This window comes from Mesoplodon mirus (assembly GCF_964341445.2).
Source record: "Mesoplodon mirus genome assembly, chromosome: 3".
Taxonomy (NCBI): domain Eukaryota; kingdom Metazoa; phylum Chordata; class Mammalia; order Artiodactyla; family Ziphiidae; genus Mesoplodon; species Mesoplodon mirus.
This window is the reverse complement of record NC_138978.1, coordinates 142,404,584-142,475,928: the sequence shown is the minus strand read 5'-3', so window position 1 is coordinate 142,475,928 and position 71,345 is coordinate 142,404,584. Positions and strand designations below refer to the sequence as shown.

The 71,345-nt window shown below is 43.1% G+C and overlaps 1 protein-coding gene across 2 annotated transcripts; it reads left to right on the top strand.

Annotated features, from left to right (window-relative positions):
- The first annotated feature begins 28,501 nt into the window (after positions 1–28,501).
- Positions 28,502–46,591, top strand: LOC309801407 (centrosomal protein of 78 kDa-like). Of its 2 annotated transcripts, XM_082616244.1 has the most exons (5): positions 28,502–28,565; positions 31,012–31,142; positions 43,411–43,582; positions 43,905–43,952; positions 44,497–46,591. In XM_082616244.1, exons 3-5 carry the CDS (start codon positions 43,430–43,432, stop codon positions 44,758–44,760), a joined length of 465 nt encoding a protein of 154 aa, XP_082472370.1. In that variant the 5' UTR covers positions 28,502–28,565; positions 31,012–31,142; positions 43,411–43,429; the 3' UTR covers positions 44,761–46,591. The 2 variants fall into 2 exon arrangements, with proteins under 2 accessions (XP_082472370.1, XP_082472369.1); XM_082616243.1 differs by lacking the exons at positions 28,502–28,565; positions 31,012–31,142 and having other exon boundaries at positions 43,215–43,582.
- The last annotated feature ends 24,754 nt before the right edge of the window (positions 46,592–71,345 follow it).

Genomic DNA, 71,345 nt, shown 5'->3' with positions numbered 1-71,345 from the left:
CTGGCCTCACTGCTTTCCCTGAGGAGCACATCGGGAGTCGCTCAGGCCTTTCGCTGGGGTCTTGGTGGCCAGCTAACCCAAGACCCCACAGAAACCAAGTGAGGACGAGGCATCGTGTGGACGGTCTGTAACTCTAGACCGCACCTCCGGCCCACCGGTGAAGGTTCCTATGGCAGTGAGGAGGGGCCTCGAAGAGGAAGCACAGTGAGAGGAGGAGCTGCGAAGAGCACAGGCTGAAGCCCGAGCTGAGATGGTCAGGCCCAGAGCTGCCAGCCCTGCCCCGGGACAGCGACTGCCACTCTCAGCCCAGGCCACCATTTCCACGCTTCACAGTGGAGGACGGCAACACGGGCAGAGCCCGTACAGGCCAGGGCACTGATGCCCGGAAGGTCCCAGGATAGGGCCCCCCATGGCGCAGCGGTCCTAACAGGTCAAACAACTCAGGAAACACCCTTTGTGTCCTAAGCATCATTTTTGCAACAGCAGCCCTACTGAGCTATAATTCACACAGAATGGGCCCCCGCTTCAAGTATACAGTTCAGTGGCTTTTAATGCATTTAGAGCTGGGCAACCATCACCTCTATCTAGTTCCAGAACATCCCATCACCCCATTAGCAGATGCACCCCAATCCCCTCCCCAGCCCCTGACAACACTAATCCACTCTCTGTTTCTATGGATTTGCCCGTTCTGGACGTTTGTAAATAGAATTACGATATGTGACCTTTTGCCCAGAATCTTATTTTTTAAGGCAAAGGAAAAAAACAATCTTCTATCGTTCTTAATAATATCCTCCAACTTACCAAGGATGGTGCAATAAATATCCATTGTACTCATATTACTTAGACAAGGCCGGGGGCGGGAGATGGAACACGTGCGGTCCAGCACAGGACAGCCCTGCAGATCAGTGGTTCCTGACACGGGGGAACCGACCTGCAGCATCAGTGCCACTGCTGACCCAGAAACCCTGGGGAAGAACCACTGATGGGAACAATCGGCCCCAAGGCCTTCTGGCAAACAGCAGAAAACAGTGAGGACAGCTGGGTTTGGAAAACAGTCTGGCAGCTCCTCAAAGGTTAAACAGTTAGCAAATGGCCCAGCAATTCCTCTCCTGGGTGTCTGCCCAAGGGAAAGGAGAATATTCGTCCACACAAAACCCTAAATATTGGGCTTCCCTGGTGGCTCAGTGTTTAAGAATCTGCCTGCCAATGCAGGGTTTGAGCCCTGGTCCAGGAAGATCCCTCATGCTGTGGAGCAATGAAGCCCGTGTGCCACAACTACAGAGACCACGTGCTGCAACTACTGAAGCCCACGTTCCTAGAGCCTGTGCTCCACAACAAGATAAGCCACCGCAAAGAGAAGCCCATGAACTGCAACAAAGACTAGATTCCACTAACCACTAGAGAAAGCCCACACATAGCAATGAAGAGCCTACGCATCCAAAAAAAACCACACCAAAGACCCAAACGTTAATGTTCACAGAGGCGTGATTCACAACTGCCAAAAGGTGGAAACGACCCAAATGTCCATCAACAGATGAACGAATGAGCAAATGTGTCCCTCCACACACTGAAATATTATCCATCCATGAAAAAGAGTGAAGCACTGACACTCGCTACAACGTGGACAGACCCTGAGATCACGATGCTCAGTGAGAGAAGCCAGATGGAGAAGGACACACAGGGTGGGATTCCATTGATGGGAAATGTCCAGAACAGGCAAGTGCACAGAGACAGAGAGTGGGTTCCTGGTTGTCAGGGGCTGTGGAGGGGGATGGGAGGGATGCTAATGGGGTGGGGTTTCCTTTCAGGATGATGGAATGTTGTAAAATTGGTAGTAGTGACGACTGCACTCAATGAATACAAAGCAGGTAATGGCACGCTTTAGGTGGATGAGGTGAAGAGTGTGGGAATTACACCTCAAAACAGCTATCAACAACAACAACAACAAGACCAAGAGGGGTCTCCCTGGCAGCCCAGTGGTCAGGACTCTGCGCTTTCACTGCCGAAGGCCCAGGTTCAATCCCTGGTTGGGGAACTAAGATCCCACGAGCCGCACGGTGTGGCAAAAACAAACAAAAAACCACAACAAAATCTATAGGAGGAAATGCGAGGTATTGTTAAAAGCACCTCCACCTCAGTAGGAAAATACTGAGCAACTAAGACACTCAAGTGGCCAACGGACTCTGTTGCTGGTCCACAACATTCAGTGAGTTCAGACAGACAGTCCTGGCAGCCCTGAATTCCCTGGGCTCCTGTACCCACTGAAAGCAGAGGAGACGCCACGCTGTCACACAGGGTTTGCTCAGAGAAAAACGCACACAGCACAGTGTACAAGGTGCTGAGGTAGTCACAGGATGAGGAGGAGGGTCTAGAACTTTCCACCAACGCTCTCCCACATCACACTCCTCCTGAGGAGAGCTGGCCCCCGTGCACTGAGGAGCCTCAGCAGCCCTGTGGGGCCCATGTGCAGGGGAGCCACAGGAGGGGCCTCCTGGAAGCCAGGCAACCTGCCCGGTCCAGCCTTCGGATGGGGCAGCCCTGGCTGAAGCCCCTACTGAAGCCTCCTGAGGGACCCTCGGCTGGAATCACCTGGCCCGCCTGCTCTGAATCCCTGCCCTCAGAAACCATGGGAGGTCATCAGTGTGCGTCTTCTCAAGCTGCTAAATTCATGTCTGCGTTTAAGCCGATACACTACCCTGCAAGCCCGGCCCGTAAGAACTAGTCTTAGAGCCACGGGAGGACGTGACAGTACCCAGGAGAGTCTCATTCCGGTTACCACTGTGGAGTTACAAAACAGTGTGCGTGCTCTGAAAGGACCCCGTGAGCACGCGCGTGTGCCTGAGCGTGTGCCATGTGGCAGCCCCGTGCCAGCTTGGACTGCGCTCCCTCCCTCGGCCCCCCCAGGAGGCTGGACGCGCCCCAGAGATGCTCCTCCCTGCAGGGGCAGTAGGGGCCCTCATGGCACGTGGGCCGCAGCCCTGGCTGAACCACTGTGACTCAGGCCGAATCACACAGACCTGGGAAGCCAGGGGCCTGGAATGTGGTCTCATCTGTGATGAGATGAACTCAAGCTTTCCCAAGCTTTAAAACCAGAATGAAAGGAAGGAAACAGTTTACTACATGCCTCCTATGATCTCAGGATGCTGCTTTAGGGACTGGCCAGCTTCCAGCGACCGTCCTGAGTCATATGATTTAAGATGCCCTGATCACCATCGATGATTCAGAAGCTCTCACAGCTTCTTGGCTGTGGCCTCTTCTTCTGCTTCACAGGCCTTCAGAACAGAGCGATGCCAGAAGCCAACCCAGAAAGGTCCGACTGAGAACAGCCCTGAGGAAGCCCACGCTTAGGAGCACCCACACCTCCTCCCCCGGGGTAACCCTGGAACTCCGGGGTTTGAGGCCAGCCCTGGTCTCACTGCATGGGATGCCCGGCCTCCCCATCCCAGCTACAGCCCCGGCCCGCTGCTGGCTGCTTGCTGAGTCAGTGACTAACCCAGGCTCTTCTCACTGACGGCGTCAGAGCCTCCGCAGGAAGCCGTGCAGAGGCTTAGCAGAATGCTGCTCACCACAGAGCCGGCGGCCTCATTCCAGGGTCCTGGGAAAACAGCCGCAATAAGCACAACCATTCCCACCTGAAAAAGCACCCTGTGTGGAAGCCGGAGGCTGTCATCAGGCCTGAGCTGCCACCAAGCCCGTCCCGTCCACTCCCCTCCGCTGCCCAGCTCAGGTGAGGGCGGGGGCCTCCCACAGGGCTGGGGAGTCTGGCTGTCCCACTCAGCAGGCCCCTGCCTCCTCCTTGACCGTGAAGACAGGTGTGGGAACAGGAACTCCACCAGGACGCCCGCAGGTCTGGCTCTGCCCCCGCTCGTCCCCACAGGCCCTGCGTCCGGCATGAAGAGCCTGGACAGGAGGCCTGCTGGGTGCTTGCTGCCAGGGCACAGCCCACCCCTGAGCACGCAGGCTGGTTCACGGTGACAGGGGCACGACATCTGGAGACATCATCCCTGGAGGACCCAGCGAGAGGCAGGGGGCAAAGACTAGGGAGGAGACAAGACGTGGACTCCATCCTCCTCCTCCCACTTGCAGCAGGAAGATGCAGGGACCCAGGGGGCCTCCGAGGCAGGGGCATCACACCGGGATGAGCAGCAGAATCCCTGGTCAGAGTGGAGTTCTGGGGCCCACCCGCAAAGTTTCAGAGTCAGCAGGTCTGGACCCCAGGAACCCGCATTCCTAACCAGTTCCAGCTGGTGGGGAAGCTGCTGGCCCAGGGGCCCCGCTCAGAGAACCACCAGCTTGAAGCAAGCAGGGACTCTTGCTCTATCACCGTCTGCTGAGGGCACGAGTGCCCAGGAGGTGACGAGGGGGAGTACTCTGGGAATCTGCCCGCGGTCCCCACTCCCCAGCAGGCTGCAGGGGGCACTGCCTGCGGGCTGGGGGTTGCTGCCTTCTTCCCCGAGGCTCTGCACACCTCCAGAGCCCTGGGGTGGGGGCCAAGGCAAGTGGGACAGAGCGGCCAGGGTGGGATGCACGCACTGCTTCCCAAAGTGGAGAAGCACAGCAGGAAGAGTCAAAGGCAGGGGAGATGGAACACGGTGGGAGCTCTGCCAGCTGTCTCTCTGCCTCTCCCTGTGGCAGGGCTTTGAGATCAGAGATCTGGCTGGAGGAGTGGAAAATCCACAGAAGGCTCTCCGTCTGGGAGGAAAGCCAGGCAGGTGAGCAGAGGGCCCCGAGGCCCAGCGAAGGCACTCAGCCTCACCTCTCAGCCTGCGGCCCTGCTGGGGAGCACCCACTCTCCAGGGAGAGGGAGCAGGGGTGAAGGGGGAGGGGAAGGGCCAGCGCCTGCGGTGGTCCTGAGTATTCAAGAAGCGAACAGGTTTTCACTTGAAAATGAGTGCATTTCACACAGGGGTGGGGGTGGCAGAGAGACTGGCTGTGGAGCATCACACACGGGTCTCATCCACAGTCAGCCCCGGACGTCTGCAGGCCCCCAGCAAGGGGGTGCTGCCTGGCCCCAGGACCGTACCTGAGGATGAACCAGGCCAAGGATGGGAACCACCTGGTAACGCGATGCAAAGGAGAGAGTCAGGAAGGAGGCTCTCCTCCCACCGCCAACCCGGCCCTCTCCCCACAGGGCCAGGCTGGTCTCGGGACTGAGCCACGTTGCAAATCCCTGCCCGCAAGACCGGCACTGCAAGAAGAGTCAACATGGGAAAACAGGAAGGGGCTGCCGGGACCCCATGAGGTCAAAGTCCAGCTGGAGGAGGAAGAGAGAAGAGGGAGTGGGCCCGTGGCTCCCAGGCCACAGACACGGTGCAGGACACAGTGGGCCCGTGGCCCTGACTTGGGGTGGTGGGACCCGCTGTGCACACAGGGGCCCCAAAGACCAGGGTCCAAGGAAGGAGCCACCACGAGGGAGAGGGGTCTAGAGCCTCATTGTGCCCACAGTGGCCCCTGGCCACCTGGACGAGGGGCAGTGGTGCATGCTGGCCCACTCCACTGGCGTGTGCTGTGAGCACAAGGTGCACGTGATTTCTAAGACAGAGTGCGTGCGCACACACAAAGTAAAACTGCCCTTCAGTAATTATTTACATGGCATGTTGAAAACGTCGTGTCTGGGCTATACTCGGTTACGTACGATGCTATGAAAACATATCTTGCCTCCTCCTTCTGACTCGTCACGTGGCTCCCAGGAGGGCACGCACATGGCTCGTGTGCCCCCTCACCTACCGCCGCACCAGCGGGAGCATTTCCAGACCTGACCCTGAGCCTGAGCTCCACGCCTGGGTCCGCAGCTCATGGAAGCCAGTCTGCGCAGAGCCAGGACCGGCCGCAACGTCCTGCTGTCCGGGCAGCCGTCCTTCTGCAGGACGGGCATGGGTGAGTCCACAGGAGGACAGGGCGCCATAGAGGCTCCAGGGACGACAAGACCATTTCAGTTGCTTCAATCCAAACTAGCCCACCTGTAAGAGCCCAGGCCGCCCAGCCACCCAAGGAGCTGCTGCAAGTGCTGAGTGCCTGACGCTGGGGGTGTGCGTGGAGGGGCCGTCGTGGAGTGACCCCGGTGGGACAGGGGAACGCGACGACCAAAAGTTCACCACCAGAACTCTTCTCGCCCTCACCAAAGAAAATGCTTTACTGCCACAGGAGCAGTGCAGCCTGAGGCCGAGGCCGTGATGGGAAGGGAGGGAAAGCCCAGGGATGGAGGAGGTCCTTCCGAGGAGGCACAGCTGGAGAAGGACACGCCTGCGCTCCCCGAGCGACAAGAAGCAGCACGGCCTCCACCCCGCGGTCTCAAAGGCCAAGTCGAGCGACGCCCCCAGCCTTTCAGCTATCTCCCACTCCAGCAAGGGGTCCTATTAGCACCGTATCAGTGCAACCTGCGTCGCGTCACCCCACCCCAGGACCAAGCCAAACGAATGCCTCTCCAGGAACCTCGAGACCCCATGACCTGGGACACACACATGGGAGCATCACTCAGCCACGCAAAGGGGTGAAGCCCTGATGCTCACAACAACGTGGACAGACCCTGAGAACACGATGCTCAGTGAGAGAAGCCAGACACAGAAGGACACACAGCGTGTGATTCCATTGATGGGAAACGTCCAGAACAGGCAGATCCACAGCCACAGAGAGTGGGTTCCTAGTGTCAGGGAATGGGGCAGGGGACTGCGGGCCCTTTGCGCTGATGGAATGTTCTCGAATTAGACAGAGGTGATGGCTGCACAGCTCTGTGAATATAGTAAAAGCCATTCAATTGTACACATCATATGAGTGAGTTCTGTGGTGTGTGAATGCGATCTCAACAAAGCTGTTATTTAAAAAGACACAAAACCCATGAGACCCGGCACAGCTCCTCCTCCCCTTTTCCCATCCCTTCACCTAGTGTCTGTCCCAGATCAGCTGTGGGCCCAGCATGTCCTGCGGCCCCAGAACCTGCTCCCTGGTGGGAGCCTCACTCAGCCCGCAGGGTGAGCACAGAGCAGACGACAGGGAGTCACTGACACACCAGGGGAAACGTGAGCCGCCACCACCACGTGATGTGCAAATCCTTCCCGAGAGCTCCCTGCCCCGAGCCCCACGACTCCCGCTGTCCCTGTGGGCACCACCCCATGGCGGTCCCCCACACCCCAGCACACAGCCTGCAAAAACCCCTTCCCCACCCAGGAAAAGCCGCATCAGGTTTTTAAAGGACCAGCGTTCTCAGAGGTAACCTCTCTCACACACCAGCTGCCCGCGCACCTGGTGTGAGTCTGACACGCTTTCTGGACATCGGCCGCACACCCCATGCCTAACTGAGGGGATTCAAACGGAAGCCCCTCAGAGATGAGGAGGCATTCTCATCCAAGGTCAATACTCAGTGAAGCACACAGCCTCCAACCTCCCAACTGCAGCTCACGGAAACCTGTGACTCGGCAGCCCTGCCAGGCGCCCTGGACAGGAAGAGGGCCTGGTCCGACACAGGGGTGTCGAGGAACAGAGCCCCGGGCTAGGCACCATGACAGCGGCCGTGGGTGGGGAGAGAGAGTCTGGGAAGGAACGAGAAAGGCGGGCAGTGAGGGAGGCACTGCAGAGCCACACGTGAGCTGCGGAGGATGGTGGACAGACACCCGGCATGGCCACTGTGAGCACCCTTGGGACTGCTCAACGCCATGGGCACGGCAGGAGACCCGGCTGGTGGGAATGGCAGGGACAGCTCGAAGGGACAGAGAAGATGCCAAAGAGGCCTCCAGGCAGCACCCTGAGTGGGAGGAAGGAAACAGGACTGTCATCCCACAGCCAGGGAGAGAAGACGCACGCACTGGGGAAGAGCGCCAGGACCACGAGAGGAGGACACGGCAGAAAGAAAGAGGGAGGAGAGGGGTTTCCTGGGAGACGTGCGCCAGGCCTGGGACCCAGGGATGCGCAGACACAGCCAGTCGCACCCTACAGGTCCCCAAGTCCAAAAGGGACACCAAACACTCTGTATCTTGATTGTACCGATGCCAATGAAATCAGTACATCGGTGCGTAGCTTCGTAAGATGCCACCATCGGGAGAAAGTGAGTAAAGAGAACGTGGGACGTGTCCAACTTATTTCTGGCGGCTGTGCAAGAATCTACGATAATCTCAAAATAAAAAGTTTAATTTAATTAAGGAAAAAAGAACACAGCTCCTAGAGGTACACTGGGGGAAGGTCCCCCTGCAGCTCCCGGCCGCCTCCTGCCTAGTGAGGATCCAAAGGGCCGGCTGCCTCTGTTTCCTCCCACCAGGAACAGAGTATACAGGCTGCATGTGGATGTTAGGGACTGAAGTATGAAAGCTAACAGCCACGTACTACGGAATACAAGGCTTCTTCTGGTGATCACTTCCTCTCTAGAGAGGCTACTTCACACACGGAAAGTCGTCAAAGGGTTAACCTGCCTTCCACCTGAGTTCAGATTAGGCAGGACTCACACCAGCAGAGGTCAGATCAGAAAATATTCTCTGAGTCACGGGGAGGGACGGCTCACTCGGCAGCCCAATTCAGCTACTACTCACTGTGGAGTGAAGGGCGTGACTGCTCAGCGGGCATTCATCAGAGCCTCGTGGGCTCTCAGGAGGAAGCCAGAAGCAGGCGGGGACAGTCACGCTGAGGCCGCTCCACACCCACAGCCTCAGTCAGTCACGGAGGGGAAGGACCACTGCACGCCCTCGCTGGCTCCTGCCCTGCCATCAGGCAGCCGAAGATACCACCTGCTTCCTCCTGAGCTGAGACCTGGTTTTCCCACCAAAAGAAGGGACATCCTGCTTTAGAAATGCCACCGTGAGCTATAAGTGGATATCTGGGAACTCTCAGTCACAGAAGGAACAAAACTCGCCCTGCACCCCGCCCTCCTATTTGTCAATTGTGCAGAAGCCCATCTTGGAGGCTGGACATTTCTGCGTACAGGCAGTTGTGGCTGTTTGCACTTCCTCCTGCGGGTGCCCCCTCCTCAGAGAAGCCACCCACACCTCCCCCAGGGCAAATCTGGCAGCCCCACCCTCTGGGACCTCAGCTGATCCCATATACGGGGCATCACACCTCAGCTGAACTTCTGTGTTTACAGATCACCTACCGTCCTTAGTTCATAAGTTTTGAGAATAAGAACACTGTCACCCTCAGAATGGGAGAAAACATTTGCAAACGAATCAATGGACAAAGGATTAATCTCCAAAATATATAAACAGCTCATGCAGCTCAATATTAAAGAAACAAACAACCCAATCCAAAAATGGACAGAAGACCAAATACACATTTATCCAAAGAAGACATACAGATGGCCAAGAGGCATGTGAAAAACTGCTCAACATCACTAATTATTGGAGAAATGCAACTCAAAACTACAATGAGGTATCACCTCACACCAGTTAGAATGGGCATCATCAGAAAATCTACAGACAACAAATGTTGGAGAGGGTGTGGAGAAAAGGGAACCCTCTTGCACTGTTGGTGGGAACGTAAATTGATACAGCCACTATGGAGAACAGTATGGAGGTTCCTTAAAAAACTAAAAATAGAATTACCATATGATCCAGCAATCCTACTACTGGGCATATACCCAGAGAAAACCATAATTCAAAAAGACACAGGCACCCCAATGTTCACTGCGGCATTATTTACAATAGCCAGGTCATGGAAGCAACCTAAATGCCCAGTGACAGACGAACAGATAAAGAAGTTGTGGTATATATATACAGTGTAATATTACTCAGCCATAAAAAGGAATGAAACTGAGTCATTTGTTGAGACGTGGATGGATCTAGAGATTGTCATACAGAGTGAAGTAAGTCGGAAAGAGAAAAACAAATATCGTATATTAACGCATGTATGTGGAACTTAGAAAAATGGTACAGATGAACTGGTTTGCAGGGCAGAAGTTGAGACACGGATGTAGAGAACAAACATATGGACACCAAGGGAAGAAAGCCGCAGGGGGGTTGGGATGGTGGTGTGCTGAACTGGGCGAGTCAGATTGACATGTATACACTGATGTGTATAAACTTGATGACTAATAAGAACGTGCTGTATAAAAAAATAAATAAAATAAAATTCAAAAATCAAAAAAAAAATACTGTCTACTGTCCTCTGCACCCCCTGGAACACTCACTGTAAATATCCAGGAGGTGCTTGCAGAACGAATGAATCAATGAACAAACAAGCTCACTCATTTCAAACGTGCAGTCACATGCGTAATCTGACCTTCTAAGAAGTTAAGCTTCTGGAAGGAGCCCATTTTCTTAATGTATTCAGCATCGAGTCATCACAAAACATGAACTCTTATAAAGTCCTGCCCCCTCACTTCCCATGAGAAAGCAAAATTCCTCAGCAGGGAAATGGGAGGGTAGCAGACATTACCCGCAAAGCTTTAGGAAGGCTGCGGCTCGCTGAGCACTTCACTAGGGCCCCTGACCGCCTGCCTGGTAGTAGGACAGACACACCAGGAACGGCTGCTGACCGGCAGAAAGAGCGCCCGGCCACGCAGGCAGCACACCCCGCACCCTGCCAAGCGAGGTCTGGCCAGCAAGGGAAAGACGCTCTCCACTGCAGAACCGCCCACCACTAGAAAGCCAGGTCCTGCCAGGGCCTGGACACACGAGGCCTTCCTTACAAGGGTTACAGATCTGTGCCCTTGCTCTGCCTCGAATAAAAGACAGTGACGGGGACAACGTGACCATGTCCAGATGAACTTTCAACTTCGTTTCAGGTGCCTGGATGATGGGTCACAGTGGATTTCTCAACTCTTCCAATATTCAAAAATATCAATTTCTAAGATGCAGGAGGGTTGTTAAACATACACTTAGCACAGACCCCAGTCCCACTCCTGAGTATTTTCTCAAGTGAGGTAAAAACCCAAGTTCACATGGAAACCTGCCCTGGGATGTTTACAGCAGCTTTATTCCTGATCCCCTCAAAAGTGGAAACATCCCACAAGTCCTGCCACCCGCAGGCGAATGGACAAACGGAAAATGGAATACAACACAGCCAGAAAAAGGAGTGGCTTCTCATACTCACAACAACAGGGATGACGGACTTCCCTGGGGGTCCAGTGGCTAAGACTCCGCGCTCCCAATGCAGGGGGCCCGGGGTCCATCCCTGCTCAGGGAACTAGATCCCCCACGCCGCAACTAAAACATACTACAAGCGGCAATGAAGATCCCATGTGCCGCAACTAAGACCCAGCACAGCCAAGTAAATAACTAACTAAATAAATATTTAAAACAACAACAACAAAAAAAACAAACCCGGGAGGAATCTCGCATAGGTTTTGCTGAGCCAAAGCAGCCAGAATCAAAAAGCTACATGCTGTTGTTCCGCTTATCTGACTTTCTGGAAAAGCCAAAACCTTAGGGACAGAGAGGAGATTAGTGGCCAAGAGGCTAGAGGCACCCTGGCGCCAAAGGGCAGCAAATGGGATGACAGGATTGCTCTGCCGCCTGATGGCGATCAAAACTCCTACCACTGTGCACTACAAGTGAACTAGGCTTCACAGCTACTAAGGACACACAAATTATTACATTTTGAAAACTGCGCCGGCCAGCCAGCCCGTGCATGACAAGTGCAGTAAGAGGGGCGGGGAGGCGAGGCAAGTGGATCAGCTGGAGTTCTGAAGGTTCTCCCCACTTTCAGTTTCCCTCCCCTGGCATGTCTCCCCGCCCGGCCCACTGCTGCTCAGGCCGCCCACCCCGGCCACCCGGAGTTACCCAACCGGAAAAGCCAGAGCCCAGGCTCAGCCACGCCTCCAGGCACAGGAAGGGCAAAAACAGAAAGCGCCAGTGCGCAGTGGAGGGCTGGAAACCCTCGGACCTCAGATAACTGCGGAGAACCGGGCCTCGGAGTCAACATCGGCTCCCAGGCGGTCCCAGCGTCCCGACCCCGACCCCGGCCGCGACACAGTTTCCACAAAACTGACACACACGGAGCCCGCGCGAGGGGCGGGTCGCGTGGGCTTCCTCGCCGGGTCGCCTGGAGGCCGGTCCCCCGCAAGCCCAGCGCACGAAAGGGCGCCCCAAAGGCGCCGGCCCAAGGCGCCCGCTGCGCTTTCCCTCTGGAAGGTGGGCTGCGGGGCCCAAGCGTAAACCCTGAGACAAGGTACACGCACACCACGCCGCCACAGGGGACGAGAGGCCGGGCGCCCACCTGGCCAGACACCCTGCATTTCTGGAATCACCGAACTTCTGTGTAAATTTCCCTTTGGCGTGTCATTTTCCAAAGGCCAATCAAGATCAGGGGACAGAACACCTCCTCTCCAAGTGTCCTGCCAGCCCACCCACTCAAGATCAGAGGGACAAATGCCTAACAAAAACAAAACAAAAGAGAAACACAAAAAACTGGAGAGAGGGAGGAAAGGGTGCCCTCAAAAATAAAAAAAAAACCTAAGCACGTTGACAGCGCTAAGAATAAACTACCAGGAAAAAGAATCCCTACATGTCACATCCTAAAGTACAGAAGGGCAAGCCCGCCGGCAGTTCCAGGCCCGTGGGGACCGGGGTCCCCAGCCCTGCAGAGCCAACCACAGACCAGCTCGGGCGTCCCTAGGAATCGCGGGGTCCTCGCGGCCGAGTCTGAGGCCCCGGCTGGCGCTGGCTCCCCTCTGCTCACCCTGCGCGCGGGGGCTGGAAACGGCCGTGGAGAACCATGGCGGGGTGGGAAGGGGGGCTCCAAAGAAGGTCTGGTGACTCGAGTCGCTCCGTTTCTCGGTGGGCTCAGCGCGAGCCGTGGGGGAAGAGGGGCGGGGGTCCGGGAGGAGGGGACGGGTGGCACTTACGTAGACCGGCAGCGGCCACAGGCAGACGGCGGGCTCGGCCCCCACGAGCGACTCCAGCCTCAGCTCCAGGTTCTCCCCCATGTCTTCGCGCGCGGCCCCCGCACCGTGCTAGTCTGGCGGTTGGGGGAGGGGCGCGGCGCCGCCGGCGGTGACGGTGCAGGCGGGCAGGCGGGCGGCTGAGGGGAGGGGGCCTGGCCTGGGCCTCAGCAGCCGCCGCCGGGCTCCCATCCGGCCCTCGGCTCCCTCTGTGGTCACAGGCCCGGGGCCTCCAGCGCTGCTGCGAACTCGGGCCGGCGTGAGGCGAGCACAGTGAGCCGGGGGCCGGGGCGAACCACTCACGGCGCGCGCGGCCCACCCCGTGGACTCGCCCGCTCTCACACACGCATGTCTTCAGCTGCCCTCGGCTGCCCCCGTCCACCCCCACTGGCCCGAAGTTGGGACCCGAGGAGAGGCCTCGGGGCCTGGGGTGGCAGGTTCGACTCCCGCCCTTGACGTACCGTGACACACCCTCTCCCCCCCAAAAATAAGACGGTAATTCCTCATTAAATATGACAGCCGGAATCCCGGCTTCTGTTCACAAAAATGCCGTGTATTTAGCCTATGCTAGGCACCAGACCACGGACGCTCAGTACTGGCAAAAAAGGAAATGCCCTGTCCTCATGGCACTGCCATTTTAATTGGAATAGTAGTGACAGTGGTCAAGGGAGAAAATTAAGTGTCATCATCACCATGGGGATGGTTAATCTCATGTGCGCACTGTGTGGGGCCCCGGCAACCACAAACATTATTCCAGATGTGGCCAGGAAGGTATTTTTCGGAAGAGATTAACACTGAAATTGGTCCATTTTGCGTAAAGGAGATTATCAATGCCGCGGCGTGGGTCCATCAGTTGAAGGACTGGAGAGAAAAATGAGGTTCCCTAGAAAGAGGGAACTGTTCCTCCAATGGCCTTGGGACATCAGCTCTTCCCTGTGTCTCCAGCCCAGAGTCCTGCCCTGACTTGCCTGCCTCACGGTCACGAGTCAACTCCTTAAAACAAAACTATATATGTAAACATACTGAATATATACAAGCCTTTTAATTTGTATGTGTGTATACATATATATATGTATATACATATGTTTATATGTGCGTGCATTTGTAGTATATGTGTAAGTACTATATACAGTATACATACAAGCCTATATATGTGTGTGTATATATTGTATACATGTAGGTGTATATATAGAGTATACATATTATAAATGTGAATATGCTGTATATATACACACACCCATATATTGATATATGAGTGTGTGTACATATACAGTATATGTACACTGTACATATGTATGTATACAGTGTATATTTATATATAGTGTGTATATATGTTGTATACCTGTATGTGTATACGTTGTATAGGTATTATATGTATATATGTATATACTATATATAGACACACTTGCGTATGTATTTATATGTGTATGTACATGAGCATATTTACATATAGGTGTGTATGTGTGTGTATACATTGTGTATATGTATGTGTATATATCTTATATATATGATATATGTATGTATATATACGATGAATTTATATATACAGTACATATATATTTTTATGCTTCATGCTTTTATATGTAGGTGTATATGTGTGTCTATATGTATGTACGTGTATGTATTGCATATATTATATATGTATGTATACTGTATATATACACACCTAAATATCTTTGTATGTGTGTATATATGTATGATATATATGTACCTAGGTGTGTCTATTGCATATGTTATATGTATGTGTACATACTGTATATATACAAACTATGCATTTTATATGTGTGTATGTATAGCGTATATGTATATTGTGTGTGTGTATATGTGTGTATACATACTGTATACAAACGATGCATTTTATATATGTGTGTACATATGTATGTGTGTATTGTATATACTATATGTGTATATGTCTGTATGCGTACTGCATATGTACACAGCTGTATATTTTTGTATGCGTGTACATATGTACGTGTTGTGTGTATGCACACACAAACACCCTGTGGATTCTGTTTGTCTGGAGAACCCTCACTGATATGGACACTTATGACAATTGAGCACCTGCCCTTTGCCAGCCAGGGAGCCAAATACTTGTCTTTTTGGTGTCTCCCTTAAGTGTCACAAGTCCCGGGAGGGAAGGTGATGCCGCTCCTACCAGTTGAGGTGCCTCAGGGTCAGAGAGGTGCACAGCGCAGGGGGCTGGAGCCTGGTGGAGCCCAGGTGGAGTTCTAGCAGCAGTACAGCCTAGCAGTCCCACTTCCCCGGGTGCTTCTCACAAAGACGCCGAGGGAGAGACTGCGTCTGAAGGAGGGGATGAGGAAGCTTCCATGGGTCCACAAGCCCAGACCAAGGCTGACTCGTCAAGGGTGTTAGAGGTCAGGACTGTGGTTACCCTGGGGGTGGGGTTACACAGAGCCATTCCCATTCTGAAAAAGTATCCATTCTGCTCTTCTTTGTATGTTTAACCCCTCCCCCAAATCTTTTAAAAACAGATTCTCTTGGCTGCTGGGAGCACACACGGGGAAGTTGTGTGTGAGGGGGGGTGATCCAAGGGACAGGGAGGATAAGCCCCCCACTCGTAGGGCCAGGAGTGGCTCAGCTTTGTGAGCTAAGGATGGCCCGTGAGGTCCCAGAGAGAAGGGTCCCAACTCCGTCCCTGCTCCGTGCACCCCATTCCCAGCCTGAGAAGCCCAGAGCCACCCACACACACACACACCAGGGAGGAGAGCCAGTCACCCTGGCTCACAGGCTGCGGCTCCAAGGCTCCAGGCACTAGGAGCTATTTTCAGCTTTCATGCCCTAAGACACGGCCAGAGCTATTTTCTCTGGAAACTCTCTGTCTGTCTCTCACCCGCCCTCCCTCCCTCCCTCCTCCGCCTCTTCCCCTCCTGCTCCAGCTGTCCTGCCCATCACCCTGCATTTCTACACAGGATGGCTCACAGACATCTGCTCTCCGTGTCCACCCACCACCATTCGATGGATGTCAAAGCAAGCCCTGGTGAATTCCCTGGAGGTCCAGCGATTAAGACTCCAAGCTTCCACTGCAGGGTTCGTGGGTTTGATCCTTGGTCAGGGAAATAAAATCCCACATACCGCACGGCACGACCAAAATGGATAAAGAAGATGTGGCACATACATACAATGGAATATTACTCAGCCATAAAAGGAAACGAAATTGAGCTATTTGTAATGAGGTGGCTAGACCTAGAGTCTGTCATACAGAGTGAAGTAAGTCAGAAAGAGAAAGACAAATACCGTATGCTAACACACATATATGGAATTTAAGAAGAAAAAAATGTCATGAAGAACCTAGGGGTAAAACAGGAATACAGACACAGACCTACTTGAGAATGGACGTGAGGATATGGGAGGGGGAAGGGTAAGTTTTGACAAAGCGAGAGAGAGGCATGGACATATATACACTACCAAACGTAAGGTAGATAGTTAGTGTGAAGCAGCCGCATAGCACAGGGAGATCAGCTCGGTGCTTTGTGACTGCCTGGAAGGGTGGTATAGGGAGGGTGGGAGGGAGGGAGACACAAGAGGTAATAGATATGGGAACAGATGTATATGTATAACTGATTCACTTTGTTATAAAGCAGAAACTAATAAAAATAATAATAATAAATGAATGAAAGATAAAGTTATAGTGATGAAACAACCTTAGTGGTTCAAGGATGGGACGTATAGCTTTATGGTATAGAATAAAGGTCCAGAAACAGATATATGAGAACTTGATATGAAAGAAAGTGAGGAAACTAAGGAGTTTTCAATAAAAGGCATTAGGACAATTGCATACCCATGTGGGAAAAAGTAAAGTAGAAAAAAAAAAAAAAAGCAAGCCCCAGTCAGGTGTGACCTTGGGCCCAGGGCCATTGGCACATGTTGTCGTGTGGGATGTTCTTCCTTAGACTCCTCCCTCCCTCCTGTGCCACTTTCCCCGCCAGGTAAAGAACTCTGCCTGGTCAATAAGACCCTAGAGGTCCTTGGCCATTGCTATTGCAGTTGGAATTGTTACTGTGTTTACATAGGCTGACCAACACCTGCCCCCAGTTTGCCCAGGACCACTCAGGTTTGAGCGCTGGAACTGTGGGGAAACCCTCATTCCCGGGGAGCCCCAGAAGGCTGGTCAGCCTATTTAGGACGGATCTCTCACTTGATCTCCCAACCCCCGAGAGCCAGAAAGGGAATCTCCCCCCTCCTTCCATTGTAACCTTCATTCATTCATCCACTCATCCCTTTATTCAACTCCTTTATTCAGCAAGTATTTATGAAGCATCTACTACACATCAGACACTCCTCTAGGTGCTGGGGACAGTAAACTGAGAAGGTGTGATTGATTACATGGGGATGATGTCTCGGAGACCACTGCAGGGCAGGGGAGGTGGGAGAGGGAAGGGGCAGTTCTAAATGCAGGCTCTGACGGGATTGAGGAAGACCTTGCCCTGGGCCAGGCTGGTTGCTTCAACACAGCTGTCCTCACCCAGGGCCATCCTGCCCCCGCCTCACCCAGTTTTTTGGTGATGTCTGGGAAAATCTGTGGTGGTCACTACTGGGGTGCAGAGGCCCCTGGAATCAAATGGGTGGGGCCAGGGATGCTGCTGAACCCCACACAGTGCCCAGGAGGGGCCCCCAGCTGAGGATGACCCATCCCAAATAACCCCAGTGCCATGGGGGAGACCCTGCACTAATATTATTCAGACCAGCTGGTGCCCCTAGATTCCTGCACAGGCAGGGACTCTAACCGGGTCACCTCTGTATCCCAAGGTGACCTAGAGTGGGGCAGCCAGGAGGGCTGAGTATTGGGGGTGAAATGACAAATCTCTGTGCCCACTCTCCCCACCACACCCCAGGGTCGATGGCCTCTATCTCCTCCCTGTGCAGGTAGCTTTTCCCTGAGCCATTTCTTCTTGTCAAGGTCCCTGTCACAGGTTGGGTTCCCCGTAGATGACATTGAGAGCAAGGATTGAAGTGCAGGTGGTTGATGTGAGACGTGCAGTGAACAGATACAGCTGCCATAGGGTCCCGCAATTCCACTCCTGGGCGTAGGTCCGGAGAAAACTCTAATTCAAAAATATACATACACCCCTGGGATTTCCCTGGTGGTCCAGTGGTTAAGACTCCCTGCTTCCAGTGCAGGGAGCATGGATTCCATCTCTGGCCAGGGAACTAAGATCCCACATGCCGTGTGACAAAAAAAATAGAAAGAAAGAGAGAAAGAAAGAAAGAAAAAGAAAGAAAGAAAGAAAGAAAGAAAGAAAGAAAGAAAGAAAGAAAGAAAAGATGCATGCACCCCAATGTTCATTGCAGCACTATTTACAATAGCCAAGATGTGGAAACTACCTAAATGTACACTGATGGATGAATGGATAAAGAAGATGTGGTACATATATACAATGGCATATTATTCAGCCATAAAAAGAATGAAGTAATGCTATTTGCAGCAACGTCGTGGATGGACCTAGAGATTATCATACTCAGTGAAGTAATTCAGAAGAGAAAGACAAATATATGATCTCACTTATATGTGAAATCTAAAATACGGCACAAATGAACTTACCTACGAAACAAAAACAGACTCACAGACACAGAGAACAGACTGATACGGGTTTGGGTCTCTCAGGGCCTTGGCTGTTTTATCAGTTAATCAAGCCTCTCATGAACCATGCTGAGTCTGAAGAGTTACTACGATACAATTTGATTTTACAGCACTATCCCCCAAATTTAAAACCAATCTCAAAAGCAAGCCAATCCCCCACTCCTAGAAGAGTGAAACGAGGCACATTTTTGTTCCCAGAATCCAGTACAGAATTTGACCAAAGAACATAGCAGAAACTGAATGGCATTTGAGAGAAAGAGAAAGTCTCTTTGGTTTTAGCCTCACTAGGATGTCCATTAGTCTATGCCATTTCTTTGAAATTTCTGACCTGCGAACTTCGAACCAGGAGGAATCTTTTAGCCTGACGTTGATTTGTCACTATGAATTTGCCATGTGCAGTGCACAGCCCTGAGCATCTATCACACGTGAACTCTTGAGCTATCCTTCCTCTTTGATGACCTTGTGGTTCATACTGCAGTACTGAACTAATTAAGGGTTCTGTCTAGTGACATTACACCTCCAGTTCTGAGGCGTAGATTTGACAGTCCATGCTGCCATGGCCATTTTCACTGCCTCCTGCTATGGAACTGCCTAGACCAAAGGCAGCTGCCTTTAAGAGAACATTTCTTTCTCCAACATAATTGACAAATCCAGTGTCAGCTTGGGTCCACATGTAAAGGGAGTCACTTGAGGCTATGGTAGACCATATGTGTCAATGCCGACAAGTTCTATAAAACATGTTTTCCTTACAATTGAGTCTTTGTCTCAGTCAAGCCTGCTTGGGAAAAACTGTACCTGAAGGGTAAGGCAAGGTGGACAGCTGCCTGAGATTTTCTGCCCTGTAAACTCCTGCACACTCTCAAGTCAAGTGCCAGGTATACTCAAGACCCTCCAGGTGCCTTATTCATTCCACTCCAGGTATTGCTCAGTCACCTGCAACCCCCTAATGCCCCTTTCTTTATGTCAGACCTTTACTTAAGTGGCTCTAAAGAAACAGCCACTTTCCCACACCATAAGCTGCAGCCATCAGCCAAGATCAAAGTATCTTATGGCTGGTATAGTGGGTTGGATGGTGGCCCCCAAAAGGATATATCCATGTCCTCATCCTTGATGGTTACCTCATTTGAATAAAAACGTTTTTGCAAATGTCATTAAGGATCTTGACATGGGATTTCCATCCTATATTATCTGGATGGGTCCCAAATAGAATGACAATTGTCCATATTATACAAGAAGGGCAGAGGGACATTTGAGACAGACAAAAGAGAAGATACAGACACAGAAAGGGGGTGATGTGAAGACAGAGACAAAACTGAGTGATGTGGCCTCAAGCCAAGGAAGCTGGCAACCACCAGAAGCTGAAAGAGGCAAGGGATAGAATCTCCCCTAAAGCATCTGTAGGGAGAGCAGCCTTGCTGACACCTTGATATCAGACTTCTGGCCTCTACAACTGTGAGATAGTATATTTCTATTGTGTTAAGCCTCCAAGTTTGTGGTAGTCTGTTACAATAAGCACGGGAGAATAATACAACATGTCTTAAACCTTTTCTAGGCTTCAGCAGTTTACTGCACAAACTTAAATATTTTCAAACAGTCAAAGGTCCCAATATCCCACCATACATTAAAGACCAAGGCACTGGACTACCTTCCTTGGCAGTACCAAAATATTTTCCACATGGACATTTTCCTCTCCAAAATGTCTGCTCCTTTCTTTTTATTTCTCAGTATTCCCAGGTAATGCACCAAATGTTAGGGTCTTTTAATTACCTTTCAGCAGCTACAATGCCTTAATTCCATTTGGCTTGGCATAAATTAGAAAATAAGAGAAAAATGGAGGGCCGAATATTCCTGTTACTGTTGATAACCCTGGCTTGAGAATCCAGTTTGAATGAAATGATCACATAACTGAACCACAGAATGGGGCAGATTTACTAACTAGTAATACACAGAATGAGAGAAACAGAAGACATTCACTCACACTCTCAAGGGAGAGAACAGAATTAGTCAAGGCAAGCATGCATGCTTAATTCTTTTCAAGCTTTCAATATAAGTCACTTGATCACCCTGGGGCAGAGCCAGTAAAGAAACAACGCTGATAGGACCCTATGAGATCTCTTGACAGGACTAAAACATCAGGAGCAGGAAAGGAACATTCCCTCACTCCCCACCACCACCACTCCCAGCAGTAAAAAATGATCATCCACATTGACAATGTAAAAGAAATCAGAAGCTACGTTAACTCTGATTCACTCTTAGTATACTAACAGCTAATCAGGAGCCTTGTGTAAAAGCATCTTGATTGGGTTTCTCTGGTGTCGCATTGGTCTGGGAAGATCCCACATGCCTTGGAGTGGCTGGTCCCGTGAGCCATGGTTGCTAAGCCTGCACGTCCGTAGCCTGTGCTCCGCAATGGGAGAGGCCACAACAGTGAGAGGCCCACGTACCACACACACACAAAAAACCCCATCTTGATTAGTTGCTAATAAAACTCTTCAGAAGCAGAATCCTCCACATGCAGCAAAGGGAAGATGCAGACCTGTATGCTTCAGGATTTTCTCACCAAAACCCCACACAATTTGTTTACTATTCCAGCCAAGTATGGCCTAGCCCTACCCTTATCCCTGTTTTTCTTGGTGTAGTAATAAAGAAACAGAGATGGAAATAAAGAAGAGATATCAGGTAGAAAGATATAAAATAGTGGGGAAAATAATATGTGAAGTCAAGTACCACAACCATTTACTAACAGTGAACTTTCAGCACCAACATTATTATTTTTTCCTGTTATATCTGTAAATGATAATAACTAATATGTACATAACAATTTTCAATTTAATCAAATCTCATTTTTATAACTAACTACTTCGCAACAAGTAACATGCTAAGGCAACATCAATAGATGAAAAAAGGTAGTCCCTGGCCCCAGGGAATGTGGCCCAGGAGAAGACAGAGATATGTAAAAAATACAATTACAATACAGTGTAGCAAGTGCAGCAATCAGGCATGCAGAAGTGCAAGGGTAGCAAAAAGGAGCGTGTGATCACAACACTAAAAAGAAGACTGCACAAAAGACATAATATGTAAACTGAGGTTTGAAAAATGAAGTGGATTTTTCAGGTGCCCCATAGGGAGAAAGGAATTCTTGGAGGAGGGAAAAGCATAAAAGAAGACAGTGAATTGTTCATATAATCCAGAAGTGAAGTAGGCAATGGCAGGAGAAATGATTGGACGCAGGAATCATGAATACTTGCGTGTCTGCATTTTAGCAAGTCCATACTAAAGGAAATTTTGAGGATCAACTCAGGGGCGGGGGACAGCAGGGGGACAGAACTAGTCATTCCTGCAAGAAACACTGGAACCAGTTTCTACCAACCCACCAATAAAACGACTTCAAAGGCAACATGGTATCACAGAGAGGGCTTGTTTGTTTGTTTGTTTTTAGTTCATTAGGCCTCACTTAAAATTCTGATTCCACAATGCACTTGCTTTGGGATCTTGAACAACACTCATAACCTCTGCAAGTCTCAGTATAGTAAGTTTATGTGATTACCTTCATCTGTAATATCCCTGTGTTGCAATCTTAATGGAAACTCAAGTTCAGGTCAAAGACAAGTTTCTCTGTGACTTGGGCCCAGCCACTCCATGGCACGTGGGATCTTCCCAGACCAGGGCATGAACCCATGTCCCCTGCATCAGCAGGCGGACTCTCAACCACTGTGCCACCAGGGAAGCCTTACTGCATCACTTTTTTTTGTGACCCTTCAGTGTTCCATTATATGAATATGCCACAGTACACATAGCTTATCCAATCTTGTATAAAAGTTATGTTCAGTTTTTCAGTTACAAATAGTACTATGATATATATCCTTACCTATATCTCTGACTATTTCTTTTGGTTAAATTCGTAGAAAGAGAGTTGTTGGATCAAAAGAGTATAGACATTTTAAAGACTTTTCTTACAGAATCTTGGCTTAATCTGATAGGAGAATAACCATATTTTGTTTTATTTTGTATTCGTTTGATTTACTGGTGAGGTTTACTGGCTGTTTGTATTAATTTGGCTAGTTGGTTAATTACACCGTGTGTCCATTCTTCTGTAGTGAGAGTTTGTAAGGGTTGTATCATATCCTGTCAGATCCATACATCTGACTTGCTATTTCTGTATGTCATGGGGTGTTGAAAGACTCCAGTTATTTTAATGTGATGGTCCACTCAACACTTCAATAAATGACTCAGGATAGTTTCCTTTCATGTAATATTTTTTAATACCTGTGCATTTGCAATGATCCCTTTTGTTTAAATGAGTAGGTTGTTCAGCCCCAGAACTACTAGAATTCATGATCATTTGTTCTGGTTTTTGTCTGACCTTTTACTGGGAGAGTTCTTGACCATCATACTTTCATGATAGGTTTTTAGTATGTATTCTCTATTCACACATTGTTTGAATTTGTTATTATTTGTATCCTAGAAAACGGTACTTTTCTAATGTTGTATTTCACTTATGGTTTTAGCAGATAATTTTCTAATTAAAGTGATTTATACCTGTAAATTGTTCTTATCCCTACTGTGAATAGAGGTGAACCTAGATACTAAGCCTGCTTCCACCAAGAGCATTATTTCCTTCCTGTGCAACCTCTGAATTCTTGCAAGGAGCACTTTATTCATTTGTCAGTTTCACAAGTAATTTTTTAATACCTTCTGTGTGCCAGATGCGGGTTTAGGCACTACGGATAAAGCAGTGAAGCAGACAGGCAAAAGTCTTGCCCTCATGGAGCTTACATTCTAGTGAAGGAGATCAGATAGAAATGAGTAAACAGATAAGTAATATAATTTTAGAGAGTAGGAAGTGCAAAAATATCTTAATGTAAGGAGAATGAGTGGGGGCAGGTAGGACTCCATTGGACAGGTTTTTTAGGGGACAGCTTCACTGGCGAAGTGGCATTTGAATGGAGACCTGACTGAAGAGAGGAGCAAGCCATGGAAGATCTGGGGTAAGCACATTCCAGGACAAGGGGGCAATGCGTATGCAGGCATGTAGATGGGTGGAGTATTTAAGGAAAAGCAAGGAGGCCAACATGGCCAGAGTACTGAGTGAAGAAGAGTGTGGTATGACACGAGGTCAGGGAGCTAGCCAGGGGTCTGCTCTTGTAAAGTCTTGAAGGCCAGAGTAAAGATGTGGATTATTTTAAATGAGTAGAGGGTTTTGAAGTGGAAAAAGGCGTGATCTAAATAGTATCTGAATAAGGTGACCTGGTATAGAGAATGGACTTGGGAGGATAAAGAAGAGGAACAGGTCCTTAAAAAACTACAAATAGAACTACCATATGACCCAGCAATCCCACTACTGGGCATATACCCTGAGAAGACCATAATTCAAAAAGAGACATGTACCAAAATGTTCATAGCAGCCCTATTTACAATAGCCCGGAGATGGAAACAACCTAAGTGTCCATCATCGGATGAATGGGTAAAGAAGATGTGGCACATATATACAATGGAATATTACTCAGCCATAAAAAGAAATGAAATTGAGCTATTTGTAATGAGGTGGATGGACCTAGAGCCTGTCATACAGAGTGAAGTAAGTCAGAAAGAGAAAGACAAATACTGTATGCTAACACATATATATGGAATTTAAGAAAAAAAATGTCATGAAGAACATAGAGGTAAGACAGGAATAAAGACACAGACCTACTAGAGAATGGACTTGAGGATATGGAGAGGGGGAAGGGTAAGCTGTGACAAAGTGAAAGAGAGGCATGGACATATATACACTACCAAACGTTAAGGCAGATAGCTAGCGGGAAGCAGCCGCATAGCACAGGGAGATCAGCTCGGTGCTTTGTGACTGCCTGGAAGGGTGGTATAGGGAGGGTGGGAGGGAGACGCAAAAGGGAGGGGATATGGGAACATATGTATATGTATAACTGATTAAATTTGTTATAAAGCAAAAAAAATAAAAAATAAAGATAAAAATAAAAAAAAGAAGAGGAACAGGGAGACCAGTTAGGAGACTATCACAGTGGTCCAAATAAGAGATGTTTATGGCCTAGGTTAGGTTGGAAGTTTGGAGCAAGTGAAAAGTGGTTGAATTCAGGTTGTGTTTTGAGGGTGTAGCTATCAAGACCTGCAGATAGATTAGATGTGGGGTATGAAGGAAATAGTAACAAGGAGACAAGTCGTTGATGATTATGTGTGCAACTGGGTGCTATCACTTAGAAGAAGGGGGCTGATGGGAGGAGCAGCTTTTGAGGGAATATCAGGACTTTGCTTTGTTATCTTAGATGCCGTTTAGGTATCTAAGTGTCTGGACAGTGCTCAGACTGTACTTTCTATCCAAAGTTATCCAAAGCCACTTTAGATGCAAAATGTTTAAAGTTGACCTTTGCTGCTGCCAAAATAGTAGCCACTGTGGGTAGTCTGCAAGATGGCATCTTAGGTTTCTGAGGAAGAAATTAGAATACACAAAGGGGGAAATAAGTGTATAATTACATAATGTAGATTTCATATTTAAATTTATGGGACAAGCAACTATTAGGTGGCTTTTGGTTTTATATGGTAATAGCCACTCATTGGGAAATAATTACTCTAATTTCAATTCATTTTACTTTAGATCATTCTGTGATGAAAGCAGTTATCAAAAAAGTTCTGGGCTTCCCTCATGGCGCAGTGCTTGAGAGTCCACCTGCCGATGCAGGGCACATGGGTTTGTGCCCTGGTCCAGGAGGATCCCACATGCCATGGCACAGCTGGGCCCGTGAGTCATGGCCACTGAGCCTGCGTGTCCAGAGCCTGTGCTCTGCAACAGGACAGGCCACAACAGTGAGAGGCCCGTGTACTGGAAAAAGAAAAAAGTTCTCTAGATGGAAGGAGTGCCAAGTCAGAGGTATATAACATGTTTCAGTTCTCTCGGAAGAATTTCTCTTTAATGGCTTGTTTTTCTTTCTTTCTTAAAAGAAAATTATCAAGGTACTTTCTGCCATCTTAAAACTAAGTTTTTAGTCAAATGAAATGGCTTTTCTGTTTTTGAAAATGTTGTGTGATGCTTTAATTTAGCTTCCCAGAAATGCAGATTGAAAACCTTTTAACTTTTTATTTTCTGGAACATATTATCGTTAGTAACAAATAGTCTTTTTTTGGGGGGGTGATAAGAATGAATAGCAGGAGCAGCATTTGTGAAACCAAATCTAATATGAAACTGACTCTTTCTTGTGAGTAAATTTGAATTTTGAAACAGCAAAACAATAAGGTTTAATATAAAGCAAAATAAATTTTTTATGTTTATGATCTGCCAATTTGCCAGAAAGAGATTTGTGGTGAGTTTAGTTATATATCAGATACATTAAAATCATGAAAGGACAACACATCTTTTATTGAGGTGCTCTCTGAAAGTTTTAAAAATTTGTTGACTTAATATCACTGAACAGTACACTTTTAAATGGTTAAAATGATAAATTTTCTGTTTTGTGTAGTTTACCACAATTTTTAAAAAATGCGTTGTTTGAAGATTTTTGGGTTTTATAAAGGTATTGTATTAGCATAAAAATGAAAAATTTAAAAGACCACCTCTAATCCCCTTATCCTATCAAGCAATATTTACGTTTTTATTTTCTCTTCCTGCTGTCTATAAACATAATTCCACATAGCTTCAATATAATTTGCCATTCTTATCTTTTCATACTAAATTTAAATTCTATGATTCATAGTCATACTTTTTAACATTGTATTCACAAGGTTTCATTGAGTTGGTCAATTTTTTAAATTGGTGAAAAATTGGAAATAACCTAAAATAAACTATTGTAAACATCTTCATAAATACAGCTTTATTTTTCCTACTTAAAGATGTATGTTTTTGATTCTCGATTAATCAACTTGCTTGGACAATAGTGTATTAAATAAGTTATTAAGAGTGTTTATTAAGTCAAAAAACAGCTTATGATTGTCTGCCAATTGTTATTTCAAGAGAGTGATATTTTAATAATCAAATAGTACATACAAAGAAGTTAAGATTTGTGATATCATACTAATTAGATATTATTATTAAAAATGTATATCATATGTAAAACATCCTTAAAATAGCTAAGTTGACTTTTGCTATGATATTAGAAATGGAAATATATATAAATAAAACACGTCTATGTAAAACATATTAGGAATTCTGTAAAATTAGTACCTGGTGGTATATAATAGGGCATCATTGAATGAGAAGAAAACAGTTAAACTTTTTTTTATTTAGCATGTTTAAACAAAGTGGAAATGTAACTGAAGTATACAAGCTCATTGAGCTATTTTAAGAATAATTTTATTTCTGGGGCATTTTTTTTGTATTTGCCTCAGTTATTTGGAGACATAGAGGTAAGCCAAATCAGTATCTGGGTATATACCTAGATCCAGGTGAGTATAGGGGTGAAATAATGGTGTGAATTGTGTCACATTTATATTGTACTTATGTATGCCTAAGAAAAGATGGGAACTTTTATTAGAATTTTTTTTAATCTCCTAACAAGAAAAGTGTAATTTAAAAAGGTTTTAATACAAATGTATTTGCATTAGTTTCTGAAAGTAAAGAAAGGGTATACACATACAAACCACATGCATACAAACATTTATTTTGATGGTAATTAAGTTTAAAACCACAATAAAATAGCACAAAATGAACTGAGCTCCTATATATTTTTAAGAGGCATGTATACCACACAGGATCGTGTGGTGATTATCAATAAGCTACACTCTATGAAATATTTGCCCTATATTACCACATACACTCCATTTTACCCTGTATCTTAATGCTGCTAAAATATAGTAGAAAGCAGCAGCATAGCACAGGGAGATCAGCTTGGTGCTTTGTGATGACATAGAGGGGTGGGATACAGAGGGTGGGAGGGAGGCTCAAGAAGGAGGGGATATGGGGACATGTGCATGCATATGGCTGATTCGCTTTGTTGTGTAACAAACTAACACAGAATTGTGAAGCAATTATACTCCAATAAAGATCTATTAAAATAAATAAATAAAATAACATAAAATATAGTAGCTTTGAAGGATAAATATAACCATTTTCACCTATGATCTTTGTTTTCAGTAAATTCAAATTAAATATTTAAAAGTGAATTTTAATATATGGCTTGTTCTAAGTAAAATATTAACACGTAGGTCTAGTTTTTGCAACCAAATGTTTCATATAAAGATACTTGCCACTTTACTACTGAAATATAGGATAAGTCTCCACATTTCACTCATTTATCCAGTGGGTTTCATTTGTTTTTTTGTGTGTATTTTCTATATGAAATCAAAGGAGCATTGAAGGTTGACAGGCTTATAGGAGGGTAACATTGACTCACCTACCCCCCAGCAACTTGAAGCCTTATAACTTGTATTGTTTTTACATAGAAAAATGCATCTTAAATTTAAATTGTGTTCTACTTCTGATGACTCTGTTTGGCAGAAGTCATGGGTGTATCTGTGTTTCTGTGTCCTTGAGATTCAGAAATGCCAAAGGTGTTCTAAGATTCAGTAAACTTGAGTGTTTCTGCATGATACATAAAGTGTATCATACTTTGGGATTTTTAAAAACAATTTATTTTTGCATTTCTGCACACCTCAACACTTTTGTTTTAGTTAAAATAACTTGTTACTGTAGAGAGCTTATATTTTTTATAAATGCTGGCTTATGTAAAACCTTTGTACAAAACGATCCTCTTTTTAATGGCCTTGGCATCATTGTCAAGTGCCTGTTTGATTCCTTTCAACGTGTACATGTGTGACAGTTGCTCTGTAAACCTTTGGTGCATATTGATTCCTTCTTTTCATGCTTTGTCAAACATAGGCTTGACCACAAAGAAACCTGTAGGTAATGGAAGGAAACACTCTGCTGGTAAAGAATGTTAGGGTCCTGAACCTCTACCACCTGGTGTGTCTGGTTTCTGGCCATTGTGTACTGCAGAACGTGCAAAAAGCAACAGATAACCTGTTTGCATTCCCTGTCTTTTTCAGTCATTCAGAGTTCTTTATTTTGGAACTTCTATTATGTGGGCAGTCTCTGGTGCTTTCTATAGAGGAAAAAAGATAACTCACACATGGCTTCTGCATAATGAGCCCTCTCAGGAAGGAAAACAAAAAGTAATTGGGAGTTTCAAGTTGTTTCTCAAGTGTCACAACAGAGGTAACCCCGTGGGAGTCTTTAGGAGACTAAAATTATCACCAATTGTGCATGTGAGAAAAGTTTCATTAAAGGCAGGTGTAGTTGAGCGAAGCCCTACAGCACAGAAGTAGGAATTTGGATACGTACGAATGGGAAAAAAGACATTACAGGCATGGGAAATAGTTTAATGCAGAATGGATGAAAACTATGCATTAGACCTATTCTAAATCAACTGGCTTATTAACTCAGTAAATCAGATTTAGTGAGTCAAACTAGCTTTACCTGATTTCTTATCCAGGGGATGGCTGTTCATAGTAATTTTTGTCACAGAACAGCAAATAAAATGGTTGAACTATAGCTTTAGGCTTTCTAAGTGAAATAGATGGCTCTAGATGATCTTCAAGTGACTTACTTGGTAGTATTCATGAAATTGGTGATTATCAATAGCTTAAGAAAACAAAGAGAATTGATTTTAAACAGTACTTGAAGTAGTTACTGTATAAAATATCTGTTCAGTTGCTCATGTTAAATGGGTGTTTATAATCCCCACTGGACAACCTACTACTTTTTTGCAAATGGTGATGTGAATTTCTGTTGCATAAACTATAGTGTTGAATCCCCAGTCTCTGCACTTGAGTTTAACAGCTCTGTGGTTTCCTATCTTCTTCTTGAGACACTTAATCTCAGGTCCATCCTCATCACACAGGGTGGTAAATTAGAGAACGATTAATATCACCATTTAAAGAAGTGAGACTGAAATCTCAACCATCCTTGACATAGGAACTGAAGGGGCCCCTCAGCAGTTCAGAGAGTTATTATCAAGCCAGTCGGCTTAATGCTGTTCAGTTTTCTCCAGAGCAGAGCCTTCCAGGTCCTTGTTTTGAGCTTATTTACTTTTATATACAATTCTGTATGGATACTGTACATAATACTAAATAGTTGTATTAACAGGGTTTAACTGGTGATGTATTTACATGAAGATCTAACTTTGTTTTGCTGATATCTTTTTAGGGCTTTCCATGCATCAGAGCTCGTGATGTATGTAATCAGTTGCTGATGTGTAGCTATCATATTTAGGATATATAGGGCTTGAATTGGGAAAGGTGGATGGTTATTCTTCTTGATTTTTAAACTGACAGAGCCTTACAAGAAGCATTTCCCTCTCTGAAATAAATCCATGTAAAACATGTTTGGTCGCTCTCCCAATGCAACGGTGTAGTTGTGTGGATTTGGCACACAACTGGCAGCCTTGTCGTTATGTCTGTAAACAAGGAAGCCTGTTTTCCAGTCCGCAAATCAGCTGTTACCCAGTGAAGCGAACTTGACTGCCATTTCTGACCCCTCACATGGAGCTGTCATACTCAAGAATGTTCACATGTTTTCAAGAAACGTTTGTTTGCAGGCTATATGTACAAATTCCCGATCTGAAAGCCAATATAAAGCAACATCTCCCAAACCTCTGCTCTCTCACCAAGGCCACACACATTCCCTCGCTTATGGCCTCATGGCAAGCTAATACTGTCAGTATCAGATTCTCCTTCCCAGTGGTCTTGGGAGACTGCATAGTTGCTCTGTGAAAGGCACCACTGCTGAGGTTGAGAGAAGAGCATCTTGGGTGTCAGTCCTGGCCTTGCGTTCCCGGAGAGAGGGGTGTGCACCTCGTTCTCCTGTTAGGGTTTTCCTAGGCTGCAGGGTTTGCTGCTTGTTGTCAAAATGATGTCCTAGTGACTTGTCTTCTGCGTGGTTATATAATCCCGGCACACTTCTTTATGATCTGTAGACTTTTATGGGGTTGTGGCCAGGTCAGTTTTTAAATGTTTGGAAATGTCCTCTTGAACAACACTGCAGTGGCAGTGAAGCTTGCTGGGAGAATTGTTGCCCTAGTTTTGGCTTAAGGGTGGTGAGAAGATGAAATTTTTGATGGGTCAGTTTTAGTTCTGTATGTGTATGTGATTTATTTTTTAAAATTCTAATGTCTGTTATTCACAGCTTAGATATGTTGACTTTCTGATTATTCATCAGTCCCTTTACTGATGTATTTTCCTCTGAAAAACTACATTTTCTTCCAGACTGTTTTTGTCTGATGGTGAAGAAGAAATTTTTCATTTGCAGTATAAAGTTGATCTGAGGAAAAAATGTTTACCTTGGATCTTCACTTGGCTTCTGTGAAAGAAAGTTAATAAAATAATACGGGCAATTCCCATTACTAATCCTAACCACGTACAACAGAGGTCTGTCCAGTAACATAGCAAAAATAAGTTACTGTACTTTTACTTAGTCATTGCCTGTTTTACACTAAGGAGCAGTGAGAGACATTTATAAATAATGATACCTCAGATCACTTTTGTTAAATGTCCTCTAATATTTGGATATTTGGTATCTGGCTTGTGTTGTCTTTTATACAATCTTGTCTTCTTTCTTTGCACTTTAGTTTAACAACTCTGTGGTTTCCTATCTTCTTCTTGTGACACTCAGGTCCATCAGAATTTCCTGTGACTGTGACAGTAGAGAGTCCTTCCTCCTCAGAAATCAAAGAGGTCGATGATTCCTCAGAACGTGTTCAGGAAGAGCCAGAGAAAATCAGTTTGAAACAAGAAGCATTGCAGGTACAAAGTTATCACTTTAAAGCTATAGAGAAGATTATTTTTCAAATGGAAGGCTGATTGCAACATGGCACAGCTTGTGTGAGGGTTCTGTTTTCTCATGCCATCTGCATTGTATCCCCTTGAATGGTTCCTTAAGCTTAGACCAAGGTGAATGGTGGACATTTGAACTCTAAGAAACTAAAATCAAAACATGTCGTTAGTAGTATATTTTCCTTTCCTTAGAACCTTAGTATATTAGATTTAGGGAGAACCTTAGTGATCATAAGATAAGGAAATTGAGTTCTGAATGAATACAGTCAGCTGATTGAGTGCTCTTGTTTTACAGATGAGAAAGTTGACAGTTCTAGTTGAACTCTCTTTTTATAAGAGGAAAATATGGCCTCATTTTAAATAAAAGTAAAGTTGAAAAAAGTTTTGATGTTGATATTCTCCTTTCCTAAAATCAAAAATATCAAGAAGCGGGCTTCCCTGGTGGCGCAGTGGTTGAGAGTCCGCCTGCCGATGCAGGGGACACGGGTTCGTGCCCCTGTCTGGGAAGATCCCGCATGCTGCGGAGTGGCTGGGCCAGTGAGCCATGGCCGCTGAGCCTGCGCGTCCGGAGCCTGTGCTCCGCAACGGGAGAGGCCACAACAGTGAGAGGCCCGCATAACGCAAAAAAACAAAAACAAACAAACAAAAAATATATATATATCAAGAAGCTACATTCTATTACCAAATAAACCTGACCTCTAATGTCATTCCATACTTTTGTTTGTATGGACAGAAAAGAAAAATTGATTTGTATAAGAAATTTTTGCACCTCAAAATTAATATATTTATTTTATTTCAACTTTAATGCAGAGCTGAACATTTCTAGTAAATAAAGGAGCACCATTTGGGGGGGACCTTGTCTTTGTGCTACAAAGTCCATGTTTAATTTTTAAAAATTATTTAATATGATTTTCTCTTCATATGAAACATGAAACTTGACAGGTTTCAGAACTAATTATCCCATTATTGTAGGACTACGGGAATTACTCTTTGATTTTCAAAAGAGAAAGTTAGATTTTTATTTTTTAATTAAAATTAATGATAATATAGAGAAATTTTAAGAAAAGAACTTAGAAAATTATGATATGTTAGAGTAGGAGAAATCTATAGTTCATGTAGAGTTACCCCCTTTCGTTTTATAAATGAGCACCTACAATTTGTAGAACGTAAGTGGTTTCTTAGGAAATGGCAGAGTATGACAAGACCCTAGAGCATCTAACCCGCATTCCTTGTTATTTTAGATGTGGTGTATTCATTTCCTTCACGAACAGACCACGAGATTGTATTTCTAAAAGCAGTAATAGACACTGGGGAAGTCCAAGAAGTTTAAACACTGGGACGACAGAATAGCAGATTCAGAAGGCACTGAGAACCCTTTTAGCTCTTCTCTGTTTTGACAAGACACTACAATGATGGTATCAAAGTGTTTAAGTATATATGCCCACAAGAATCAAGAGATTTCAACATAGTTTTGAAAGACAGAAGACAGGTGGAAGAGTGTGAAACTGAAGCAGTAGAACAGAGGAAAAGCATCACCTAAAATATGCACAGGGACCACCTGCAACTGAGGAGGATTCTGACCCCACCTGAAAAAGTAGCCCCATGCTCAGGTGCGCATGTAGGAGAGAGGGTGGAGTTAGTTAAAAGTGTGACTGAGATAGGGGAGCTCATTGAAGGGTTGTGTTTGGAGGAGTGGACTCCCAGCCCCACCCTCACGCTCCTGAAATGAGATGATTTCATTTTGAAAACAGTGAAACTGGCGAGAACTGGGGCAGCTAGTGTGAGTTTTTACACCCTAGAAAATTGTGTTTGGGGGGGATCCTGTTACAGTTACTCCCCGCTTCTTCCTGCATAAGAAGCCAATCAATCGTTGACTTCAGGGAGCTTTCTGCACTCATTCTTAAATAGAAAATAACTGTCATTTGCCTGATAGTTGAGTAAAGCTTACAACATGAGAGAGGGGGAAAAAGAGTGAAAACATATCCTAGTAGGACCAGGGACAATTTAGGGAACAAAATAATTTAAGAAAAAACCCTAATTAGTATCCTGAGAGAGGTTTAAAAAGAGCTAGCAACTATAAAATAAGACTAGGGTGTTCATGAAAAGGAGAATGGTCAGAAAGCAAGAGAGTTTTCCTGGAAATGAAAATATGGTTGCTGAAATAAATTCAGTAGGAATTTAAAAAATTTCTCAGTATATAAAAAAGAAAGACACAATGGAAAATGTGATAGAAATATGTTAGAGAGGCTGCATCTGGGAGATCCCACATGTTACGATTAGAAACTCCAGACCCAGAAAAAAAATGGAGGGAAGCTGTCAAAGGGCAACAAAATTCCCCACAGCTGAAAGTAGACATCAGGCCTCAGATTGAAAATAGTTATGCAAGACGAGCAAGAATAGACTCATACCTAGGCACCCTTCATTGTGAAACTTTAAAATACTGAAGAAATAAATTAAAATAGAATAAAATACTGAGAGGATACATCCATTCCAGAGAGAAAAATACCGGTCACCTAAAAAAAAAGGTAAAATCTGACTTTATCATACTTGTCATGAGCACCATGGATCCTGGAAGGCATTAGAAAGATACCTCCAAAGTTTTTCAGGCACATAATTTTCACCCTAGGGGTTTGTATCGAGCCAAACTATGAGTCATAAGTGGAGGCTGAAGAAGATATTTTGTACACAAAGAAATTTGAAAAATTGACCTCCTGTGCTACACACCTTAAGCTATTTATAGAAATAATCCAGCAAAATGAGGCAATAAACCAAGAAGGAAGGTAATAGGGGATTCAGTGCAGATTGCAGCTAGTCTAGAGTGGCGAGGCTTCTATTGACTGTGTGGTTGAGAGCTTAGAAACACCTTGAGGCATATTGTACTTACTAGGTATTAGGCACTGTTGGAAGGGAGGAGGGAGAGGAAGAGGAGAAGGAACTTGAACTCCAGAGGAGAAAGGGCTATACGGACATAAACCTGAAGCAAACTAAACTATGGTTGATTTTTAACCTACTATTGGTGAGGAAGGGAAGAATCCACTTAAACTTGACACTATAGATGTCCCCCTTTTCAGTGACACACAGGGGTAATGACCACCTATCTAATTTGTCCAAACCAGAACTTGTCCAAACTCCTTACACTTCAATAGTGTAAGGAGGCGCTCTGATGCTGTAAAATCAGAACAACAGGTATAAACTGGAACACCCCAAGGTGGCTTGGGTTATCTGGTCACCCTGCACAAGGGCAGTGACACTGGCACAGTATGGAACGAGGTGTAGTCTATACACAGAGACACAGTACATCTGCAGTGGGCAATATTAATTTCATTGTAATAATGGCAATACTGTCTTGGTTTGCAGCTTTTATTGTCAACTTGCATGTAATCACAAATAACTAAAGTAAACTATCCTTAGTATGTATTGGTATTAACTTGGTATGTACTGAAATGTATTGTGTACTAGTATGTACTTAGTATATATTAGGCTCTAAGTGTTTTTGCATATATTAACTCATTTAATCCTCTGAATAGCCTTATGAGGTTGGTGCTAATATCATTCCCACTTTTGAGAACAGGAAGCTAAGGCAGGGAAGGAACTTGCCCAGGCTGTACCTAATTTAAGGTTGGATCGAGGCTTTGAGTTTAGGCTCTCTGCCTGTTCTCTTAAACCTTACTCCGTACTGACTCTCAAATAACAGAAGACTTAACTGCACATAGAACAGAATATAAATTTCAACTTTGACAATGTAAAAGCTAGGTTTGGAAGGTAGACAGGAGGTAGAAAAAAGGGAAGATGGTATGAATGTCCTCATTTTACAAAGCGTGACGTCGAGAGAGTTTCTAGTTGATCAACAATGTAGGTTTTTAAGTATATCACTCCAAGTCAAAGAGATCATGAGCAGTGGAATAACTCATGAGGACATAACTTTACTGAGCAGTGTGGACATAGGAAAGAGTGTAGAGGAACTAAACCCTTACTTATTAGTAAGTTAGAAAGTGAACAGATAATGCGTCCAATTTAGTGAGAAAATAGTCATGCAAGAGTATTACTTGGAAATGGAGAAGAATTCAAAATCACAATAGTTGGACCTCCCTGGTGGCACAGTGGTTAAGAATCTGCCTCTCAAGGCAGGGGACACGGGTTTGAGCCCTGGTCCGGGAAGATCCCACATGCCACGGAGCAGCGAAGCCCGTTTGCCACAACTACAGAGCCTGCGAACCACAACTACTGAGCCCACGTGCCACAACTGCTGAAGCCTGCACGCCTAGATCCTGTGCTTCATAACAAGTGAAGCCACCGCAATGAAGAGTAGCCACCGCTCGCCGCAACTAGAGAAAACCTGCACCCAGCAACGAAGACCCAATACAGCCAAAAGTAAATAATAATAATAAAATAATAAAAGATAACAATATTTGACGTAAACCTCATAAAAAAGGAAATCCATACAGCCAGTAAACACAGAAAAGTGTACGACTTCATTAAGTAATAAGTGAAAAGTGAGTCAAAACCAAGGAAACTACATGTCAATCAGATTGACAAATACATAAATAAAAAGTCTGGTAGTATCAGGTATTGTAGACCTGAAGTACTATGGGAATCTTCTACCCTGTTTATACTGGAGTATAAATCGACACAACTACTTTGGAAAGCATTTAGCCCTCTCCATCAACTGAAGGTATATAAATAGCCTGTGAGCCAGCAGCCCTCACCCCCGCCCTGTGTAAATGCACCAGAATAACGGGTGCAGCAGGATTCCTGTCCATGATTTGCATTAGCACAAACTGAAAACAAACCAGATGTCCATTAAGAGTCAAAAATTAAATAAATGATGTGTATTCGTACAGTGGGAAAACTATCCAGCAATAAAATTGAATGAACTAGAGCTACAGGCAGCAATGTGGATGAATTTTTTAAACCAACGTTGAGAGAAAGAAATAAGATAGAAAAGACTTCATATACTATGATCCTCTACATAAAGTTAGATGTTGACACGACTAAACTCTTTTGTTAGGGATGCATGCAGGTTAAAGGAAATGATTGTCAAGAAGTGAGGTTGGTGTTTAACCGGGAAGAGGGAAGGAGCTTGTGATAAGAAAAGGATATGGGGGGGTTTTTGCGATGCTGACAAGTATTAATACTTTCAGATTCAGGTAGTGGTTATGTAAGTATTCTCTTTTTATTTGTCACATTGACAGTTTTGTTCTGTGCACTTCTCAGTACACGTATCATATTTTACAATTAAAAACCTGCATAAAGAATCAGTCGCTTCTTGAGTGCTGGATGTGGGAGTGGGATGAGACCATTTCATTTTAAGCCCTTCACTACTGTTTGCATTCGCATGTTCATTCATTCAGCATTAATTGCACATGTTCTATGTACCAAGCACTCTTCTAATTTTATATGTGTTCTAACTCATGTAATCCTCACAAGAGCTCTGTGATATGGGATCTCATCTCCATTTTATAGATGAGGAAGTTGAGGCCTAGTGTTATAGAACTTGTCCAAGGTTATATACCTAGTGGGTAGTGCCAGGCCCATTTGCCTCAGAGAATCTGAATTTTTACAATATAATCTAAAAGGGAAATTTAATGACTAATTATAAGCAAAAAAATTGCACATTAAAGAAGATGACAAGTTTTCATCTATCCAGTTAGAGAAAAACACAGAGTCTGTCTTTCACACACGTACATCTTGTATTGGCAGGGATTTTCCTTATTAAGCAATTATTTATTGACCGTCTACGTTTTGCTAGGCACAGTTGCTGGGGATAAACACTTAATAAAATACACCCCCTATCTTCAAATAACTTGCACTCTCAGTGAGGAAGTAAGCCAACAGTTACAGTAGAGGTTATATAGCAAGTGATACGTCGCTGATGGCAGTGTAAAATCTCAGAAATCTTTTGGAAAGAAGTTTGGAGATAGGTACCTCAGAGCCTTAAAAATGTTCATTTGCTTTGATCTCAAATTCATTTTTATGGATTTATTGTAAGAACCTTATTCTCAATATGGGAAAAAAGCCTTCATGCATAAAAACGGTTATTTTGTCTGATAATATTGAAAAGTTGGAAAGAATTTAAATGTGTGAAATGGTTAACCAGTAAACCCACTCAGTGGAATATTTTGTAGCCCACACACAAAAAATCAAGGTTATGAATCCCCTGATTATATGAGAAATGATTGATTTCTATGTTAAATGGAGAAAAGTTGAACAAACAATTTGATATCCAATAGGATGGGAACTTTGTCCCAGAAAAATCACCCTAGCCAGTGTACAGAAGGGAGGAAGGAGAGCAGATGACAGGAAGGAAAATTATTCCAAAGCCTTATCATTAGTCTTGTTTAAGTAATAGAATATCAAGCAATTTTACTTTCTAACTTTTTTGGTTCCATATTTCCATGTAAGGGACATGAATTCTGAATACTTTGTAGGAGGAGGGTACACTTTTTCACAAAAATTTAACACTGTGTTCTAATTCCCTCCATTAGAGGGAGAAACTGTTGCATGTAATTGCACTTTGATGTGCTATTTAGAACCAGTCAGGAATTTTAGTCTACTTTCCTCTGACTGGTGAGGGTGTTTTGTTTGTTTGCTTATTTGTTTAGAATTTCTTTGAAATCAGTTTTAGAAGATTGATGAAACCATTATAGTAAAAGTAGAGGAATTTTTCAATTTTTTCCCTTTTTCCCCATTGAAAACTTGACTGGCTTTAGTAATGAAACATTAAAGAACTTGAAGTTCTTAGACTCTCAATTTTTTAAACATGTTCTGAATATAAAAATATATGTTCATTGAGCAAATGTTTGAAAACAATGAACAACTTCTTGAAGGAAATAAAAGCCACCTCTGCATGTACACACACCTAATCTGCTCTTTTGTCTTAAAAAAGTATCAGAAATATTTTGCCATGTCACTAAATACTCTTCTACATCAGAGAATTTGATTAAGCTTATGCATCATCTCCCAGGAAAAATGCACAGATATATTTTGAATGTAGCACTCCTGAAGCCCATTCATTAACTGTGGTTGAGTCCTCTTGTCATTCTTTTCTTAGTGGCTTCACAGCGCATTCCTTCGGATGGTGAGCTGTTTTTATTTAAACCGGTCCCAATTTGGAGGCTCTTAGCTTTCTTCTAGGGTTTGGTTATAAACAATCTTATGACATCAGGTTGGTAGATAAATATTTGCCCACATCTTTGATTTGCTTAGGGTAAACTCCTGATATAGGATCGTTGTTAGGTACCAAGAGCTACTCGCCAGAAAGTGATACCAGTTCCTCTCCCAATGATGACATATAATAGAGTTCCTCATTCTTTTTTTTTGTTTTTGTTCGGAACGCGGGCCTCTCACTGTTGTGGAGCACAGGCTCCGGACGCGCAGGCTTAGCAGCCATGGCTCATGGGCCCAGCCGCTCTGCGGCATGTGGGATCTTCCCGGACCGGGGCATGAACCCGTGTCCCCTGCATCGGCAGGCGGACTCTCAACCACTGCGCCACCAGGGAAACCCTAGAGTTCCTGATTCTTTAAGTGATTGTTCAAAGCAGTTAAAAGGTATAAATATACCGTACTGCTTTCATAAGTATAGGAATTCTGATTGTTTATCGTTGCATAAGAAACCACCCCGAAACAGTGGCCTAAAACAATGACAATCATTTATTTTGTTCACGAACCTGGAGGTTGAGTAGGATATTGATTCTTTTACTACACTCTTACTGACTGAAAACAATACCTATTTGACTAGCTCACAGTTCTGTAGGTCAGAAGTCCAGGCACAGCGTGACTAGGTTTCCTGCTCAGATACACACGGGAACGTGTGAGTTCCCTCCTGTTAAAGCACGTGAAATTTAAGTGTAAGACATTGAGCCCCAAAAGTTGGATGTTCACCATAGTTTGTGTGGCTCACAGAGCTGAAATCAAGATGTCAGTCTGGCTGTGTTAGCATCCAGAGGCTCTGGGGAAGAATGCCTACAGGCTTGTTCGGCTTGTTGGCGTAATTCAGATTCTGCAGTTGCAGGACAGAGGTCCCCATTTCCTTGCTGGCTGTCAGTCGGGGGGCAGTCTCAGCTCCTAGAGGCCTCTTGCTTGCCTTCCCTGGCACAGCATTGGACTTCTTCAGAGCCAGCAATGGAGAGTCTCCCTTTTGTCCCTTTTGTACTTCAATTCAGGAAGCGTTCAGGTCCTTTTCATGGGGTGCCTGAGTAGGTCCCATCCACCTAGAATAATCTCCCTGTCTTACAAAAATCAACTGATTGTGCACCTTAATTCCGTCTGCAAAATCCCTTCACTGCAGCACCGAGATTTAGAGTTTGATTGGATAAGTGGAAGGTTTGTGTACTTCAGTAAGTAGGAGTCTTAGGGGCTCTGTTAGAAGTCTGCCTATTGCAAGCCGTGTCCCCATTTCAAGGACCGAAGTGTCTTAGTTCCTAAAACTCCTAAGACAGTTTATCAGTGTTCATTTTATTTCAGTGACCTTGGTGAAGGGAAGACTACCACCTCCGTGAGCAGGAATGGCAGCCAGCTTCCTGAGTCCACAGTGTGGCTCTGCTACTTAGTGGTGTGACCTTGGCTGTGCTGCTCTACTTACTCTACTTCTCTGCCTCTGTTTCCCTCATCTGTAAAATAACATGGAGTTAGTGATCGTTCTTTCCTCGTAGGGTTTTTATTTTAATAAATTTATTTTATTTATCTATTTTTGGCGGAGCTGGGTGTTGGATACTGCTCACGGGCTTTCTCTACTTGCGTCGAGCGGGCGCTACTCTTCGTAGTGGTGTGCGGGCTTCTCATTGCGGTGGTTTCTCTTTTTGCAGAGCACGGGCTCTAGGCGCGCAGGCTTCAGTAGTTGTGGCACGCGGGCTCAGTAGTTGTGACTCGGGGGCTCTAGAGCGTAGGCTCAGTAGTCGTGGCACACGGGCTTAGTTGTTCTGAGGCACATGGGATCTCTCTGGACCAGGGCTCGAACCCGTGTCCCCTGCACTGGCAGGCAGATTCTTAACCACTGTGCCATCAGGGAAGCCCCCTCTTAGGGTTTTGATGATTAGATTATTTAATGCCCAGGGAACTCCAGGAACAGTGCTTGACTGTAAATTGCTTTAAAAGTGATTACTCTTGGGGCTTCCCTGGTGGCGCAGTGGTTGAGAGTCCACCTGCCTGCCGATGCAGGGGACACGGGTTCGTGCCCCCGTCCGGGGAAGATCCCACATGCCGTGGAGTGGCTGGGCCCGTGAGCCATGGCTGCTGAGCCTGTGCGTCCGGAGCCGTGCTCCACAATGGGAAAGGCCACAACAGTGAGAGGCCCGCGTACCGAAAAAAAAAAAAAAAAGTGATTACTTTTTAAAATAATGCTTTTGAATCGGCAATTATGCAGTTCAGGTATGTTAAACATGTTCATTAATAGGACTTCCTACTATAAAGAGACCCACAAATAAAAATAGAACTTTTCTTTCTTGGTCTTAACTATTTATTTCTGACTTGCTATGTTATACGCATATGCCTTTTATGGTGGGCTACCACAAATTTATGTTGGAAAAAGTGGAATTTAAATAAATCTTTACTATGCTAATTTGATAGATTTTGATCATTCATTTCACTAGCATGGTATGATATTACCAGCAGCAGACTAAAATCTGAGTTCACTTCTGGCTCTGCCCCTAAGTCCTGATGAGTCCTATAGCTGGAAAGGCTTTTGGATATTATACTACGAATTAGTTATAACATTTACTCTGTTTGTTCAGGAAAAACTGGAGGAGTGCCTAAAGCAGTTAAAGGAGGAAAGAGTAATAAGACTGAAGGCTGATAAATGAGTCAATGAAGTAAACAATTTCTTACACTTTTGAGAGTGTTTTTGGTGTTATTTCGATTTGATTTTAAGCCATATACACATAGTTTGTAAACTTTAAAACTGTAATATGTTGCAAATTGGTTGTATCATGTGGACTTTTGCATTTGCTGGTATTTAGTGATCATATGATCTATATTCCAGAAAGCATGTTTTTCAAAATGTGAAAATCTCATTTTGTGTGTGTGTGTGTCTGTGTGTGCGCTTTCTTATGACATTAGCTTATTTTCTGCTCATAATTCTTTGATTCAAGAAAGCACTTTTTGTGCATATACTGTATATACAGTAGCATAAAAGTCATGATGAGACTCTCCTGGCAATGAATTAGGAAAGTGAATCATTTAAATAAATTTAAGATATTAGAAAACTTCTAAGAATGCGATGAAAGATAAAAATATATACTCTAAGAATTACCTTAGGTAATGTGCATGAAAGCAGAGCGTAATCTAAAAAGTTCTATCTAAATATACTTTATCAGAGATTGAGCGTAGGGAGGAATTTTTCAAAGTGCATCCACTGGATTGGCGGACACTCATTCAATAAATGGTGAGCACCTGCTTATATAAGGCAAAAGGGGCATCATGAACATAACAGCCTTTCTGAGAGATACTGGAGTTGAGCTTATAGGGGGTTTTAAGTGCATAGGTGATGAGCGGAAGGGAAAGAATGCACACGAGTGAATATTTTGAAGGAGCCAAAGAAAATATTGGTGATCGTACATTTAATAAATTGGGTTGGGTATGATTTAGGAATTTTTTTTTTTTTTTTTTGGTACGCGGGCCTCTCACTGTTGTGGCCTCTCCCGTTGCAGAGCCCAGGCTCCGGACGCGCAGGCCCTGCGGCCATGGCTCACGGGCCCAGCCACTCCGTGACATGTGGGATCCTCCCGGACCGGGTCACGAACCCGTGTCCCCTCCATCGGCAGGTGGACTCTCAACCATTGCGCCACCAGGGAAGCCCGATTTAGGACTTTTAAACGTAAGCATTAGATATTTTGCTCACTAAAGTTAATTGTTAACATTCAGCAGAGTTGTAATATGTTTTGTTCAAATCAGATTCTATAATTCACTTTCTAATTTAAGGGGAACTTAAAGCGGGTAATTTTCTAATGTGGAATGAGGCTCCATTATGAATTGAACCAGTTAGAAATGTGATCTTTTGTGAAAGATCATTAATAAAACGATAACTTTGGTTTATTTATATACCACCTAAGCGTTATACAGGAAACTTTGTTGGGTGCCTGGGGGTTTTCGTTATTATGTGATATGGTCTCTGTCTTTACTGGTGGAGAGTTAGGTTAATTACAGATTAATTACATTTTGAGTGTTTTAGTTTTGTTCCTTGAAACTAGACAAGACTACTTTTGATGACAATGAGAAAAAATCATGTCAGACATTTTCAGTCTTCTTGTATAGCTGGAACATGAAAATGCCCAGTTAAGAAACACAACTTTCTCTTTGTCTGAAGCCCTTCATGCCCACTCATTGACAAGCATGATCCTGGATGATGAAGGTGTTTTGGGCAGCACTGAGCATTCTTTTCAGAAGTTCCATGCTTCCCTGGTTCTCCTTAAAGATGCTGGGTTAGTTCATTTCTCTTCATGGCATTCTTCTCTTTGCGACTCTAATGGTAGTTTGCTGAGGAACTGGAGCAATATTCATCACTTACGTGGCCATGTTTAGCCAAATTTAGTGTAATTATAGGTAATATAGTTGACGTTTTAAAATGAGGAATTAAATTTTTAAAGAAATGCAAATAGGGGAGCCTGCTTTGGTAGAGTGGGGAGCCCATTATAAAAGAGTAACCTGTAGACAGAGTAATTAGTACGTACAGTTTTTTGTAAAGACTAAATTGAAGGCAGTTTTCATTGAAAATATTCGGGAATGGATAAGAATTTTCCTCTCTTTCATTTATTTTGCTTGTTTGATAAGTTTGAATTAAAGTTATTTTTGTCTTAGACATAAAAATTATTATTAATCTGCAGGGAAGATATAGGTCAATGGTTCTCAACTGCGAGCAATTTTGCTGAAAGAGGGAAGTGGAGATGGATAGTTGATGGAGTGGTGTTTTGTCAGTGAATGAGTTGGTGTTGGGAAGGAATGGAACAAACACATTCTTGGAAACTGGAGGAAAGGTGGTAAAGAAGTGTGGGAATGGAGGTGTGAGAGGCAGTGGACAGGGTGCATGGTACATATTGAAGCTGCTAGTGAGACAGTGGGATGTCTCCTAGAGGATGAATCTGGAAAGGGCTGAGAATTTGGGGGAGAGAGAGGCTTGTAGTCTGGAGTAGGATGTTGGCTTTTAAGATTTTAGAAGTATTTCATGACTGTAGCTCTGGGGAAATCTAAACTGCTCTTCTGTGATTCTAATAACCTTTGTCTTTTCTCCTTTCCTCCTCTGGGCCAGGCTTGGGCAGTTGGCCACAATGGCTGGTATAGATCAGTCAGATTTTCATTTACTAGGTCGTCCCCAGATGAATTATACTGTTAGTAGTCCACCTAAAGAAGAAAAGAAGGCACTTGAAGAGGAAAAATCAGAATCAAAGCAGAGCGCCCCAGGACCTACGCAAAATGTCCAAGTAAGTGGAGAGGACAGCACTTAATGATTCTAAGAGTGATTAGCAAAAAGGAAATGACCAAGTCAGAGAGAAAATAATGATGGTCAGTCTCTAATAGTTCACATGCTTGGGAGCTAGAAGACTCTGGAGTCCTCTCCAAATCTGAGATTAGTAAATGTGGGCCCATTTCATGATACTGTATTGTTGTACATAAGAAAACTGGAAGATCTTTAGAAAATGTATGAGTTAAAGCAAACTCTCCTTAATGAAGAAAGAAAAGATTACAGAAAATATTCCAAATTTTAAATTGTATAAATGTCTGTTCTATTCATATTTTATCTAGGTTTCAATTTGTATGCAGTCAGCTTACAATGAAGGAACACTAATGAAGGTACACGTACTGATATAATTTTTAAAATAAGTAATCTTGACATAGCTGATATGTAAGATATTATAGTGACTCAACTGGTCATGGGAATGGGAGGGGAAACCTGTCAGCTTTTCCTCCAGCCTCACTTGGAGCCCCCTTCGCCCAGCTCAGCCAGTCTCAGACTGGTCTTGGGAACTGACAGCTTGAGAACACAGTCTGGTCACAAACTATATACTGTTTACTTGTGCCTGGAGGATAGCAAAGAAATTAATTTTCTTACAGAGTAGGGTTTCATTTTAGAGAGAGAAAGGAAAGGGGTAATAACTACCCCAATCACCAAAGTCTGAAAATGTAGTGGGCATAGCCTTGGATATAGCTAGGTTAAGCTGAGAATCACTTGGCAAGATATAATTAGAAAAGAACTGGCTCTGAAATCTTCTGAATAATCAACTGACTGTGTTAATAATAAGATCACAGAGTAACACTGAAGTTTTGAACTCTACTTTTTAATGGTTGGCTTTGTTCATCACTGAATTTTTGTTTTGTCTTTTGTCTTCCCCTCCAGTTTCAGAAAATTACAGGTGATGCTGGGATTCCTTTGCCTGTCGACTCCTTTCATGTCCCAGTCTCTACTCAGGAGGCCTTAGAAACTTCCAAAGACAACCTGGGGGTCGCAGTCACAGAGCAGCGGCAGGAGTCTTTGGAAGATTTCATTGCTAGAACATGTTCTCCTTCAGCAGACGTCATTTCTGGAACTGGAAGTCAAAGAAAAGAAGAGGAATTACCTAGAAATAGCAGGTCTTCTTCAGAGAAAATGACCAAAGCATAATATACCAAAAACTACTCTGCTAAGAAACAACCTGGGAAGGACCTGCATTCCTGCTCTGACTCACCTGTAAAGCAGAAAAGCAAAGGAATTGGGCAAAATAATTCTTTGTTTACTGAACCAATTAGAAGTGAGTCTTCGAAAAAACACATTTCTGTTAAGAAAGAGAGTACAATATTGACTGTTTCATCAAAGACAACTAAAAGTAAACTCAGTCTACTAGAACATTCTGAAAGTGAGACTCTTGGATCTGATTGTGAATTTCCAGAAAGCGTCCATATTCCATCACGCCTAACATAGGTCTAAATCTTTTAAAATCTTTTAAAATTATGTTTTTGCCTTCAAATTTTAATAAATTACTTATGTTTTTATTATAGCATATGGTGTTTTGAAATACTTGACTGGAAGCCATTAGAGAAAGATTTATCTATACTTTTTTTTTATTATAATGAAAGTTTTGGTGTATTTTTCCTTGTGACAGTTTGCACCATTCATTCAGCTAGTGTTTACTGAGGGCTTCATATGTACAGTACTTTTCTGGGTGCTATTGCTTTCATCAGTGAACAAAATAAAGCCTTTACTCTCCTGGAACTAACACTCTGTGGTGGGAGAAAACGTAAACAACACAACAGGGTAAGGGGTAAAAAGAGATGGGAATAATAGATGGAATCGTTTTACCATTTGGTTAACTGTAAAACTATTATAAATCGTATGGCCAGAAGCCATTGACATATTTTAATTCACAATAACCAGAGAGCATCAAACATTTACCAAGGCACTTAACCGTGTTTATGGATTACAGCAACACTATGAGGTAGGGAACTATTACCATCCCTATTTTATAGATGAGGAGTCTGAGGAGACATTATGTGAGTTGCCCAGAATTACACAGCTATAACTAAGTGGGAAGCTGGGATGTGACCAGAACAGAACCCATGCTCTTTTTTTTTTTAATGTATGGACTTTATTATGTTTCATTTGTTTCTGATTTATGTGATTTTTTAAGACTTTTTTTGATGTCGACTATTTTTAAAGTCTTTATGGAATTTGTTACAGTATTGCTTCTCTTTTATGTTTTGGTTTTTTTTGGCTGCAAGGCATGTGGGATCTTAGCTCCCCGACCAGGGATCGAACCCTCACCCCCTCCATTGGAAGGCAAAGTCTTAACCACTGGACCACCAGGGAAGTCCCCCTTATGTGATGATTTTTATGGCAGTGTTTTTAAATTTTATTTTTTTATTGACGTATAGGAGAATTACAGTGTTGCGTTAACTACTGCTGCACAGGAAAGTGACTCAGTTATACATTTATATACATTCTTTTTCATATTCTTTTCCATTATGGTTTATCACAGGATATTGAATATAGTTCCCTGTGGTATACAGTAGGACCTTTTTAAAATACATCCACTTTTTAAAAAATAAATGTATTTATTTATTTTATTTTTGGCTGCATTGGGTCTTTCTTGCTACACGCGGGCTTTCTGTAGTTGTGGTGAGCGGGGGCTACTCTTCTTTGCGGTGTGCAGGCTTCTCACTGTGGTGGCTTCTCTTGTTGCAGAGCACGGGCTCTAGGTGCATGGACTTCAGTAGCTGTGGCACACAGGCTTCAGTAGTTGTGACTCGCAGGCTCTAGAGCGCAGGCCCAGTAGTTGTGGCGCACGGGCTTAGCTGCTCCGCGGCATGTGGGATCTTCCTGGACCAGGGCTCAAACCTGTGTCCCCTGCATTGACAGGCATATTCGTAACCACTGCACCACCAGCGAAGTCCCACGTGGGACCTTTTTGTTTATCCATCCTGTATATACACCACTTTGCATCTGCTAATCCTAAACTCCCAATCCAACCCTCTCCCACCCCCTCCCCCTTGGCAACCACCAGTCTATTCTCTATGTCCTTGGTTATGTTCCAGTTTCACAGACAGGCAGAACCCAGGCTCTTAAGTACTTTGTTATTCTGTTTCCTTGTTGTTAAGAGAAGAAGGGTTTAACGAAGGCACCGAGAGAGAAGCCAGTGACCACTGGAAGTGCAAAACAGTGGGGCTGTCAGAAGGCACACCTGTCTCCTTCCCCCATCTGAGCAGAAGTTTTAAACGGCAGAGTATGTAAGAGTATGTGATGACACATCTCTGGATTAAATGATGTCTCCCTGGTAAAACATGCACAGATAAGTCTTTAGTTCAGTCAGACTGAAAGATGAGATCAGAGAAAAGCTGGAGTGTCAGATTTCTGGTAGAAGGTCCTGCCTGATTGTTACTAAGAGGGCTACTACAGTACTAGTTCGTTCATTAGTCATGGATTGAGTATTAGAGGAGGGAAACAATGAGCAAGATGTAGTGTTGGCCCTTTAGCAGTGGAGTGAGAGGGGAAGACGCACAGCAGATGTCTCATCCTGCACGTGACGTGCTATGACGGGCATATTCAGGTCATTGAGTCAGTGTTTGTGGAAGAAGAGGGGGAGCTGTGAGGCAAAGAAAAGTCATCGAAAGAGGCAGTCCCTAAGCTAAGTCTTAAAGGACTCGTGAGAAACTGGTGAGTCAGCCGGTGAAAGGCAAGGATACTCAAGGCAGAGTGGACAGCGGAAGTCCAGAGCCGTGAGTGTGCGAGGGGTGTGTTACGGAGCCACAGGCACAGGCTCTGGAGGATCAGTGCAGTGTCCCCAGGCAGCGGCAAGTACCCCTAAAGGAGGCAGCGAGGAGGAGGAGAGCGGGTCTTAACCACCCATGTGCGGGGAGCTGGTTTCCTCAGAATATAGCTAAGAATAGAAGGGACAAGTTCAGGTGGCATTTTAGACCACTGACGTCAGTATGGATGAGGAATCTGAAGAAGCCTGGAGATAATTATGCCCCACTCTTCTGAGGGGCAATGTTTTTTATTTTCGAGGGGGACCTTTCACGCTGCCATCTCCTCTCCTGTCCCTACTGAAAGGTTTATAGGCCGGCAGAAGGGAGAACCTGGCTTAAGTAAAGTTAATCAGGTTTCTTTACTGTACAGATTCTCTGGGCTGCTGTAGGCTAATGTTCATTCTGGATCGTCACAGCAGGCGTATGGTACACAGCCATCCGCAAATCTATTTGTCTGTAGAGTCCTCTTTTAATAGAAGTGTCTAACAACTGGTTCCACCAAACAGCAATTTGGTAACTTCTAGACCAGGTAATAGAAAGGGGTCTGAAATAAGGTATAGATGGAGGGAAGAAATAAGTTCTAATTTTATTTAGGAAATTACAAGCAAGACTTGATCTTGGGAAGTAAGGAAGAAGTAGGAGGCGGAGGCTGAACCCCCATCTGTGTGACTAAGTTTGGGTGGTGGTATCATTGAGTTTGGACATAGGGGATAAATAACTGAATTGGGGAAAAGACTTTAGTTCTGGACATGTAGAATTTGAAAGCACCTGTAGAATTCAGGAGACAAACAGGTAGGTAACTGGACATGCACGTGAAGATATGGAAAGATAAAAAATTGAATGTCACCAGCACTTTGCAGTCATTAAAATCATGAAAATGGATGAGATTTCAGAGAATTGTGAGTACTGACAACGTTTAATAAGCAGAGAAAGAATTCTGGGAAGGAGAGAGGTGATAGAGTTTCAAGAAGGGGGAAGTAGATGACAGTGTCATCCTTCAGAGAATGTAAGTGTCCATTGGATTTGGGCAGTTAGGTCCCCAGTGACCTTAGAGCAGTTCAGTGAAGTGGTGGACAAGAAAGCCAGACTGCAATAAATTGAGGGCATAAGGGCTGCCTGTCGGGGCCAGGCGGGGCTACTGAAGACAGTGGGAATAGGCTGCTCTGAAGGAGTTTGGATGAAAAGAGAACATAATTAGCAAAAAAGCATTGTTTAGAATGAGCAGGACTTATATTTTATATGTTGAAATGGAGGAACTGATAAAGGAGATCCTGAAGATGTAGACAATAATTTAGATAATTGGGGAAACACGGACATATGAATAAGAAAAAAACCTTGCACAGTATATAAAAATCACTCGTATCCTTCAAGTTGGATGGATACTGGTAAGTTTGGGAGGAAATAAAGGTAAGAAGAGATAGAGGTAAATGAGTTTATACTGATAGCCCCAGTTTTCTTTGACCCAGATTTTTCAGAGACATATATACACATACATAATTACAGTTTTAAAATTCTTTCATAGTTACATGTTTTATTAATCACGTCTGAGAAAATTCATTGATTTTCATTTTCTACAGCATTATCTTGTAAGGACAAGATACAGTGACAACTTCCAAGCCTTTTGCCTATCAGAGCTGAAACTGAAAGTATCTCCATAATTGAATGGTCACTTCTTATTTGTCATAAGTTTATCCTTACGAGGATACTTTCATAGTGTTTGATCACAGATGAGTTTGGGCATTGCTATCACTCAATAATGTTAACCATCTGTCAGGTTCTCTCCTACACTATATATTAATTTTTTCTCCGTTAGGCAAATATTTATTGGCGGCCTGTGGAAATAAGTTACACCTAGGTCTTCTTTCCTTGGTATATTCACAAAAGGCTCTGAAACTAAATTTCCAAGTCAGGCCACAGTAAGGCCTGGCATAATACGTTTTCATCGTTAACAGTTTTTTGTGTTTGTGGTTTTCTTTCCTTTTATTTTTTTTCTTTTTTTTTTTGTTGAAGCAAGGATAAGATAACTCAGTAGTTGTCCATTGATTAATAAGTCAAAGAAGACATTGATGAAACATGGTATTTTGAATATCCTTTCCACAGAATAGGTAATGGACCGTCCTGAAACTCTGGTGAGATGCTTATCATTTTCAGATTTTGGAGTGGCAGAGAAAACCCTATTACACCTTGAATTATCACTAGAAACATGAATTCAGCCAAATAAAAACAGTGCCTCTGCCTACTGAGGTTGTCCATTTCCATCTTAACAAAAGTGAACATTTCTCCTTTAGATTAAAGTCAAGAAAATCCCCTCTGTCCAGGATGCAATAATGGGGTGCCAGAAAGGGGAAAATTGAAGCTATTCCCTCTTTACACCTGAACAGTGAATTCATTCTGGTATCAAATATTTGTTATGATTCTGCTATGACCAGGTGCTTTATTGTGTTTAGAGATCAAGTTACTGTTCATTCCTGGTAAGTAAGAAAAATCCATGTTTTAGGACTCTGAATAGTAACTTTATATATTTTATATAAATATATTAAAATAAATAAATAAATAAATAAATATATATATATATATAATATATATTTCACCTATTCAACAAAATTGTAACTTTCATCATCCCTTATGAATGATGAACTGTATTTCCTCTTTGGAAAGGGCTTATAGTGAATTAAAGTCTCCATATACTTTTTATATAAGACCATGGAAACCAAATTCTCAACTGGGAGCAAACTTAGCTTTTGCTATGAAGGTTTATGCTTGCCTGGCCTTAGAGTGGTAGGCCAGGAACCCAAGGTGGAGTTTTTTTCCTCTAAGTTACTTTCATTGATGCCACCCTGAAAAAATTTGGAGGGAGTATTTTTTGAAATAGCTTTATCTCAGTAACCCTTTAAAAATGCTTCAGGGTATGGGGAACATAACTGTCAAAATGTTCAAGCAACTCTTGTTGATTTAAGTATGATTGATCAGGAGCAATACAGGAAAGAGCTGGGTACAAAAGACAAAAGGCGCGAGGCTATTTCATGTATTGTTTTTGGCTCATTGTACAGAACAGAGGAAGTCTCATACACTCACGCAGCCAAGGTCCCATACTGTTCTCTCCTTTTAGTAGAAATAAAAGAGAGCTGGTTTCTCAGTAGCGTCATTCTACCCTTAAGTGGGTACACAGTGATATTCTAATGGTCTCTGGAGCAGAGAATAATTCCGTGGCAGCTCTGACCTCCAGTCACCGGGTTCTCTGTAACTTAGTCTTTCATGGCCAATGACTATAATCATTATTTCGATTTATATTTAGCATCTCAAAATTGAAAGGATTCCATGGGCAACAAAACAGGAAGTGATTTCATGAAGTGTTTTAGTATGGATAAAATAATAAACTATAAAAATACAAATCATCAGTAAAGCTTTTTCTTTCTGGAGAAGTATATTCAGAAATTAATGTAAGCATCTAAGGTGCGCATGTGTGTTTTTTCACCCTTGATCGTGTGTGTGTGTGTGTGTGTGTGCATTCCACTGCTATAGGAGACATGCAAAATAATATCAGATTTGCTACTCTATGAAGTACTGGTTTCTCCCAAGAACTGTGTGCTCGCAGGGTTCGTTCAGGAAGGTGAGTGCCCTACCACCACATCGCAGTCATATCTCATCACCTTCAGTGGGAATAGTTTACACTTTAACTTCACATGCAGGCTTATTAAATTAGTATTACTCACCAGAACTTGCTTATTAATAAAACAAGCTGAATTAGCCACTACAGAATCATATTTGGAAATTCAATGACAATTTCACATTTTTAATAAAGGCTCAGAAATATTATTGCAGAGCAGGTGGTACAGAAAACTGTGGTCAAATTTGACATTCATTGATCATTGAAGTGTGGAACGTGACAGGTGAAAATTGATATTGATTTCTTTCCTCTAATATTTGGAAGAGTTCTAAAAGGTAAATCCAATGAGATAACAAGACATATCAAGTCTCACTGATTTCTCTGATCACCTCCTCCCCACATATCACTCCTTTGCCTGCCATGTTTTGAATAATTCAATGCTCATAGTCTTTCCAGTCCAGTGCATTATAAGACACACTCAAGTTGGGTTTCAATCATATTAGACTGAAAGCTGAACTTTTTATGAAGGACTATTTAAAACCAAATGCGTCTTGAGCCCAACAGCCTTTGAAACCAAACAATCCTGGGAGTTCAGTAAGGAAATGTCAACACTGTGGAGAACTTTTGGATTCAGAAAATTCAGTAATCCTATTTGATGTATGTTAACCGTATCAATATTAACAACCTTCTGCTGGATTTCAGCACTGATTTGAGAGCTGAGTTACTACTGGTCTTGTATTTTACCTAGTCGTGAAAGCACTGAGAGAGTTGTTCTTGGGTTGAACTTGACCTGCCTCTGGGAATGCTCTCTGTTCTATCCATCTTGAAAAGCTTTATTCAAGTGCATTTCTCTGCCTTCCTTCTCTTCACTTGCACCCCTTGGGAAAACGAAAGATGCTCAAATATAGATGTTAACACTGCAGCTGCTCTGCTTGGCAATGGTGTCTTTCAGCTTCCCAGTAAAAAATTATATTGCTGACCACCCATTTGACTGAAAAGTGACTCATTTTACTGACAGATATCTGGATTGAGATGCCAAAAGAAATAGGTCATTTCAAATTTCCTTTTTAAGTCATAGCTTTGTGTTGCAACACTACTTGTTCAAAACTTAGATCATGAAGGTTCCTTCCTATGACCTGCAAATAATTAAAATGTTCTTCAATAGGCTATATAAAAAGCAAGCAGAATATTCCTAATTATCAATCTTTCTCTTGAGTCATATAGTTCTTGTAATTTCAAGGAAGAGAAACTCAAATGTAAAGTGTTACAATAGCCAAGCATACCAGCACTATTATATAACCATTCAGCAATTTTCTCTGCCAAGTCACTCTGAACCTTAGACTACTGAGGATGTCTTCTTAATTAATTTTTAAGGTTCTCCTCTTTTGAGTTAAAAAATGGTCACAATTTTATAAGTAAAATTAAAGAAAAATACAAAATAGAGCATCTGAGATGTTTCCATTAGGCATTATATATATATACATAAATTTAATAGATATACATATATAAATGCACTGGGATAAATCTCCATCTTCTGTGTCAGTAGGACATAGGTACATTTTCTTAGGAATAGGGAACTCCTTTCACAGTGGAAGTGAGGAAATTGGCTGGACCATCCTTATTGAATATAATTCCGTGAAGCCGCCATTCCTTCTAGCAATCTACTACTCCAACAGTGTGTAGTTCATCAAATTCAGGTCTGCTGAAGCCAGGCTAGAAATACAAAGTGAGGTGGACGACTAAGGGAACTGACCAAAAAGGAGGAAAGGAAGAGGAGCAAAACAACTTCCCAATTTCATTCTTTCCCATATTCTCTGTGCTTGACAAGGGAAAAAATATTCGGGTCTGAGTTCCTCTCATTCTTAGCCATTGTTAGTTCAAATTCTGAGAAAAAAAAAAAAGGTAAAAACGAAAATATGGAGTCCAGAATTCGGTTGGCTCTCTTGCATGCAATATCACAACTTAAAAGGCCTTCCAAAATGGAGGGATAAACTTTTAAAAATATAGCCCAATCTTTTCAATCTAAACAAGTAAACACTAAAAATATATTTTAGAAATCCAGCAAACACACTAACCACAGTCAAAGCAAAGGAAGGCTTATGGCTTACCAAATGACAGTGGCTGTCTACAAGAGAGAGAAAGAGAATAGTCCAAAATTCTATCTGACCTGGCAGAGCTAGGAGGGTGCCCTGGTTAGGGTCTTTCATGTACAGTTATTCAAGCTCAGACTTGATCATCTGTCAGGGATGCTACAGTAGGGAGAGTTTTGCCGTAACTGTGAGACTCAGCAAGATCACTTCCAACTCTAAAACCTACAATTTTAATTTAATCACCAACACCAGCCATCATTAAGAGCGACCTCAAATAACTCCAAATCTGTTCATCTACTCACATATTCTTTACACAGTCAACAGACCTCGAGTGATTACTACATGCCAGACACAGTTCTAAGACCCAGAATAAGGGATAAGAAAGGTAACCACCTCTGTCACTGTGAGGCTTGAGTTCTTTGGGAAGAAGTTCATCTAAATACAAAGAGACACCAAAGATAATATTTGGTTTGATTATTATTCTGTAAAAGAAGTAAGGTAATCTGTTAAATTGGGACTGAGTTAGGCTAGTAGGACAATCAAGGAAAAAATATCTTTAAGAGATGAGTGCCAAAGAATAGAAAGGAATCAGTTATGGAAAATTTTTCTGGAAATAATATTTCCAAAACATGGGAACAGCGAATACAAAGTCCCTGAGGCAAGATGAAGCTTAACTACAATCAAGGAACAAAAAGAAGCTAAAAGGTTAGGTCAGGAGATAACCACACAAATTTACACCAGCTGGTCCCTAACTTCAAGTCTACATGGGTATATTCTTCAGGTGAGTTACATATATATCATCCAAAAGACAAAAAAAATTTGACTCCAAAATTACCCTGGAAATTCTGAGTGAGATTCTTTACAAAGGCACAACCATATTAAAGATCACAGCCATCATTCTCCAAACTCCACTCTGGGCATCACTTGCAGGCATTTAACGGAGGTGTTTCATATCCTCTCTAAAATATTGGGCAGGAAGAACAAACATCCTAGCATGTCTGCACCATGCACCTAGTGTCTCACAGTTGAAAAGTAGCTGGAGCTCACCCTGCTGATGGCTTTGCTGGGTTTTTTAACCATTTATTAAGAGTCCCATCTCTTTTAAGAACTGGGATATATTTTTTGAGGAAATAAACTACAGGAAAATTCAACTGACAGAGATCATTCTGTAGTTGACTTTTCTGTTCTTTGTTACATTTATTTGTTGAGACAAACGTCTGTTCTTAGCCTTTTTTTAATGGCTCTGTTAAATAGAACGGACACAGTACACTGCACATACTTCAAAACACAATTTAAATTCTGAAATATGCATATACCCATGGAACTGCCAACACAATCAAGAAAAGGAACATATCCATCACTTGCAAGTGTTTATGCCTCATTCATAAAGCCCCTTTTCCCCCCTCACATTCCACCCCTCCATATCCCCAAGTGAGCACTGATATGCTTTCTTTCATTATAGCTGTGTTTGCATTTTTCTAGAAATTTATATAAAGGGATTCACACACTGAGGACTCTTTTATCTGGCTTCTTTCACTCAATGTAAATATTTTGAGAGTAATTCATATTTTGGTGGGTGTCAATAGTTTATCACTATGTTTTGCTGAATAGTGTTTCACTGTATGGGTATACCACAGTATATTTATTCATTCTCTTGTTGATGGGTGCTCGAGGTTGTTTCAATTCTATTAAAAATAAAGATGCTGGGCTTCCCTGGTGGCGTAGTGGTTGAGAGTCCGCCTGCCGATGCAGGGGACACGGGTTCGTGCCCTGGTCTGGGAAGATCCCACATGCCATGGAGCGGCTGGGCCCGTGAGCCATGGCCGTGGAGCCTGTGTGTCCGGAGCCTGTGCTCCACAACGGGAGAGGCCACAACAGTGAGAGGCCCGCGTACCGCAAAAAAATAAAAAAATAAAGATGCTATGATGATCCATGTACAAGTCTTTGTATGAACATATGCTTTCATTTTTCTTGCATAAATATCTAGGTGCAGAAAGGCTGGATCATACGGTAGGTGTACGTTCAACTTATAAAGAAACAGCCAAACTGTTGACTGAAGTGACTGTACTATTTTCCTTCCCACTAGCAGTGTAAAAGACTTGCAGTTCCTAAACTGCCTCACCAATACTTGGTGTGGTTGGACTTTTCTAATTTTAGCCATTCAATAGGTGTGTAGTGGTATCTCCTGGTGCTTTCATTTCCATATAGCTAATAATTGATTACATCGAGCAACTTCATGTGCTTATTTGCATCCATACACCTCCTTAGCAGGATCTCTTTTTAAATATTCTTACACATATTGTTAATTTAAATTTTTTTTCTAATTACTGAGTTTTGAGAGCTCTATACATGTTAGAGACACAAGTCTTTTCAGGTATATAATTTGTAAATATTTTCTTCCAACCTGTGGCTTTTCTTTTATTAATAATGGCTTCCAAAGATGAAACCCAATTTGTTACTTTTTTTCTTTTAAGGATCTTGTTTTTGGTGTCATCTCTAGGAAATCTTTGCTTAACCCAAGGTCAAAAAGATTTTGTCCAAGTTTTAGAGATTTATGTTTTGATCTACATTTAGTTAAGTCTTTATATGGTGTGAAGTAGGGATCAAAGGTCATACTTTTGCATATGGCTACCTAGGCACTACATCCATGTACTACATGCTTCCAGCACCATTTGTCAAGAAGACTATCCTTTCTCCTCAAAATTGGCTTTGCACCTCTGTTGAAAAATCAATTGTCCTTATATGTGTGGATATGTTTCTGGGATCTACACTCTATTTGATTGACCTATTATATCTGACTCTTGGTTATAATATATTCTTTCACTGATTTCTTTTCACTTGCTCATGTAAATAGTCTCCCAGTAATATAGCTTTACCATTTGACTAGACATACCTAGGTATACCTGAAATGCATTTGATAAATCGATGGAACTTGCACTCAAACTAGGGTTACTTTCCAAAAACTCTTAAAATGTTGAGGTGTAAAAACGATGTACTCTACAGCCTTCCTGCCTCAACCAAGTGTATGTTAACACATCCCCACACAAGCTATTTTGCATGTGTATGGGGCTGTAGAGTCTGGGGAGTATGAGAGTGGTATGTGCTGTCTATCCCAAAAGTTCATCACAGGAGGCAAAGGAAACATTAAGGAAATAGATAAGAATAGTCAAATGCCAAATGTTAACATATTTCTCATGCGTTTTTAATATTTACATTGAGATAAATAAGCAAATTATTATAAAATAAAATACAGAACTTTAGAGAATATTTCAAAATGCTCTTTTTTGCCAGATGCAACAAGATACTAGGAATAGAGGGATTTTCTGGAACCAGCTTATCTTTCCTTTTTTTATCACCATCGAGTGATGGGGTTGTATTTTATTCAGTGTATTGTACATGTGGGTGTGAATAAGATGAAAGTTGTCTCAAAAAGAGAAATGAGCAAAGAATATATATCGTCGACTTGTCTAAAACATTTTTTCATGTTCTGACTCATTTTTCTTTGCATTGGCATTTCAAGGCATTTTGTTTTTTAATTTGACTATTAAAAAACCTTGATAACTTCAGTGAAATCCCATGAAGATAATATAAACAACAGTAATGGAAAATGAAAAGATGATAATAGCAACCAGCACTGTGATATTTCTTGTCAGTGTTCTTTACTATTTAGAATAGTAACAAATCCCATATTAATTTGACTTTTTGAACTTTGGCCTTTACTTTGGTGGAAGAAATTCCTTACACTTTGCTTATTATCTGTTTGCAATTAAAAACAATTAATGACCATACTTTGATATGATCATCTTAGAGTTGTATAGAGGGAGGATAGTTATGCAACTATTTATATAGCTATGGGTTCAAGGAAGTTTAAAGCCTTGATATTTGAATCCTGTGGAAAGTAGCCTCCTTTACCAGAGGGAAATGAACATATACATGTACTTAATGTAGTTTAAACTAAAGCAACACCTGTTCGTAGAGGCACCTTCTATTCCAGGCATGTTTAGGTATAGGGAAGGGGAACAAGAGCTATAAAACATAATTCTTGTGTATAAGAAGTTTACAGGGGCTTCCCTGGTGGCGCAGTGGTTGAGAGTCCGCCGGCTGATGCAGGGGACACGGGTCTGTGCCCCGGTCCGGGAGGATCCCACATGCTGCGGAGCGGCTGGGCCCGCAAGCCATGGCCGCTGAGCCTGCACGTCTGGAGCCTGTGCTGTGCGTCTGGAGCCTGTGCTCCACAACAGGAGAGGCCACAACAGTGAGAGGCCCGCGTACCGCAGAAAAAGAAAAAAAAGAAAAAAAAAGTTTACAGTTTAGGGGGGTTGAGGGCACTCAATGACTCAACGCGGATAAGCCTGATGCAGGTTACTAAAAGGTCACCCTTGAATAAACTCTGCTTTAGGAAAGACCAGCCTACTCTTATTCTCTTAAACTCTTTAATGTGGTGCCCAATATACCTGAATATCAATGTCAAAGGCCACTTTAGAAATGTTTCCAGGGGTGCTAACAGCCAACAAGTTAATATGATTCCTATACACTTGACACAACACACCAGAGGTCTTGAATTCGGTGAGCATATTGGCCTCCTTTAAGAAAAATCACCAGGGCTTCCCTGATGGCGCAGTGGTTGAACGTCCGCCTGCCGATGCAGGGGGCAGGGGTTCGTGCCCCGGTCCGGGAAGATCCCACATGCCGCGGAGCGGCTGGGCCCGTGAGTCATGGCCGCTGAGCCTGCGCGTCCGGAGCCTGTGTTCCGCAACGGGAGAGGCCAGCATACCGCAAAAAAAAAAAAAAAAAAAAAAAAGAAAAATCACCAGTTAAACTTCGAATGCTAAGTGCTAAGAGAATGAAGTAAGTAATAAGTGATATTCAGCTTCAGAGGCGGAAGAGAAAAGGCGTCTCACCTTGAGTAGAACATTTTGTTGGATTCTCCAAAGTGGCAAACAATAGGGAGAACACTAAATAACTAAGACTGAATAAGTTGAGAAATAAGATGAAAGCCTAAGATGGAGGTCAAAATGTCCCCTAGATTTAAGGATACATTTAGGCTGAAAGGGAAACTATTGAAAAAGATGTAGAAAATGCTAAATATTTCACAAAAAATTTATTAGAACAAAAAATGTATTAGAATAAACCAACTTAGCAAAGTTTGTTTGCAGAATACGAAATCAACATACACACATCACTTGCATTTCTGTACATTAACAATGAACAATCTGAAAAAGAAATTAGGAGAACAATTCCATTTACAATACCATCTAAAAGGATAAAATACTTAGGAATAAGCTTAACCAAAGACATGAAACACTTGTACACTGAAAACTACAGCAGTATTGAAAGAAATTAAGGAAGACATAAATAAATGGAAAGACATCCCACGTTCATGAACTATTGTTAAAATGTCCATGTTACACAAAGCTATCTACAGATTTAATGCAATGCCTATCAAAATCCCCAATTTTTGCAGAAATAGAAGAAACGACTCCAAAATTGATATGTAACCACAAAGGACCCTCAATAACGAAAGCAAACTTGAAGACCCCACACCTTCTTTTGAAATGAAGTTTTCTTGTTATTGTGGGCTAAAAATCCAAAGTCCTAAGTGTCCATAAATTATCCTCCTAAATTTATATTTTGGTTCATTCTCAGTGACAGGGCTTTCAGTGCCTGAGTGGCATTGAGGGCCCCTTCAATATCTGTAGCTTGGACTCCTGTCACTGACATGGTGTGGGTATCTCACAGCCTTGGCTGTTTTACCAGTTTATCAAGTCCCAGATGAACCATGCTCAGAAGGGCCCCACGCTTGCTTGGTTTCATGCTCTGATATTGCTGTCTTAATATTCTTAATGATTTTATCTTTGAACTTACGTTCTGTAAGTAAAGTTTATGGGACAATAAAATATATGCATGAGCAGAGGAGACACGTGCAATATGTGCGTCTGCCACCATTCCTGCTGCCCCATTCACATCTAGTTTTCACCCTGCTTATGGTGTGCTTTCCATGACATGCTTATTTGGTACCCATTTGGAGTCTTACTGTGTTCCAACCAGAATTCTGTGCTACTGGTCACATCCAAGACTAAGTGAAGGTGTTAACAGCTCCGGAGGCCATGCTTTCCATTTGAATCTGAACTTACTTCTAACACAGAAAGAAAGCGTTGTTTTTTAAGAAGCAAGAATGTCTAAGGAATCTTACCATATCCTTTCTTACTCGTGTTACTTCCCAATATTAGCCAAACATTCTGCTGAAAAAGATGACATGTATGAAAAAGAGAAGAGAGAACAACCCACAGAACCCATTTAGGGCTCATCCTAATCTAGTATGATGTCATCTTATCTCGATTCTATCTGAAAAAAGAATTTACTTGGGCACATTCACAGGTTCCAGGTGAACATGAATTTGGGGAGGACACTATGCACCCCAGTGCAAATACTTTCAACAAGACTTTTTCTTTGCAGTTTGAACAAGAGGCACTATATTTTCATTTTGCACTGGAGCCCACACATTATGTCACTTGTTACTGTTAGAGCCCATGTTGGAAAATGGGGCTTCATGACATAGCCAAGTGAGTCTGTCAACTGAATTCTAGAATTATCCAGACTTGCCCACTTTGTTGCAGCAAGTTGGTTCCAGGCAAACCCAGGTGAGAGGGGCATGTCCACAGTGGAGCAGAGAACTTTTGTCTCTCTATCACCAGACTCATTCCCAAGATGAAGGAAAGAAGAGCTTAGCAAAGCATGGCCAGTTATTCTTCCCAACTTTGCCCGTCAGGTAGGTCACCTCACTAGCCAGTGTCAGTGAACATAAGAGCAGGGAGGTTAAAAGTTATACTAATCAAATTCCCTTCACATGCTGGTACCCGTAGGAACAAGAAGGGAAACTGTCACTAATGCTCCCCTGTTTTTTTCAATCTCTTAACCCACTCAACTATGCTTTTAAGCCTATAATTAATGGAATATGGCTCTCCCTTCAGGAAAAAGAATAGACCTTTATCAGGACAGTCCTGCTCACACTTTTATGGGGCTACTCATTTGAGTGGCCTCCAGGAACTGCTGGTGGATGCCTTAGAGTTTCAACCCAGAAGTCTCTGATATGGGTGAGAAATTGCATTAATTCAAATGAACTCCAAGGCTACTCATATCCAATGATCAGAAACAACTTTTTGTTCTACCAGCCACCCACAACACAGCTAACCATAGACAGTTGATGAGGTCAAATGACAAACTAAGATTAAATACATAAAAGCATCCAGTAATACAATTCAGAAATCATAGAAATGTTGCAAATTTGTAAGTACACCTTTGCCAGTATCAAATTCTTCACAGAGAAATTAAAAGGGCACACATTACATGCTCTTATGAATTAAGGTTCCAAAGTATTAAATCCCAATTTTGAAATCAAGTTTCCTTGTTACTGTGGGTTAAAAATCCAAAGTCCTAAACGTCCATAAACAATCCTCCCAAATGTACATTTGGTTCATTCTCAGTGACAGGGCTTTCATTGCCTGAATGGGACTGAGGGCTCCTACAGTATCTGTAGCTTGGACTTCTGTCACTGACACGGGTGTGGGTCTCTCAGGGCCTTGGCTGATTTATCAGTTTATCAACCCTCTCATGAACCATGCTTTTAAAGAGTCTAAAGAGTTGCTAAGATACAATTTGATTTTACAGCACTAGCCCCCAAATTTAAAACCAATCTCAAAAGCAAGCCAATCCCCCACTCCTAGAAGAGTGAAACTAGGCACATTTTTGTTCCCGGAATCCAGTAAAGACTTTGACCAAAGAACATAGCAGAAACTCAATGGCATTTGAGAGAAAGATAAAGTCTCTTTGGTTTTAGCCTCACTAGAATGTCCATTAGTCTATGCCATTTAACTGAAATTTCTGACCTGTGAACTTCGAACCAGGAGGAATCTTTTAGCTTGACCTTGATTTGTCACTATGAATTTGCCATGTGCAGTGCACAGCCCTGAGCATCTGTCACACATGGACTCTTGAGTTATCCTTCCTCTTTGATGACCTTGTTGTTTACACTGCAGTACTGAACTGTTTATGGGTTCTGTCGAGTAACATTACACCTCCAGGTCTGAGGCATAGATTTGACAGTCCTATGCCGCCATGGTCATTTTCACTGCCTCCTGCTATGGAACTACATAGACCAAAGGTGGCTGCCTTTAGGAGAACATTTCTTTCTCCAATATAATTGACAAATCCAGTGTCAGCTTGGGTCCACATGTAAAGGGAGTCACTTGAGCCTACGGTAGACCATATGTGTCAATGCCGACAAGTTCTATAAGACATGTTTTCCTTACAATTGAGTCTTTGTCTCAGTCAAGCCTGCTTGGGAAAAACTGTACCTGAAGAGTAAGGCAAGGTGGACGGCTGCCTGAGACTTTCCTGCCCTGTAAACTCCAGCACACTCTCAAGTCAAGTGCCAGGTAAAGGTCTCTGTATACTAAAGACCCTCCAGGTGCCTTATTCATTCCGCTCCACGTATTGCTCAGTCACCTGCAACTCCCTAACGCCCCTTTTCTTTATGCCAGACCTTTACTTAAGTGGCTCGAAAGAGACAGCCACTCTCCCACACCATAAGCTGCAGCCATTAGCCAAAATCAAAGTATCTTATGGCTGGTGTAGTGGGTTGGATGGTGGCCCCCAAAAGGATATATCCATGTCCTCATCCTTGACAGTTACCTCATTTGAAAAAAAAGGTTTTGCAAATATCATTAAGGATCTTGAGATGGGATTTCCATCCTATGTTAGCTGGATGGGTCCTAAATACAATGACAATTGTCCTTAATATACAAGAAGGGCAGAGGGATATTTGAGACACACAAAAGAGAAGATACAGACACAGAAAGGGGGTGATGTGAAGACACAGACCAAAACTGAGTGACGTGGCCTCAAGCCAAGGAAGCTGGCAACCACCAGAAGCTGAAAGAGGCAAGGGATAGAATCTTCCCTAGAGCATCAGTAGGGAGAGCAGCCTTGCTGACACCTTGACAGCACACTTCTGGCCTCTACAACTGTGAGATCGTAAATTTCTATTGTGTTCAGCCTCCAAGTTTATTAGTCTCCCAGCAAGCACGGCACATTTATACAGCATGCATTAAACGTTTTCTAAGCTTCAGCAGTTTACTGCACAAACCTAAATATTTTCAAACAGTCAAAGGCCTCAGCATCCCACCATACATTAAAGACCAAGGCAGTAGACTACCTTCCTTGGCAGTAACAAAAGATTTTCCACATGGACATTTTCCTCTCCAAAATGTCAGCTCCTTTCTTTTGATTTCTCAGTGTTCCCAGGTAATGCACCAAGTGTTAGGGACTTCTAATTACCTTCCAGCAAGTACAGTGCCTTAATTCCATTTGGTTTGGAATAAATTAGGAAATAAGATAAAAGAGAAAAGATGGAGGGCCGAATATTCCTGTTACTGTTGATAACCCTGGCTTGAGAATCCAGTTGGAATGAAATGATCACATAACTGAACCCCAGAATGGGGCAGATTTACTAACTAGTAATACACAGAATGAGAGAAACAGAAGACACTCACTCACACTCTCAAGGGAGAGAACAGAATTAGTCAAGGCAAGCATGCTCACTTAATTCTTTTCAAGCTTTCTGTATAAGTCACTTGATCACCCTGGGGCAGAGTCAGTAAAGAAGCAGCGCTGATAGGACCCTACGAGCTCTCTTGACAGGACTGAAACATCAGGAGCAGGAAAGGAACATTCCCTCACTCCCCACCACCACCACCCCCAGCAGTAAAAATATGATCATCCACATTGACAATGTAAAAGAAATCAGAAACTACGCTAACTCTGATTCACTCTTAGTATACCAACAGCTAATCGGGAGCCTTGTGAAAAACCATCTTGATTAGTTGCTAATAAAACTCTTTAGGGGCCTGGGGGAAGATGGCGGAAGAGTAAGACGCGGAGATCACCTTCCTCCCCACAGAGACACCAGAAATTCATCTACACGTGGAACAACTCCTACAGAACACCTACTGAACGCTGGCAGAAGACCTCAGACCTCCCAAAACGCAAGAAACTCCCCACGTACCTGGGTAGGGCAAAAGAAAAAAGAATAAACAGAGACAAAAGGATAGGGACGGGACCTGCGCCAGTGGGAGGGAGCTGGGAGGCAGGAAAGGTTTCCACACACTAGGAAGCCCCTTCGAGGGCGGAGACTGCAGGTGGCGGAGGGGGAAAGCTTGAGAGTAGCGGAGGAGAGCACAGCAACAGGGGAGCGGGGGGCAAAGCAGAGAGATTCCCGCACAGAGGATTGGTGCCGACCGGCACTCACCAGCCGGAGAGGCTTGTCTGCTCGGCCGCCGGGGAGGGCGCGGCTGGGAGCTGAGGCTCGGGTTTTGGGTTTCGGTCGGGAGCACGCAGGGAGAGGACTGGGGTTGGCGGCCTGAACACAGCCTGAAGGGGTTAATGCACCACAGCTGGCCGGGAGGGAGTCCTGGAAAAAGTCTGGACCTGCCAAAGAGGCAAGAGACTTTTTCTTCCTTCTTTGTTTCCTGGTGCGCGAGGAGAGGGGATTAAGAGCACTGCTTAAAGGAGCTCCAGAGAAGGGCGCGAGCCGCGGCTAAAAGCGCGGGCGTGGGACGCTAGGGCTGCTGCTGCCACCGCCAAGAGGCCTGTGTGCGAGCGCAGGCCACTGTCCATGCCCCCTTTCCGGGGAGCCTGTGCAACCTGCCACTGCCGGGGTCCCGGGATCCAGGGACAGCTTCCCCGGGAGAGTGCACGGCGCGCCTCGGGCTGGTGCAACGTCACGCCAGCTTCTGCTGCCGCAGGCTCACCCCGCACTCCGTACCCCTCCCTCCCCCCGGCCTGAGTGAGTCAGAGTCCCCAAAGCAGCTGTTCGTTTAACCCCGTCCTGTCTGAGCGAAGAACAGACGCCCTCCAGCGACCTACATGCAGAGGCGGGGCCAAATCCAAAGCTGAGACCCGGGAGCTGTGAGAACAAAGAAGAGAAAGGAAAATCCCTCCCAGCAGCCTCAGAAGCAGTGGATTAAAGTTCCACAATCAACTTGTACCCTGCATCTGTGTAATACATGGATAGACAAGGAATCATCCCAACTTGAGGAGGTGGACTTTGAGAGCAAGATTTATGATTTTTTCCCCGACTTTGAGAGCAAGATTTATGATTTTTTCCCCTTTTCCTCTTTTTGAACAACACAATAAGTGAAATTAAAAATACTCTAGATTGGATCAATAGCAGAATAACTGAGGCAGAAGAACAGATAAGTGACCTGGAAGATAAAATAGTGGAAATAACTACTGCAGAGCAGAATAAAGAAAAAAGAATGAAAAGAACTGAGGACAGTCTCAGAGACCACTGGGACAACATTAAACGCACCAACAGTCGAAGTATAGGGGTTCCAGAAGAAGAAGAGAAAAAGAAAGGGACTGAGAAAATATTTGAAGAGATTATAGTTGAAAACTTCCCTAATATGGGAAAGGAAATAGTTAATCAAGTCCAGGAAGCACAGAGCGTCCCATACAGGAAAAATCCAAGGAGAAACACGTCAAGACACATATTAGTCAAACTGTCAAAAATTAAATACAAAGAAAACATATTAAAAGCAGCAAGTGAAAAACAACAAATGACACACAAGGGAATCCCCATAAGGTTAACAGCTGATCTTTCAGCAGAAACTCTGCAAGCAAGAAGGGACTGGCAGGACATTTTTAAAGTGATGAAGGAGAAAAACCTGCAACCAAGATTACTCTACCCAGCAAGGATCTCATTCAGATTTGATGGAGAAATTAAAACCTTTACAGACAAGCAAAAGCTGAGAGGGTTCAGCTCCACCAAACCAGCTTTACAACAAATGCTAAAGGAATTTCTCTAGGCAAGAAACACAACAGAAGGAAAAGACCTACAATAACGAACCCAAAACAATTAAGAAAATGGGAATAGGAACACACATATCGATAATTACCTTAAATGTAAATGGACTAAATGCTCCCACCAAAAGACACAGATTGGCTGAATGGATACAAAAACAAGACCCATATATATGCTGTCGACAAGAGACCCACTTCAGACCTAGAGACACATACAGAGTGAAAGTAAGGGGATGGAAAAAGATATTCCATGCAAATGGAAACCAAAAGAAAGCTGGAGTAGCAGTTCTCATATCAGTCAAAATAGACTTTAAAATAAAGACTATTAGAAGAGACAAAGAAGGACACTACCTAATGATCAAGGGATCGATCCAAGAAGAAGATATAACAATTGTAAATATTTAGGCACCCAACATAGGAGCACCTCAATACCTAAGGCAAATACTAACAGCCATAAAAGGGGAAATCGACAGTAGCACATTCGTAGTAGGGAACTTTTTTTTTTTTTTTTTTTTGCGGTGTGCGGGCCTCTCACTGTTGTGGCCTCTCCCGTTGCGGAGCACAGGCTCCGGATGCGCAGGCCCAGCGGCCATGGCTCACGGGCCCAGCCGCTCCGCGGTATATGGGATCCTCCCAGACCGGGGCACGAACCCGTATCCCGTGCATCGGCAGGCGGACTCTCAACCACTGCGCCACCAGGGAGGCCCCGTAGTAGGGAACTTTAACACCCCACTTTCACCAATGGACAGATCATCCAAAATGAAAATAAATAAGGAAACACAAGCTTTAAATGATACATTAAACAAGATGGACTTAACTGATATTTATAGGACATTCCATCCAAAAACAAAAGAATACACATTTTTCTCAAGTGCTCATGGAACATTCTCCAGGATAGATCATATCTTGGGTCACAAATCAAGCCTTGGTAAATTTAAGAAAATTGAAATTGTATCAAGTATCTTTTCCGACCACAATGCTATGAGACTAGATATCAATTACAGGAAAAGATCTGTAAAAAATACAAACACATGGAGGCTAAACAATACACTACTTAATAACGAAGTGATCACTGAAGAAATCAAAGAGGAAATCAAAAAATACCTAGAAACAAATGACAATGGAGACACGACAACCCAATACCTAGGAGAGGCAGCAAAAGCAGTTCTAAGAGGGAAGTTTATAGCAATACAATCCTACCTTAAGAAACAGGAAATATGTCGAATAAACAACCTAAACTTGCACCTAAAGCAATTAGAGAAAGAAGAACAAAAAAACCCCAAAGTTAGCAGAAGGAAAGAAATCATAAAAATCAGATCAGAAATAAATGAAAAAGAAATGAAGGGAACGATAGCAAAGATCAATAAAACTAAAAGCTGGTTCTTTGAGAAGATAAACAAAATTGACAAACCATTAGCCAGACTCATCAAGAAAAAAAGGGAGAAGACTCAAATCAATAGAATTAGAAATGAAAAAGGAAAAGTAACAACTGACACTGCAGAAATACAAAAGCTCAGGAGAGATTACTACAAGCAACTCTATGCCAATAAAATGGACAACCTGGAAGAAATGGACAAATTCTTAGAAATGCACAACCTGCCAAGACTGAATCAGGAAGAAATAGAAAATATGAACAGACCAATCACAAGCACTGAAATTGAAACTGTGATTAAAAATCTTCCAACAAACAAAAACCCAGGACCAGATGGCTTCACAGGTGAATTCTATCAAACATTTAGAGAAAAGCTAACACCTATCCTTCTCAAACTCTTCCAAAATATAGCAGAAGGAGGAACATTCCCAAACTCATTCTACAAGGCCACCATCACCCTGATACCAAAACCAGACAAGGATGTCACAAAGAAAGAAAACTACAGGCCAATATCACTGATGAACATAGATGCAAAAATCCTCAACAAAATACTAGCAAACAGAATCCAACAGCACATTAAAAGGATCATACACCGTGATCAAGTGGGGTTTATTCCAGGAATGCAAGCATTCTTCAATATACGCAAGTCAATCAACGTGATACACCACATTAACAAATTGAAGGAGAAAAACCATATGATCATCTCAATCGATGCAGAGAAAGCTTTTGACAAAACTCAACACCCATTTATGATAAAAAACCTGCAGAAAGTAGGCATAGAGGGAACTTTCCTCAACATAATAAAGGCCATATATGACAAACCCACAGCCAACATCATCCTCAATGGTGAAAAACTGAAAGCGTTTCCAATAAGATCAGGAACAAAACAAGGTTGCCCACTCTCACCACTCTTATTCAACATAGTTTTGGAAGTTTTAGCCACAGTAATCAGAGAAGAAAAGGAAATAAAAGGAATCCAAATCGGAAAAGAAGAAGTAAGGCTGTTACTGTTTGCAGATGACATGATACTATAAATAGAGAATCCTAAAGATGCTACCAGAAAACTACTAGAGCTAATCAATGAATTTGGTAAAGTAGCAGGATACAAAATTAATGCACAGAACTCTCTGGCATTCCTATACACTAATGATGAAAAATCTGAAAGTGAAATCAAGAAAACACTCCCATTTACCACTGCAACAAAAAGAATAAAATTTCTAGGAATAAACCTACCTAAGGAGACAAAAGACCTGTATGCAAAAAATTATAAGACACCGATGAAAGAAATTAAAGATGATACAAATAGATGGAGAGATGTACCATGTTCTTGGATGGGAAGAATCAACATTGTGAAAATGACTCTACTACCCAAAGCAATCTACAGATTCAATGCAATACCTATCAAACTACCACTGGCATTTTTCACAGAACTAGAGCAAAAAATATCACAATTTGTATGGAAACACAAAAGACCCTGAACAGCCAAAGCAATCTTGAGAACGTAAAATGGAGCTGGAGGAATCAGGCTATACTACAAAGCTACAGTAATCAAGACAGTATGGTACTGGAACAAAAACAGAAATATAGATCAATGGAACAGGATAGAAAGCCCAGAGATAAACCCATGCACATATGGTCCCCTTATCTTTGATAAAGGAGGCAGGAATGTACAGTGGAGAAAGGACAGTCTCTTCAATAAGTGGTGCTGGGAAAACTGGACAGGGACATGTAAAAGTATGAGATTCGATCACTCCCTAACACCATACACAAAAATAAGCTCAAAATGGATTAAAGACCTAAATGTAAGGCCAGAACCTATCAAACTCTTAGAGGAAAACATAGGCAGAACACTCCATGACATAAATCACAGCAAGATCCTTTTGGACCCACCTCCTAGAGAAATGGAAATAAAAACAAAAATAAACAAATGGGACCTAATGAAACTTCAAAGCTTTTGCACAGCAAAGGAAACCATAAACAAGACCAAAAGACAACCCTCAGAATGGGAGAAAATATTTGCAAATGGAGCAACGGACAAAGGATTAATCTCCAAAACTTATAAGCAGCCCATGCAGCTCAATAAGAAAAAAACAAACAACCCAATCCAAAAGTGGGCAGAAGACCTAAATAGATGTTTCTCCAAAGAAGATATATAGACTGCCAACAAACACATGAAAGAATGCTCAACATCATTAATCATTAGAGAAATGCAACTCAAAACAACAATGAGATATCATCTCACACCAGTCAGAATGGCCATCATCAAAAAATCTAGAAACAATAAATGCTGGAGAGGGTGTGGGGAAAAGGGAACACTCTTGCACTGCTGGTGGGAATGTGAATTGGTACAGCCACTATGGAGAACAGTATGGAGGTTCCTTAAAAAACTACAAATAGAACTACCATATGATCCAGCAATCCCACTACTGGGCATATACCCTGAGGAAACCATAATTCAAAAAGAGTCATGTACCAAAATGTTCATTGCAGCTCTATTTACAATAGCCCAGAGATGGAAACAACCTAAGTGTCCATCATCAGATGAATGGATAAAGAAGATGTGGCACATATATACAATGGAATATTACTCAACCATAAAAAGAAATGAAATTGAGTTATTTGTAGTGAGGTGGATGGACCTAGAGTCTGTCATACATAGTGAAGTAAGTCAGAAAGAGAAAGACAAATACCGTATGCTAACACATATATATGGAATTTAAGGAAAAAAAATGTCATGAAGAACCTAGGGGTAAGACAGGAATAAAGACACAGACCTGGGGCTTCCCTGGTGGCACAGTGGTTGAGAGTCTGCCTGCCGATGCAGGGGACACGGGTTCGTGCCCCGGTCTAGGAAGATCCCACATGCCGCGGAGTGGCTGGGCCTGTGAGCCATGGCCTCTGAGCCTGCACGTCCGGAGCCTGTGCTCCACAACGGGAGAGGCCACAATAGTGAGAGGCCCGTGTACCAAAAAAAAAAAAAAAAAAGACACAGACCTACTAGAGAATGGACTTGAGGATATGGGGAGGGGGAAGGGTAAGCTGTGATACACAACCAAATATAAGGTCACTAGCTAGTGGGAAGCAGCCGCATAGCACAGGGAGATCAGATCGGTGCTTTGTGACCGCCTGGAGGGGTGGGATAGGGAGGGTGGGAGGGAGGGATCGCAAGAGGGAAGAGATATGGGAACATATGTATATGTATAGCTGATTCACTTTGTTATAAAACAGAAACTAACACACCATTGTAAAGCAATTATACTCCAATTAATATGTAAAAAAAATGTCATGAAGAACCTAGGGGTAAGACAGGAATAAAGACACAGACCTACTCGAGAATGGACTTGAGGATATGGGGAAGGGGAAGGGGAAGCTGTGACAAAGTGAGAAAGTGGCATGGACATATATACACTACCAAACATAAAATAGATAGCTAGTGGGAAGCAGCCACATGGCACAGGGAGATCAGCTCGGCGCTTTGTGACCACCTAGAGGGGTGGGATAGGGAGGGTGGGAGGGAGGGAGATGCAAGAGGGAAGAGATATGGGAACATATGTATATGTATGACTGATTCGCTTTGTTATAAATCAGAGACTAACACACCATTGTAAAGCAATTATATTCCAATAAAGATGTAAAAATAAAAAATATAAATGGTTTAAAAAAGCAAGTAAATATCTATGTATTGCTAGAAAAGAGATAATTTAATGATGAGCTTTCTTTATTAGTCATATTTTATACTGTTAGAAGAATGAGACTGTCAACTGAATTCTGTCCCCCCAAAATTCATACATTCAAGCTCTAACAAAGTGATGGTATTTGGAGATGGGGCCTTTGGCAGGTAATTAGATTAAATGATGTCATGAGGATTAGGCTCTATTAGTGCCCCTATAAGAAGAAACCAGAGAATGTTTTCTGTCTCTCTCCAACATGTGAGGACATAGTGAAAAGACAGTTGTCTGCAAGCCAGCAAGAGAGCCCTCACCAGGCACTGAATTGGCCAGCACCATGATCTTAGACTTCCAAGCCTCTAGAACTGTGAGTTGTTAAAGTCACTAAGCCTATAGTATTATGTTATGGCACCTTGAGCTATAAGAGTACTAAATGGAAGAGACATGGAGGAACCCTAAACGCATATTGCTAAATGAAAGATGCCAAACTGAAATGGATACATACTGTATGATTTCAGCTATATGACATCCTGGAAAACGTAGGGCTCTTAACCTATTCTGTATGATACTGTAATGGTCAATGCTTGTCATACATTCGTCAAAACCCATAGGATATACAACAGAGTAAACTGTAATGTAAACTATGGATATTAGTTAATAATAATGTATGAACATTGGCTCATCAGTTGTAAAAAAATGCCCCACACTAATGCAAGACGTTAATAATACGGGAAACTGTGGTTTGGGGAATAGATGTGAGGGGGTGTATGGGAACTCTATACCCTGCTCAAAAATTCTCTTTAAACTTAAAACTACTGTAAATATAGTCTACCAATTTATTTAAACAAAATAAATCTAAGTTGCCTCATCATATTGTGAGGTTATTAACCATCTTATAGTTTTTCTATTTTCTATTTCTAAAGACCTACTTCTTTAATGTTCATTTCTATCTTCTTTTATCCTTGTAAAAAATATATCAAATGTTTTGTATTATTTCACCTCCCAGCCTATTATCTTTTTAGTTATATGTCTTTCACAAACATTCATTAGAAACTACATTAGATATCCTTGACTTATTACACTCTATGCCCATTACTATTTTCACCACCTCCCTCGTAATGCTTGAACCTTGGCTATGACCCATTGTCACCTCTGGACAAATAGTTTCTGCTCTATTTTCTGTCTTCTGTCCTTCTGGGCCACTTCTGTCTACCATCATTACCCAAAGAACTGACTTTACAGATTCTATATGCCAGTGTGTAAGACTTGCAGTGTTTTAAGAAGTATCCCAACTTCATGATGATGATTTGGGGTCATTACTAAAGCATTCGGGATCATACATATTCTTTTAAGGTAGTTTTACAGGACAAC

What these genes read in the sequence shown, in the direction of transcription:
- LOC309801407 (XM_082616244.1), top strand. Translation starts at nt 43,430, where the DNA reads ATGGCTGGTATAGATCAGTCAGATTTTCATTTACTAGGTCGTCCCCAG. An exon ending in GACCTACGCAAAATGTCCAA is followed by an intron (nt 43,583 to 43,904) that starts GTAAGTGGAGAG and finishes TATTTTATCTAG; the next exon opens with GTTTCAATTTGTATGCAGTC. An exon ending in ATGAAGGAACACTAATGAAG is followed by an intron (nt 43,953 to 44,496) that starts GTACACGTACTG and finishes CTTCCCCTCCAG; the next exon opens with TTTCAGAAAATTACAGGTGA.